General features: G+C 42.5%; 1 long non-coding RNA gene and 2 pseudogenes across 1 annotated transcript; 1 reads left to right on the top strand and 2 right to left on the bottom strand.

Moving 5' to 3' along the window:
- Positions 1-11834: 11834 nt before the first annotated feature.
- Positions 11835-29189, bottom strand: LOC135558106 (CMRF35-like molecule 9; annotated as a pseudogene).
- A 795-nt stretch (positions 29190-29984) lies between these two features.
- LOC135558153 (CMRF35-like molecule 5) lies at positions 29985-35628 on the bottom strand (annotated as a pseudogene).
- A 1863-nt stretch (positions 35629-37491) lies between these two features.
- Positions 37492-38576, top strand: LOC135558152 (uncharacterized). Its single transcript, XR_010458316.1, has 3 exons — positions 37492-37569; positions 38117-38157; positions 38303-38576. It is a non-coding gene; the product is annotated as an uncharacterized LOC135558152 (long non-coding RNA).
- The last annotated feature ends 32644 nt before the right edge of the window (positions 38577-71220 follow it).

Here is a 71220-nt window from a genome sequence, read left to right as displayed (position 1 = left end):
GCCTGTCACTTCTTCAGAGCCTGTCACTTCTTCAGAGCCTGTCACTTCTTCAGAGCCTGTCACTTCAGAGCCTGTCACTTCTTCAGAGCCTGTCACTTCAGAGCCTGTCACTTCTTCAGAGCCTGTCACTTCAGAGCCTGTCACTTCTTCAGAGCCTGTCACTTCTTCAGAGCCTGTCACTTCAGAGCCTGTCACTTCTTCAGAGCCTGTCACTTCTTCAGAGCCTGTCACTTCTTCAGAGCCTGTCACTTCTTCAGAGCCTGTCACTTCTTCAGAGCCTGTCACTTCTTCAGAGCCTGTCACTTCAGAGCCTGTCACTTCTTCAGAGCCTGTCACTTCTTCAGAGCCTGTCACTTCAGAGCCTGTCACTTCAGAGCCTGTCACTTCTTCAGAGCCTGTCACTTCTTCAGAGCCTGTCACTTCTTCAGAGCCTGTCACTTCAGAGCCTGTCACTTCTTCAGAGCCTGTCACTTCTTCAGAGCCTGTCACTTCTTCAGAGCCTGTCACTTCAGAGCCTGTCACTTCAGAGCCTGTCACTTCTTCAGAGCCTGTCACTTCTTCATAGCCTGTCACTTCTTCAGAGCCTGTCACTTCAGAGCCTGTCACTTCTTCAGAGCCTGTCACTTCAGAGCCTGTCACTTCTTCAGAGCCTGTCACTTCAGAGCCTGTCACTTCTTCATAGCCTGTCACTTCAGAGCCTGTCACTTCTTCAGAGCCTGTCACTTCTTCAGAGCCTGTCACTTCTTCAGAGCCTGTCACTTCAGAGCCTGTCACTTCTTCAGAGCCTGTCACTTCTTCAGAGCCTGTCACTTCTTCAGAGCCTGTCACTTCAGAGCCTGTCACTTCTTCAGAGCCTGTCACTTCAGAGCCTGTCACTTCAGAGCCTGTCACTTCTTCAGAGCCTGTCACTTCTTCAGAGCCTGTCACTTCTTCAGAGCCTGTCACTTCAGAGCCTGTCACTTCTTCAGAGCCTGTCACTTCAGAGCCTGTCACTTCTTCAGAGCCTGTCACTTCAGAGCCTGTCACTTCTTCAGAGCCTGTCACTTCTTCAGAGCCTGTCACTTCAGAGCCTGTCACTTCTTCAGAGCCTGTCACTTCAAAGCCTGTCACTTCTTCAGAGCCTGTCACTTCTTCAGAGCCTGTCACTTCTTCAGAGCCTGTCACTTCAGAGCCTGTCACTTCTTCAGAGCCTGTCACTTCTTCAGAGCCTGTCACTTCTTCAGAGCCTGTCACTTCAGAGCCTGTCACTTCTTCAGAGCCTGTCACTTCTTCAGAGCCTGTCACTTCAGAGCCTGTCACTTCTTCAGAGCCTGTCACTTCTTCAGAGCCTGTCACTTCAGAGCCTGTCACTTCTTCATAGCCTGTCACTTCTTCAGAGCCTGTCACTTCTTCATAGCCTGTCACTTCTTCAGAGCCTGTCACTTCAGAGCCTGTCACTTCTTCAGAGCCTGTCACTTCAGAGCCTGTCACTTCTTCAGAGCCTGTCACTTCAGAGCCTGTCACTTCTTCAGAGCCTGTCACTTCAGAGCCTGTCACTTCTTCAGAGCCTGTCACTTCTTCAGAGCCTGTCACTTCTTCAGAGCCTGTCACTTCTTCAGAGCCTGTCACTTCAGAGCCTGTCACTTCTTCAGAGCCTGTCACTTCAGAGCCTGTCACTTCTTCAGAGCCTGTCACTTCTTCAGAGCCTGTCACTTCTTCATAGCCTGTCACTTCTTCAGAGCCTGTCACTTCTTCAGAGCCTGTCACTTCTTCAGAGCCTGTCACTTCTTCAGAGCCTGTCACTTCAGAGCCTGTCACTTCTTCAGAGCCTGTCACTTCAGAGCCTGTCACTTCTTCAGAGCCTGTCACTTCTTCAGAGCCTGTCACTTCTTCAGAGCCTGTCACTTCTTCAGAGCCTGTCACTTCTTCAGAGCCTGTCACTTCTTCAGAGCCTGTCACTTCAGAGCCTGTCACTTCTTCAGAGCCTGTCACTTCTTCAGAGCCTGTCACTTCTTCAGAGCCTGTCACTTCTTCAGAGCCTGTCACTTCAGAGCCTGTCACTTCTTCAGAGCCTGTCACTTCTTCAGAGCCTGTCACTTCTTCAGAGCCTGTCACTTCTTCAGAGCCTGTCACTTCTTCAGAGCCTGTCACTTCTTCAGAGCCTGTCACTTCAGAGCCTGTCACTTCTTCAGAGCCTGTCACTTCTTCAGAGCCTGTCACTTCTTCAGAGCCTGTCACTTCTTCAGAGCCTGTCACTTCAGAGCCTGTCACTTCTTCAGAGCCTGTCACTTCAGAGCCTGTCACTTCTTCAGAGCCTGTCACTTCTTCAGAGCCTGTCACTTCTTCAGAGCCTGTCACTTCTTCAGAGCCTGTCACTTCAGAGCCTGTCACTTCTTCAGAGCCTGTCACTTCTTCAGAGCCTGTCACTTCTTCATAGCCTGTCACTTCTTCAGAGCCTGTCACTTCTTCAGAGCCTGTCACTTCTTCATAGCCTGTCACTTCTTCAGAGCCTGTCACTTCTTCAGAGCCTGTCACTTCTTCAGAGCCTGTCACTTCAGAGCCTGTCACTTCTTCATAGCCTGTCACTTCTTCAGAGCCTGTCACTTCTTCATAGCCTGTCACTTCTTCATAGCCTGTCACTTCTTCAGAGCCTGTCACTTCTTCATAGCCTGTCACTTCTTCAGAGCCTGTCACTTCTTCAGAGCCTGTCACTTCAGAGCCTGTCACTTCTTCATAGCCTGTCACTTCTTCAGAGCCTGTCACTTCTTCATAGCCTGTCACTTCTTCAGAGCCTTTCACTTCTTCATAGCCTGTCACTTCTTCAGAGCCTGTCACTTCTTCAGAGCCTGTCACTTCAGAGCCTGTCACTTCAGAGCCTGTCACTTCTTCATAGCCTGTCACTTCTTCAGAGCCTGTCACTTCTTCAGAGCCTGTCACTTCTTCATAGCCTGTCACTTCTTCAGAGCCTGTCACTTCAGAGCCTGTCACTTCTTCAGAGCCTGTCACTTCTTCAGAGCCTGTCACTTCTTCAGAGCCTGTCACTTCAGAGCCTGTCACTTCTTCAGAGCCTGTCACTTCTTCAGAGCCTGTCACTTCTTCAGAGCCTGTCACTTCAGAGCCTGTCACTTCTTCAGAGCCTGTCACTTCAGAGCCTGTCACTTCTTCAGAGCCTGTCACTTCAGAGCCTGTCACTTCTTCATAGCCTGTCACTTCAGAGCCTGTCACTTCTTCAGAGCCTGTCACTTCAGAGCCTGTCACTTCTTCAGAGCCTGTCACTTCAGCTGGGTTTTCACAACACCAATCTGTAATTTTAAACAAACATGTTGGAGCACAGAATGAAATGTGTTCCCTTTTGTCGAGGATTGCATAATTCATGCATTGAGTCTAGAGGTCGACCGATTATGAATTTTCAATGCTGATACCGATACCGATTATTGGAAGACCAAAAAAGCCGATACCAATTAAATCGGACAATTTTTTATTTATTTATTTGTAATAATGACAATTACAACAATACTGAATGAACACTAATTTTAACTTAATATAATACATCAATAAAATCAATTTAGCCTCAAGTAAATAATGAAACATGTTCAATTTGGTTTAAATAATGCAAAAACAAAGTGTTGGAGAAGAAAGGTAAAAGTGCAATATGTGCCATGTAAAAAAGCTAACGTTTCAGTTCCTTGCTCAGAACATGAGAACATATGAAAGCTGGTGGTTCCTTTTAACATGAGTCTTCAATATTCCCAGGTAAGATGTTTTAGGTTGTAGTTATTATAGGAATTATAGGACAATCTCCCTCTACACCATTTGTATTTCATTAACCTTTGACTATTGGATGTTCTTATAGGCACTTTAGTATTGCAAGTGTAACAGTATAGATTGCGTCCCTCTCTTCGCTCCTCCCTGGGCACGAACCAGGAACACAACGACAACAGCCACCCTCAAAGCAGTGTTACCCATGCAGAGCAAGGGGAACAACTACTAGAAGGCTCAGAGCGAGTGACGTTTGAAACCCTATTAGCGCGCGCTAACTAGCTAGCCATTTCACTTCGGTTACACCAGCCTCATCTCGGGAGTTGATAGGCTTGAAGTCATAAACAGCGCAATGCTTGACGCACAGCGAAGAGCTGCTGGCAAAACGCACGAAAGTGCTGTTTGAATGAATGTTTAGTGCTTCTGCCTACCATCGCTTAGTCAGATACTTAGATACTTGTATGCTTGTATGCTCAGTCAGATTATATGCAACGCAGGACACGGTAGATAATATCTAGTAATATCATCAACCATGTGTAGTTAACTAGTGATTATGATTGATTGTTTTTTAAAAGATAAGTTTAATGCTAGCTAGCAACTTACCTTGGCTTACTGCATTCGCGTAACAGGCAGTTTCCTTGTGGAGTGCAACGAGAGAGAGGCAGGTCGTTATTGCGTTGGACTAGTTATCTGTAAGGTTGCATGATTGGATCCCCAAGCTGACAATGTAAAAATCTGCCGTTCTGCCCCTGAACGAGGCAGTTAACCCAGCGTTCCTTGGCCGTCATTGAAAATAAGAAAGTGTTCTTATCTGACTTGCCTAGTTAAATAAAAGTATTTAAAAAAATAATAATAATAATTTTAATCGGCAAATCGGCGCACAAAAATACAGATTTCCGATTGTTATGAAAACTTGAAATCGGCCGTAATTAATCGCACCATTCCGATTAATCGATCGACCTCTAATTGCGTCAATAAAAAATATGCCTGAAATCTTGAGTAATGTGTAGAGATCTCAAGTTAGGATTCGGGCCAGTAGCAGAGACCTCATTAGGAATGTTTAATGTAAAATGTTGAGTATGAAATTGTTAAAGTTTTGAGGATGAGAATCAGAGGTTTACAGTACCTCCATACACTTCAGGGTCCAGTCCAAATTGTTCCACTCCACACCAGTATGTTCCAGCATCATCTGACATCAGGTTGGTGATGGTCACAATGAAGACTCTGACCCCTTTGTCGTCATATAGGGAGTATCTCCATTTAGAGCTTCGTTCTTCATCCTCAGTCTCAATATCATTGTCTCCCAAAAATGTTATACACCTCATTTTGCTGCCTTTGCATATGTACTTCTGGTGGCTCCTCCACTCCTCTCTATAGGGGCATCTGATCTCTGCCTTGTCCCCCTCATATCCTTCTACTGTGATCAACTCTGCTGAACACATACTCCACACAGCAGCTGTAGGACACACCAACAGTCTCATTACAAACAGCACACACACCCCAGCTTCCATTTCACATACTGTAAGAGGGGATTCTGGTCTGGTACACCACTGGTGATCACCATCACATCCATCAGTACATACTGGACCTTGTGTTCCTCAGTGTCCCCTCCCCTTTATCTAACAACATTATCAGTGAGTGAATGGAGTTACACTGTAAAATGTTACAACCAAATGTATCCAACTATAGAGAGGAGTCACAAGTGTTCATTCAGTCTGATGTACTCACCAAAGAGGAGGACAACCTTCAGTGTGAGGACCAGCAGGATAACTATGATGACTTGTGGCTCCCAGCTAGTTCAAGTCTCTTTAGACCCTGTACACCCTGTTTACTCCAGTCCCCTCAATACTTCTATGTCCAGTTACCACCCCAGTACAGGAGGGTCTGCTCCTGCAGTGTGTATGAGAACCACTCTGAGAGTGAGTGTGTCTATGCTGAGCCTCAGAAGTCCTGTGGTTTGACTACGAACTTCCTGAAAACATTCACTGCTATGCGTTGAATGAGGTTATTTCTTTAAAAAAAGGACATACCATTGGTAAACGTTCCCACAGTACCTGATGCTCCACAAGATCTCAAAATGACCTACAACATATCAACGGTAAAGGAATAAGTGCACAAATCAGGATGCTTAAATGATCAATAAATGATTTACATTAATAACTACTGTGAGGATATGTTAATAGAAAGTTTAATCTCACTTATCATGTTCATATAAATTCCAAACATGTAAAAGTACAGGAAGAATACCTTATTGTAAAGTGGAAACCTATGAACATGTATTAACATGTATTAATGAGTTACATTTATAACAGCCCAAACAATTGATTAAATGTAATTTTAAACTGACCATTAACACATTTTTCAGATTCTGTTGGTGTCCTTTTGTTAAACACATCATAGATTAAAACTTTCTGGTCGACACATCCAAGAACATTTGATCAGATTTGTCATTGCTTTTTCTTTTTAGAAATTGCCATAGCCTAATTCCATACAATACAGTTCCCAATTATTCAGCAAATAGGGCCTTATTTGTAACCGTAAAAGGTGAATGAGGCGCGTTTTCCAGACAGAGTAATAATACTTGTTTACACATGTACAGTTTCAGGACGAGTCTGATTAATAACGGGAAATATGGGTATGTATTTTAGAAATGGCTTACGCAGGTCGTTGTGTGAAATTGATTGCAGGACACGTCAAAGACTGCAAAGACTAAAGACCACCACTAGGAGGAGTCGAGCACCAGGGTTACAGACGTGACTTGTAACATGACTGTAAACCTGGGGACTGTTAATTCAGTTCACTATAAACTCAGCAAAAAAATAAGTGTCCTCTCACTGTCAACTGCATTTATTTTCATCAAACTTAACATGTGTAATATTTGCATGAACTTGATAAGATTCAACAACTGAGACATAACCTGAACAAGTTCCACAGACATGTGACTAACAGAAATGGAATAATGTGTCCCTGAACAAAGGGGGGGTCAAAATCAAAAGTAACAGTCAGTGTCTGGTGTGGCCATCAGCTGCATTAAGTACTGCAGTGCATCTCCTCCTCATGGACTGCACCAGATTTGCCAGTTCTTGCTGTGAGATGTTACCCCACTCTTCCACCAAGGTGCCTGCAAGTTCCCAGACGTGGCCCTAGCCCTCCCCCTCTGATCCAACAGGTCCCAGATGTCCTCAATGGGATTGAGATCCGGCTCTTCGCTGGCCATGGCAGAACGCTGACATTCCTGCAGGAAATTACGCACAGAACGGGCAGTATGGCTGGTGGCATTGTCATGCTGGAGGGTCATGTCAGGATGAGCCTGCAGGAAGGGTACCACATGAGGGAGGAGGATGTCTTCCCTGTAACGCACAGCGCTAAGATTTCCTGCAATGACAACAAGCTCAGTCCAATGATGCTGTGACACACCGCCCCAGCCCCCGCTCCACCTCCAAATCGATCCTCTCCAGAGCACAGGCCTCTGTGTAACTAATTAAAAGACATTGACATGCACAGTCCTGATTGGTCTAGAGCTCACCCCTTTACACAGATGAACAGTCATTGGTCTATTATTGTCACTGGATGTGTACTGGAGGCGAAGTCAGGTGCAGGAGAGCAGAGTGAAGTGAACAGGCAGCACACTTTATTCCGGTAAAATATCAAAAGCACAAACAACGAAACACGGAACATAGACAGATGTCTGGGGCGTAACAAAAACACAAACAACGTGCCCAAAACACAGAACATAGACAGATGTCTGGGGCGTAACAAAAACACAAACAACGTGCCCAAAACACGGAACATAGACAGATGTCTGGCGCGTAACAAAAACACAAACAACGTGCCCAAAACACAGAACATAGACAGATGTCTGGGGCGTAACAAAAACACAAACAACGTGCCCAAAACACGAAACATAGACAGATGTCTGGCGCGTAACAAAAACACAAACAACGTGCCCAAAACACAGAACATAGACAGATGTCTGGGGCGTAACAAAAACACAAACAACGTGCCCAAAACACGGAACATAGACAGATGTCTGGGGCGTAACAAAAACACAAACAACGTGCCCAAAACACGGAACATAGACAGATGTCTGGCGCGTAACAAAAACACAAACAACGTGCCCAAAACACAGAACATAGACAGATGTCTGGGGCGTAACAAAAACACAAACAACGTGCCCAAAACACAGAACATAGACAGATGTCTGGGGCGTAACAAAAACACAAACAACGTGCCCAAAACACGGAACATAGACAGATGTCTGGCGCGTAACAAAAACACAAACAACGTGCCCAAAACACGGAACATAGACAGATGTCTGGCGCGTAACAAAAACACAAACAACGTGCCCAAAACACGGAACATAGACAAATGTCTGGGGCGTAACAAAAACACAAACAACGTGCCCAAAACACGGAACATAGACAAATGTCTGGGGCGTAACAAAAACACAAACAACGTGCCCAAAACACGGAACATAGACAGATGTCTGGCGCGTAACAAAAACACAAACAACGTGCCCAAAACACGGAACATAGACAAATGTCTGGGGCGTAACAAAAACACAAACAACGTGCCCAAAACACGGAACATAGACAGATGTCTGGGGCGTAACAAAAACACAAACAACGTGCCCAAAACACAGAACATAGACAGATGTCTGGGGCGTAACAAAAACACAAACAACGTGCCCAAAACACGTAACATAGACAGATGTCTGGGGCGTAACAAAAACACAAACAACGTGCCCAAAACACAGAACATAGACAGATGTCTGGGGCGTAACAAAAACACAAACAACGTGCCCAAAACACGGAACATAGACAGATGTCTGGGGCGTAACAAAAACACAAACAACGTGCCCAAAACACAGAACATAGACAGATGTCTGGGGCGTAACAAAAACACAAACAACGTGCCCAAAACACGGAACATAGACAGATGTCTGGGGCGTAACAAAAACACAAACAACGTGCCCAAAACACGGAACATAGACAGATGTCTGGGGCGTAACAAAAACACAAACAACGTGCCCAAAACACGGAACATAGACAGATGTCTGGGGCGTAACAAAAACACAAACAACGTGCCCAAAACACGGAACATAGACAGATGTCTGGCGCGTAACAAAAACACAAACAACGTGCCCAAAACACAGAACATAGACAGATGTCTGGGGCGTAACAAAAACACAAACAACGTGCCCAAAACACGGAACATAGACAGATGTCTGGGGCGTAACAAAAACACAAACAACGTGCCCAAAACACAGAACATAGACAGATGTCTGGCGCGTAACAAAAACACAAACAACGTGCCCAAAACACGGAACATAGACAGATGTCTGGGGCGTAACAAAAACACAAACAACGTGCCCAAAACACGGAACATAGACAGATGTCTGGGGCGTAACAAAAACACAAACAACGTGCCCAAAACACAGAACATAGACAGATGTCTGGGGCGTAACAAAAACACAAACAACGTGCCCAAAACACGGAACATAGACAGATGTCTGGCGCGTAACAAAAACACAAACAACGTGCCCAAAACACAGAACATAGACAGATGTCTGGCGCGTAACAAAAACACAAACAACGTGCCCAAAACACAGAACATAGACAGATGTCTGGCGTGTAACAAAAACACAAACAACGTGCCCAAAACACGGAACATAGACAGATGTCTGGCGCATAACAAAAACAAAACAACGTGCCCAAAACACGGAACATAGACAGATGTCTGGGGCGTAACAAAAACACAAACAACGTGCCCAAAACACGGAACATAGACAGATGTCTGGCGTGTAACAAAAACACAAACAACGTGCCCAAAACACAGAACATAGACAGATGTCTGGCGCGTAACAAAAACACAAACAACGTGCCCAAAACACAGAACATAGACAGATGTCTGGGGCGTAACAAAAACACAAACAACGTGCCCAAAACACGGAACATAGACAGATGTCTGGGGCGTAACAAAAACACAAACAACGTGCCCAAAACACGGAACATAGACAGATGTCTGGCGCGTAACAAAAACACAAACAACGTGCCCAAAACACGGAACATAGACAGATGTCTGGCGCGTAACAAAAACAACAATAGACAAAATACACACGAACAATCTTACACAAAGACATGAGGGGGAACAGAGGAATATATACATATAGGTTGATTGGGGAATGAAAACCAGGTGTGCAGAGAACAAGACAAAATAAATGGATACATGAAAAATGAAGCGGCGATGGCTAGAAAGCCGTCGAACGCCGCCCGGTGACAATTATAATCAGATCTGGGCCAAAAACTCCATCCCACCTGACCAGGCTGAAAATCCAGGCATTTAAAAAAACCAGCTCTTACAGAAAAAAGGGCATTATCAAAAATGTCACTATTTCAGAGTGTTATTTCGACATCATATTGGAGAAATATCATAAAAGAAACTGGCAAATCACGCTTTAAACTGCACTTCCCCTTTAATTTAAAGTGCATTTAAAATTGCAATTTACATTAAAGCAATCAAATTAAAAAAGTAGAAACAAACAGGAAGCAGTAAAAGGATGAATAAAAGAACATAAAACACAGAGGACGTCTAAAACAGTCACTGATTAAAGGCCAAGCTAAAAGGTACATTGTTAACTGTGATTTTAAAAAGGTGAGATTTAAACCGTGATTTAAAAACCTCAATGTTGTCTGCCCCTCTTTCTTGACAGGGCAAGCTGTTCCCTAGTTGAGGGTCTTTGATAGAGAATGCTTCGCCCCCGTCTTGGTTCTGCATCTAGGTACGGTAAGCAGACCGTGGAAGCAGAGAGCCTTCAATGGGTTATATTGAACTTTACATTAAGGCACCCTTCATAAGGAGTTTATCATTACATAATGAATTTCTGTCTGTAATAAAGCACTTTTGTGGGGAAAAACACATTCTGATTGGCTGGGCCTGGCTCACCAGTGGGTGGGCCTGGCTCCCAAATGGGTGGGCCTAAGCCCTCCCAGACCCACCCATCGCTGCGCCCCTGCCCAGTCATGTGAAATACATAGATTAGGGCCTCATGAATTTATTTAAATTTACTTATATCTGTATGTGAACTGTAAGTCAACAAAATCTTTGAAATTGTTGCATGTTGCGTTTATATCTTTGTTCAGTATATCTCTCTCGGAGCTGAACACTCATCAATATTGTGCAGTTATTCTAATGCCAAGGTAAGATTTGAATGGAGAATGTGACACTGCTTTGCTTTACATCCTATCAGTATCGACACATGTTCTCACTGCGTGGTGTTTTAGAAAATGCAAGTTACATCTTCGGCTGTAAGCCTAAGTTCCATCGCGATTAGAAACTCAGGCCCTGATCATGCAGCTGTTTTCCAAAAACAGAGGCTGTCGGTGGAACATGCAGTTATAACTTGTTAAGCGGAGCAGCACAGGGGAACCCAAGAGCAGACTCAGACCAGGAAACAGGGATTAATGAACCAAGAGATTTATTGTAACACAGGGAGAGATGAAGTGCAGATCCAGGGAAACTTGGATCAGTTGTAGGAAACCAGATGTGGAGGCTGAGGTTGGAGTGAGCTGGGTTGCGACAGGGTGAATAGGTCCGGAGGGGAATCTAAGGGAGTGATGATGAGTTGAATCCAGAACAGGGTAGCCGGGTTGTGAGATGTAGAACAGGAGACAGGAACCAGAGTCAGAGCAGCAAAACTGCAGTGAGAGGAGAAACAGTATCAGGCAAGGAAACAGGCACAGCAGGATACAAGATCTTAAATAACAACAAATAGCTATAAGCATGACTGACTGAACGGACAACACGATCTGGCAGAGTGGAAGTGGCAGGACTGAGTATTTGTAGAGGTCATGATAATGGAACGGATTGCAGCTGGTGAGGATCCGCTCTGGCTCCAGCACACCTGTCTCCAACAACACAAACAGAAAGGGAGAGGTAGAGAGAGTGTACTGGAGGAGTGGCTGCAGGTCAAGGAGACACAGGATGTCCACTAGAGGGTGTGGCAGGCGCAGATGTGACAATAACTATTATAATAGCATGTCACTTATGATTTGTTGCCAGTGTGTATATGTCCCTTGTGATTGGTTGTCAGTTAGTCAGGTGTCTCTGGGTTTGCTGACTGTATAGTAGATGGGAGGAGCCTCAGGGATTTGACCAATGTTGACAGTGGCTTAGTCACCAGAAGAAATGCCCTCTTTCGCGATGGTGACAGTGGCTTCATTGGGGCAGCTAGGGTTCTTGTGGAAGTTGACGCTGGAGGAGTTGAGAGAGTCAGAGGGGCTTGTGGGTAAGTTGGCGTAGATGCTGGATTGTAGGGAGCAGTCCTTTATTTCCTCATAGTCACCATCACCATGAAAACCCTGGATAGGAGGAAAAGGAGAAGGACAGGAGGACATGATGAGAAAGGGAAGAACATACACTGAACAAAAAAAAAAACGGTGCATGTAAAGTGTTGGTCCCATGTTTCCTGAGCTGAAATAAAAGATTCCAGAAATGTTCCTTAAGCACAGAAAGCTTATTTCTCTCAAATTTTGTTCACACATTTGTTTACATCTTTGTTAGTGATTATTTTTCCTTTGCCAAAATAATCCATCCACCTGACAGGTGTGGCATAACAACAAGCTGATTAAACAGCATGATTATTACACAGGTGTACCTTGTGTTGGGGACAATAAATTAGCAACTCTAAAATCTTTGGTTTTGTCACACAACGCCACAGATTACTCAAGTTTTGAGGGAGCGTACAATTGACATGCTGACTGCAAGAATGTCCAGCAGAGCTGTTGCCACAGAATGTTATGTTAATTTCTCTACCATAAGCTGCCTCCAACATCATTTTTTGAGAATTTGGCAGTACATCCAACCAGCCTCACAACCGCGGACCACGTGTAACCACACCAGCCGAGAACCTCCACATCCGGCATCTTGACCTGTGGGATTGTCTGAGAACAGCCACCTGGACAGCTGATGAAACTAAAGAATGATTGTCTGTAATAAAGCACTTTTGTGGGGAAAACCTCATTCTGATTGGCTGGGCCTGGCCTCCAAGTGGGTGGGCCTATGCCCTCCCAAGTCCACCTAAGACTGTGCCCCTGCCAAGTCATGTGAAATCCATAGATTAGGGCCTAATTTATTTATTTCAATTGACTGATTTTTTAAAATATGAACGGTAACTCAGTAAAATCGCTGAAATTGTTGCATGTTGCATTTATATTTTTGTTCAGTTTAGATTAGAACATTCTCTCTATCTATTTTTCTCTCTCTCAAATAATTTCAATAGACTTTATTGACATTGCAAGTAAATTACTTACATTTTTTAAGTATACATATAACCTAAATGCTCGGACCAACAGCAATAATAATAGTAGTAGTGGAAATGGGATTAGCATTAACAGCAACTATCATAACAATATTAATGAGAATAATTATACATTAAAGCAATAGTAGTAGACCAGTCTCAACCTGACTGAGAAAACACATGACATCGTATGAAAGCCAAAAGAAAACTCAATGGGAAAAGTTATCAGATAGTCTGCGACCATGTACTGTCTGTTTAGAGCCAAATAGCATTGAAGTTTACTTAGATTTTTTGTGGTGTCTTTCCAATAGGGGATATATTATTATTTTTGCTTTGTGATTATTTGGTTTGGCCAGATTTTCTGAGTGATGTCTTGAGGCTCTATGGGGTTGGTTTCGGTTAGTGAACTGAGCCTCAGAACCAGCTGGCTTAGGGGACTCTTCTCTTGTTTCATCTCTTGACATTGTAGAGCTGTGTGATGGAATGTTTTGGGATCACTTGTTTTGAGATGGTTGTAAAATTTGATGGCTATATTTTCTATTCGAATAAGGAGGGGGGAGGTATTGGCCAAATTCTGCTCTACATGCATTATTTTGAGTTTTTCTTTGAACTTGCTAAACCATCTGGCAAAACTCTGCATGTACTATTTCGATTGGATGTTGGTCCCATTTGGTAAATTCATTGTTAGAGACCGGATCCCATAGTTCGCTGCTATATGGAGCAATTGGTTCTATCACCGATTGGAACATTTTGAGACAGATCCGGATTGGAATTTCGATTTTAATGTTCCTTTTAATGGCATACAATGCTCTTCTTGCTTTGTCTCTCAGCTCATTCGCAGTCATGTGGAAGCTACCTGTGTTGCTTAGTCCTAGGTACGTGTAGTTTCTGGTGTGTTCTAATAGAACAATGTAAACATAGAATTTATATTTGTCATCCTGTTTTTCACACCTTTTCTGGAATATCATTATATTCTGTTTTTTTAGATTAACAGTCAGTGTCCAGGTCTGACAGAACCCGTGCAGATGATCTAGGTGCTGCTGTAACTCCTCCAGACACTTGATTTCAGTATTGTGTATGGTGAGACCAGGTGCTGCAAATTCTTCTAATGTTTTTGACAATTCATTAATGTAGATGTTAAATAGTGTTGGACTTATTGGGCAGCCCTGTTTCACTCCACACCCCTGAGAGAAGAAGTTAGTTTGCTTGTTGCCAACTTTAACCGCACATTAGTTTTAAGTGTACATTCATTTCATAACATCATATGTTTTCCCTCCAATACCACTTTCTATTATTTTATAAAAAAATACCTTTGTGCCAAATTGAATCAAATGCTTTCTAGAAGTCTTTCGAGTGCCTTTGTTTTGGTTTACTTGTTTGTCAATTAGAGTATGGAGGGTGTAAATGTGGTCTGTTGTACGATAATTCCCCCCCCAAAAATCCAATCTGGTTTCTGTTTCGGACGTTGTGTTCATCAAGGAAATTATGTAATTTGCTATTTATGATACTGCAGAGAATTTTTCCCAAGTTGCTGTTAATACAAATTCCTCTGTAATTATTTGGGTCAAATTTGTCTCAATTTGTATAGATTGGTGTGATCAATTCTTGGTTCCAAAATTTGGGGAAAATACCCGCAGTGAGGATAATGTTGAAGAGTTTGAGTATAGCCAATTGGAATTTGTGGCCCGTATATTAGATCATTTCATTAAAAAGGCATTTTGGGGTTGGAGAGTGCATAGTTTTCCCAATAATTCTCCTTCTGTGATCCACAGGATTCTGATAGTCTTTAACTACTGAATCAAGGATTTGCAATTTTTATTGTATATGTTTTTGTTCTGGTCTCTTTATTTATATTGCTGTAGATGTTTGCAAAGTGATTTCTCCACATATCCCCATTTTGGATAGCCAATTGATGAGGTTTGTTTCATTTATTCCAATTCTCACAGAAGTGGTTTGATTCTATGGATTCCTCAATTCCATCCAGCTGATTTCTAATGTGCTGTACCTTTTTTGTTCTTAGGGTGTGTTTGTATTGCTTCAGTGTTTCTCCATATTGAAGGTGTATATTTTTGTTGTCTGGGTCTCTGTGTTTTTGATTAGATATATTTCTCAATGATTTTCTTCGATTTTTGCAGTCATTTTTCCTTATTTCATTTTTCAAACTATTTTTCATTATCTATTTATTTTGTCTGGCTCTTATGTTTCTTTAGATTAGCCAAGGAGGCTAATTTGTCAAATATATAGTTTATGTTCCAAACGGCCATATCTTCACCTTCATTGCTGTAGGAGAATGTTAAGGCTAAAAAGTTGTCCAGGAGAGATTGTATTTTTTGGCTACTAATGGCTTTTTGGTAGATTTCTGTACTGTTTGCACTCCATCTATAGGCCTGTTTAGTACCATGCCATTTATTGGGCCGTGATGCTTCATGGTTGGGTTCCGCTCTTCTTAGATACACTGTGAGTTTACTGTGGTCTGAGAGATGTGTTAGTGGGCTGACTGTGAAGGCTCTGAGAGACTCTGGGTTGAGGTCGGTAATGAAGTAGTCTACAGTACTGCTGCCAAGGGATGAGCTGTTGATGTACCGACCAAAAGAGTCCCCTCTTAACCTACCGTAGACTATTGTCATGATGTTGCCCTCTTTGGGTATAGCAAGCCCCATCCCCCTCTCCCTGCCTCCCCCTTGCCTCCTTCAACTAGGCTGCTGTGGTCAGAGAGAGGTCGTACATTCCTGAGAAGAACCTGCCACATGGCCACAAAGTATAAGAGGCAGAGTAAATTTTCATGGAGATGAGGTTTACATCTAATTGTTGTATAAGATGAATGAGTGAGTATGATACTGTTTACACAATTTTACAATGTGATTTTGGACTGTTTAATGAAGGAAAACTCAAAAAGGGAATTGGAGTTAACTAAATCAGAGGACCGCCCCTGAGCCCAGTTATGGTCAGGCGTCCTGGGACAGCCCTTTTCTGCAATTTCGAATAAAACCCAACTTTGAGAAATGATCACCAGACCACGTTTTTCTCCATTAGGAGAGGACAAAGGTTGTAAACCATTGCTGAATCTTTTAACCATACCACGTGGTTAAACTCTTAAGACTATCGATACTGACAGAATAAGAACAAGTCTTTGATATGAATTACTAGTCTGCAGCTAGGAATTCGGTATCATTGAACGCGAAATTAATGTCACTCTGAAATATCCACTATAACCACGACAGAGAGAGAGAGCGATCAAGACGAGACACTGAGCGTAAATATATATATTGATTGCAATCGTTCCCGAATGAGTGAGCGTTTATGTGCAAAGGATTAGCATTTGAATTGTTATAATTAGCACTCTGTAGTGACTTCTTAGTCGACCCCCACTTCCCCTTTTGTCTAACAAGCCGCCATGCCGGTTCAGCCCACTAGGGCACATTCTCCTATCATTTATTGTAACCATATTTACTGTTTGTTTCTGCATTTCTGTGAATTACTTAGTTAGTAATAAATAAATGATTTAAGACAATTGATGTATGGATGACTCATAGTGAAGATTGAGTTTGTGCAGATAACCAACAATTTACGTTTGGAATGAGACTAACGTGAGGTAAAGTAAATAATTCATTATTCAGAAGACTATGGATCAGATATGAAATTATCTGAAAGGTTATATTAGGAAATTATAACCTTGTAATCTGAATATTTTTCCTTGATGCCCCGACTTCCTAGTTAATTACAGTTACATGATAAATCAGTTGATCGCGTAATACTAATTACAGAGAATCTTTGATAAAAACTATAAGTCTTCAATTTAATGATAGTACAGACACAACACTATGTACAGGCCCAGTGTTTGACAGACCTTCCGGAGCTATACTCCATTTTTGTTTTTCACTTTGTCATAGTTGTTTCTGGGGGGGTATGTGGGGAGGGAAAGGTTGTTGCTTCCTGGTATGTGTTTTTCCCCATGACTGTTAATAGTGTCTGTTTCTTCTGTTGTTCTACCATTCAGGTATCCACAGACCAGCATGTTGCCTTGGGCCTGAAAGTGACTCATCTCGCCCTGTAGAATTGAGAAACTCTCTTCATTGAAGTAAGGTGTCTCTGAGGGGGGGGGGATGTACTGTATGTAGCACAGAGGAATATGTGTAACGGTTTTCTTTAATTGAAGGAGAGGCAGACCAAAATGCAGCGTGGTTTCTATTCATGGTTCTTTTAATGAAGAAAACTATGCATGAACAGACTAACAAAAACAAGAAACGTGAAAACCTAAAACAGCCCTATCTGGTGCAAACACAGAGACAGGAACAATCACCCACAAACACACAGTGAAACCCAGGCTACCTAAGTATGATTCTCAATCAGAGACAACTAATGACACCTGCCTCTGATTGAGAACCATACTAGGCCGAAACATAGAAATACCCAAATCATAGAAAAACAAACATAGACTGCTCACCCCAACTCACGCCCTGACCGTACTAAATAATGACAAAACAAACAAAGGAAATAAAGGTCAGAACGTGACAATATGTTATTATCTGATAAGATAGCCTCCTTGTTGATTTTTAACAAGAATAAGAATTCTCCAGTTTTGATCAATTCGATTGAATTAATTAGTTCAGATTTATACCATATTAGCATTCCCCCCGAGTCTCTGCCCTGTGTGATTCCTTTTAATTTGGTGGATGGTATGATTATCTCCCTATAACCTAGTGGACAGCCAGTGGAAACATCACCTCTGCACCATGTTTCCTGTAGTACTACAATATCAACATCATCAGTTTTTTTCAGGAAGTCTGGGTTACTGCTCTTTAGCCCAAAAGCAGAGGACTTCAATACTTGTAAATTCCAATATGCAATGTGAAAAGATTTCAAAATAGTTTTTTCTTTACCTTAAAAATAAGATAAACCCTCACAATCCAACAAGAACTATAAAAATAGGATTTTTCAATCTTATTACGTAAAATCATACTATGCAAATGTGATTTGTTTATCATTTAAGATAGCATTTGTGTCATCAACTTGGGTGGATGTAGTGTGAGGATGGTGGAATTCTTGTGCTCATCTTACCATGACCCTCGACCTATCACATGTGAGCATCCATGACCCTCGGCCTATCACATGTGAGCATAGTAGACTCAGCATGTGTTTAATGTCACTCATTTCGTTGGTGGGGTATGGGCCAGTTGCTCCTTTCACAGACTGTGCGTAGCTCTGCCTGCCGGGCTGTGGCTCCTCCAGGTGTGGGTCTACGGTGGGGGGGGGGCTCGTCTGGGTGGTTCTGAAGCTGGGCTGGTCCGTGCTGTGTTGGCTGTGGTAAGCATTGAGTTTGGTGCTGTGGCCGTGGCTGGGGGGTCCAGGGTGCTGGTCCGGGTTGTTGTCTCGGTGATCTCGGAGGGGTGGAGATTGATCCGCTGTTCCTGGGTGGAGAGGTCGGGTTGAGGTTTAAAGCAACGTCCTTGAGAGTCTTGGCAAGGATGGGGACTGTCTTCCTGTAGAGGTGAACATGGTCATAGAGACAGTCCAGATCGAGGGTGGGATGGTAGGCCAGGTGTACATTGGGTCACAGGGCACAGTCCCGGGAGAGGCTGACATTATTCTTTGGATTGTGGCAGGGTGGAAGTTGACATCCCGATCATTGAGTTGAGGAAGATCGTGGAGGCTTCCTCATCACTCCCCGTAGTGATGTCACCACCCTCCCCTGCTGAGCACGCAGGTCATTGCTTTAGGTGTGTATGATCATGTGGCTTGGCGACCCGAGCTGGGCCTTATCAAGCAGCTCCATGGCACTCTGTGTTGTTGGGCACCACACCTTTCTCATTTTGTGTCTAGAGAAAAGTTTATTCTCCTGAACAAATTTCCCATTCGAGTCCAACAACAGGACGATGTCAGCTAGTGTTTCTTCTGGACTGGAGAGGGTGGAATGGGGGCTGGTGGGTGTTGGAGCTGGGGTGTGGCTGGTCTCTGCCGGTACCGCTGTCAGTGGGAGGCTGCTCTGTGGGCTGGGGGAGGCGTGCAGCAGGCAGGGCTGGGGAAGCCTGGCTGGTTGAGCTGGGCTCCTCTGCTGTGTGAGGCCAGGTCATAGAGTGGTGATCTAGCTGCTCCTGCAGTCTGTCCTCTGTTCTCTTTCTCTCCTACAGCTCGTCTCTTAGTGTGGTCAGATCATTATTAATGCTATGCCTGTCTTTTTGGAGCTCTCTCATCTCCTTTGTTAGATCAGTCAGCTCTCTCTTGCTGAACCTCTTTTAGCTGTATGCAAGGCTGCTGTCCTGCTCTGTCCTCACCTTGGTTAGGAGCTCCTCTAAGGTGTGGATGTCTGGTGTCTTTTTTCTCATGCTCTCCCTGAGCAGGACCACCTCCCCCTCCATTTTGGTGAACATCCCTCATTGTAGCCATGGTGGTGAGGAGCCTGCTCTGCTCTTTTCTCTCTCAATCTCTCGCTCGCTCTCACACACACACACACACACACACACACACACACACACACACACACACACACACACACACACACACACACACACACACACACACACACACACACACACACACCTCTCTGTTGATCCCAGTGTTCACCATGAGTGCAGAGGAGACAGCTGTAGAACACACAGTGTGTTATATGTTGCTTACTATTGAGCTCCAGCAATCTGTTCAGGTGGTATTGAGAGCTGCATTTCCAACAACAGGGAGCGTAGGCACACTGTCACAATGAGACCTCTATTGTTCAATCAGGGCCAAAGGAGGATTTGTATTCATGTGTTGCACCTCCATCACTCGGCTGCATTATGCCATCAACATTCTCTTGACGCTCTCAGTCATACTGACGCCCGAAAGTCGAGTGGTGCCCAGTCATTCTTAACAGGGGCTATGATTGTTTTGTTTAAACTACACATTACATTTACATTTAAGTCATTTAGCAGACGCTCTTATCCAGAGCGACTTACAAATTGGACACTATAGTAGCTTGGAAATACAATGATATTGCTACATTTGGTAGATTTTTTGTAGGAAACAACTTTTGTCATCAATATTATGTTGTCAAATTTACTTCAGACAGATGCCAATGTTGTCATTAGCTAGCCAAATTGGTCAAAAATACCTAGCAATGCTAATGTTATTTAGCTATAATTAGGTGTGCTCCCCTCACCCTTATCTAGCTAGCTAACATGATACTACTGGTGTGTTTGTAAATTCACTCTGGAGTGCCAGAGAGCGCTCTGAGTGTTCGTAAATTCAGAGAATTGTCAGGTAGGCCTAGTAATTGCAGATGACAGAAATGAGGGAACACCTCACTCTGACCATTTTGGCTGTTTACATGTTATCTAGAGCTTTGGATACTATAACTGCTGCAGGCAACAAAAAATGTTGCCGACGTTTACTTACATCGGTCATATTCAACGGATGTTGCGGTTTGTAAATTCATCACTTATTCGTCGCTCTGGCACACTCAGACGAGAGTTCTCTGAAATCTTTTATGAACGCTCACTTATCTAGCTAACGTTATACTACACCTAAAGTCAATCGGATGACATCACAGTGATGACATAAGGTTTCCTACTAATTATTTGTTTCCAAATCACTATAATGCACTTTAGACTAAATCTTAATCAGTGCTAGTTGAGAATGCACTAGTCAGTCGGGCATCAGTCCCCAAGAGAACACTAAAAACAATATTGTGATGAAATGTGCAATCATGAATATGCTAAATGTTTATTTGAAATTAAAATGAGGTGTGAAAAGGGGCATGTAAATGTTTTGACAGCTTGTGTGTTTCTCACCTGTTTCCTTGTTGGATTTCCATCTGTAGACTATAAGCAGATTGACGACAAGCAGCAATGTAACCAGACTCATAGACATTGTCATGAAACAGGCAGGGAGCAGGTCTCGAACCCTCGACCTTCGAGCTCGAGGTCCGGCGCGCTATCGATTGTGCCACAAAAGCATGCTTTTACGTCAGGGTCGTTACACTACTCCCTCCTTTCAAAGAGCGTCCTGTGCAGCAAAAGCATACTCGTTTTGGACTGTCGTTTCTCTTTGCTTATTTGAGCTGTTCTTGCCATAATATGGACTTTTTCTTTCATCAAATAGGGATATCTTCTGTATACCACCCCTACCTTGCCACAAAACAACTGATTGACTCAAACCAATTAAGAAGGAAAGAAATTCCACAAATACATTTTTAACAAGGCACACCTGTTAATGGAAATGCATTCCAGGTAAATACCTCATGAAGCTGGTTGAGAAAATGCTAAGAGTGTGCAAAGCTGTCATCAAGGCAAAGGGTGGCCACTTCGAAGAATCTCAAATATATTTTAATTTGTTAACACTTTTTTGGTTACTACATGATTCTGTACGTGTTATTTCATAGTTTTAATGTCTTCATTATTATCTTACAAAAGAAAATCCCTGGAATAAGTAGGTGTGTCCAAACATTTGACTGGTACTGCACATTTGACGTGCATCAGATGTGCAACTTTTCCGTTTACATCCTGTCCTTGCATTAGCCTTGGATGTGGTGGCCAACATTCATGCTTCATGTCTGGGTGCAGCTATTGGCATACTGTATACACCATAGCACATAGACTACCAAAAGAAGGCTAGCTGTTTAAACTTTACAGGAGCTTATCATCTAAGCCATATTCCACATAATGTTGCACACTTGAATAATGCATCAATTCACAAATGTGTGGCCATGTTCCATCCGGCTTAGGTTGGATTTACACAGATTACCCAATTCTGATCTTGTGTGGACAGTTGGATAAGGCTGCGTTTACACAGGTTGCCCAATTCTGATCTTGTTTTCACTATTTGGTCTTTTGGCCAATCAGATCAGCTCTGAAAAAGATCTGATGTGTTGCCCGAGAAACATTGTCTTTACACTATACCACTCAGAGGGGGGAATCTGGTGCAGAAGTGTCCCACACTACCTAAAGTCAGATTTGACTAATAGTTTATTTACCAGCCACTAATAGTTTATTTACCAGATCCATTGTGTGTTGATGATGACATGGATGATGGTGTTGAGATGGATGATGGTGTTGAGATGGATAATGGTGGGGAGATGGATAATGGTGGTGAGATGGATAATGGTGGTGAGATGGATGATGGTGTTGAGATGGATAATGGTGGTGAGATGGATAATGGTGGTGAGATGGATAATGGTAGTGAGATGGATAATGGTGAGGAGGTGGATGATGGTTAGGAGGTGGCTAAGAATGATTGAGTTGGCGAAGGTGGGTTTGTTGCTGTGGTTGTAGTACTTTCTGTTGTTGTGGTGATTATTGTTGGTGCCGCTAAAAACAAAGGACCTCAGAACAATGTTGTTGTGACAATGTGTGGACATTTTCTGCTTGGCTAACACAACAAAAATGCTGTCTACTGGTAGTTCTTGCAGTGGGATGTGACATCGGAGCACCATGTCTTTACACTATACAACTCAGAGGGGGGAATCTGATTCAAAAGTCAGATTTCACGGCAGATCTGTCTCTTTTTTCCGGTTCCGGGTTGGAGCGAGCGGTCGCATCTACACTTCGGTCCGCAGGTAGTATAACTTTTCATTACATTTCATTATAGTACAACGGTTTGATTTGTCTAATCTTAGCAATTTCTTCTTAGCTAGCTACATAGCCGTCTTTGTATCATAGATAATTGCGTAATTATCGTATTTCGTCGTCCTAACGTAGTCTACACTGCTTTCTGCCCAGCAGCTAGCTAACGTCCACTAGCACAGCAGCTAGCCAACGTCCACTAGCACTGTAGAAACTATTACACTCAACGACTCGATTAGTGTAGTGTTAGCTAGCTACATAGTTGTCTTTGCTGTCTTCGTATCCAAGGTAATTGTGCAGTTTAGAGTGTGTAGACTTAGAGTGATTATCTTAATTTACCGAGGTTACCTAGCCAGCTATTTGTCATCCTTAACGTAGGAGTCACTGCTAACTAGCTAGCCAACAGCTAGCCAACGTCTTCCGAATTGAACTTCAACAACCCGGTCAACATTCCGCCTCGCTCCACAGGTAGTATCACATTTTCATTTCACTTCATTACAGTACAACGGTTTGATTTGTTTGATCGTAGCTAGCTAGCTACATAGCCGTCTTTGTATCTAAGACAATTGTGTAGTCTGGAGCGATTTTCTAGGTTAGCTAGCCAGCTATTGTCGTTCTTTTAACGTAACGTTACGTAATCAACACTGCTAGCTAGCCAGCTAGCCCCCGAATAGCAGCACTGCAGAAACTATTACACTCGACGGAACGACTTGATTAGTGTAGTGTCAACAACGTAGCCACTGCCAGCTAGCCTACTCCAGCAGTACTGTATCATTTCAATCATTTTAGTCAATAAGATTCTTGCTACGTAAGCTTAACGTTCTGAACATTCGATAAGTGTAGTCTACTTGTCATTCCAATCTCCTTTGCATTAGCGTAGCCTCTTCTGTAGCCTGTCAACTATGTGTCTATCTATCCCTGTTCTCTCCTCTCTGCACAGACCATACAAACGCTCCACACCGCGTGGCCGCGGCCACCCTAATCTGGTGGTCCCAGCGCGCACGACCCACGTGGAGTTCCAGGTCTCCGGTAGCCTCTGGAACTGCCGATCTGCGGCCAACAAGGCAGAGTTCATCTCAACCTATGCCTCCCTCCAGTCCCTCGACTTCTTGGCACTGACGGAAACATGGATCACCACAGACAACACTGCTACTCCTACTGCTCTCTCTTCGTCCGCCCACGTGTTCTCGCACACCCCGAGAGCTTCTGGTCAGCGGGGTGGTGGCACCGGGATCCTCATCTCTCCCAAGTGGTCATTCTCTCTTTCTCCCCTTACCCATCTGTCTATCGCCTCCTTTGAATTCCATGCTGTCACAGTTACCAGCCCTTTCAAGCTTAACATCCTTATCATTTATCGCCCTCCAGGTTCCCTCGGAGAGTTCATCAATGAGCTTGATGCCTTGATAAGCTCCTTTCCTGAGGACGGCTCACCTCTCACAGTCCTGGGCGACTTTAACCTCCCCACGTCTACCTTTGACTCATTCCTCTCTGCCTCCTTCTTTCCACTCCTCTCCTCTTTTGACCTCACCCTCTCACCTTCCCCCTACTCACAAGGCAGGCAATACGCTCGACCTCATCTTTACTAGATGCTGTTCTTCCACTAACCTCATTGCAACTCCCCTCCAAGTCTCCGACCACTACCTTGTATCCTTTTCCCTCTCGCTCTCATCCAACACTTCCCACACTGCCCCTACTCGGATGGTATCGCGCCGTCCCAACCTTCGCTCTCTCTCCCCCGCTACTCTCTCCTCTTCCATCCTATCATCTCTTCCCTCTGCTCATACCTTCTCCAACCTATCTCCTGAGTCTGCCTCCTCAACCCTCCTCTCTTCCCTTTCTGCATCCTTTGACTCTCTATGTCCCCTATCCTCCAGGCCGGCTCGGTCCTCCCCTCCCGCTCCGTGGCTCGACGACTCATTGCGAGCTCACAGAACAGTGCTCCGGGCAGCCGAGCGGAAATGGAGGAAAACTCGCCTCCCTGCGGACCTGGCATCCTTTCACTCCCTCCTCTCTACATTTTCCTCCTCTGTCTCTGCTGCTAAAGCCACTTTCTTCCACTCTAAATTCCAAGCATCTGCCTCTAACCCTAGGAAGCTCTTTGCCACCTTCTCCTCCCTCCTGAATCCTCCTCCCCCTCCCCCCCTCCTCCCTCTCTGCAGATGACTTCGTCAACCATTTTGAAAAGAAGGTCGACGACATCCGATCCTCGTTTGCTAAGTCAAACGACACCGCTGGTTCTGCTCACACTGCCCTACCCTGTGCTCTGACCCCCTCTCTCTCCAGATGAAATCTCGCTTCTTGTGACGGCCGGCCGCCCAACAACCTGCCCGCTTGACCCTATCCCCTCCTCTCTTCTCCAGACCATTTCCGGAGACCTTCTCCCTTACCTCACCTCGCTCATCAACTCATCCCTGACCGCTGGCTACGTCCCTTCCGTCTTCAAGAGAGCGAGAGTTGCACCCCTTCTGAAAAAACCTACACTCGATCCCTCCGATGTCAACAACTACAGACCAGTATCCCTTCTTTCTTTTCTCTCCAAAACTCTTGAACGTGCCGTCCTTGGCCAGCTCTCCCGCTATCTCTCTCAGAATGACCTTCTTGATCCAAATCAGTCAGGTTTCAAGACTAGTCATTCAACTGAGACTGCTCTTCTCTGTATCACGGAGGCGCTCCGCACTGCCAAAGCTAACTCTCTCTCCTCTGCTCTCATCCTTCTAGACCTATCGGCTGCCTTCGACACTGTGAACCATCAGATCCTCCTCTCCACCCTCTCCGAGTTGGGCATCTCCGGTGCGGCCCACGCTTGGATTGCGTCCTACCTGACAGGTCGCTCCTACCAGGTGGCGTGGCGAGAATCTGTCTCCTCGCCACGCGCTCTCACCACTGGTGTCCCCCAGGGCTCTGTTCTAGGCCCTCTCCTATTCTCGCTATACACCAAGTCACTTGGCTCTGTCATAACCTCACATGGTCTCTCCTATCATTGCTATGCAGACGACACACAATTAATCTTCTCCTTTCCCCCTTCTGATGACCAGGTGGCGAATCGCATCTCTGCATGTCTGGCAGACATATCAGTGTGGATGACGGATCACCACCTCAAGCTGAACCTCGGCAAGACGGAGCTGCTCTTCCTCCCGGGGAAGGACTGCCCGTTCCATGATCTCGCCATCACGGTTGACAACTCCATTGTTTCCTCCTCCCAGAGCGCTAAGAACCTTGGCGTGATCCTGGACAACACCCTGTCGTTCTCAACTAACATCAAGGCGGTGGCCCGTTCCTGTAGGTTTATGCTCTACAACATCCGCAGAGTACGCCCCTGCCTCACACAGGAAGCGGCGCAGGTCCTAATCCAGGCACTTGTCATCTCCCGTCTGGATTACTGCAACTCGCTGTTGGCTGGGCTCCCTGCCTGTGCCATTAAACCCCTACAACTCATCCAGAACGCCGCAGCCCGTCTGGTGTTCAACCTTCCCAAGTTCTCTCACGTCACCCCGCTCCTCCGCTCTCTCCACTGGCTTCCAGTTGAAGCTCGCATCCGCTACAAGACCATGGTGCTTGCCTACGGAGCTGTGAGGGGAACGGCACCGCAGTACCTCCAGGCTCTGATCAGGCCCTACACCCAAACAAGGGCACTGCGTTCATCCACCTCTGGCCTGCTCGCCTCCCTACCACTGAGGAAGTACAGTTCCCGCTCAGCCCAGTCTAAACTGTTCGCTGCTCTGGCCCCCCAATGGTGGAACAAACTCCCTCACGACGCCAGGACAGCGGAGTCAATCACCACCTTCCGGAGACACCTGAAACCCCACCTCTTCAAGGAATACCTAGGATAGGATAAAGCAATCCTTCTCACCCCCCCTTAAATGATTTAGATGCACTATTGTAAAGTGTCTGTTCCACTGATGTCAGAAGGTGAAGTCACCAATTTGTAAGTCGCTCTGGATAAGAGCGTCTGCTAAATGACTTAAATGTAAATGTGTGTTGATAGTGTTATGATATGGGGGGAAAGTTAGTGTTAGGACATAGACAAACACACTACCATGATACACTTTCACACTACATGCTCAGGTGGCAGCACCAACCGGGTCTAGATGCTGAGCCAAATTTCTAGTCGCACACAGGTGCTGCCAATTAAGGTGTGTCCCAGCTGGCAGAGCCATGAGGCTGATGGTTTTTGTTTGGCCATGAGGCCTTTCGTTTGTTTGGGAGTCTTTAGTTTGGGCATGCTTTTTTTCGACTTTTCTTTTTTGTACATATTTATTTTCCATCACCATCTGAACAAACAACAATGCTCTTGGACTGGCCGACCAAGAGGTCAAGAAGGGGTAGGCCCTTGACCTAAGATAAGATGGCTCTCTCCTGGGTGCAGACATTGTGGCGCAGTTGGTAGAGCATTGCATTTGCAATGCCAGGGTTATGGGTTAGATTCCCATGGGGGATCAGTACAAATGAAAATGTTTATTCTCTGTACTTTAAGTCCCTCTGGATAAGAGGGACTTAGCTGCACATGCTCTCATCAAATGATGTTACAGACCATGTAGCTATGCCCAAGAACCACAGACATAATGAGTGCAACAAAATCAGTAGGATAGTTATTGGTGAGATGGTGGTAAGTAGGAATGATAGAGTTGGTAAAGCTGGGTTAAAGAGAGAGTCTGCCCAATACATACAGTATACACACAAGCATACTGTATATGAAATCACTCAACTACTACCAGGGTTGGTGTCAATTTAAACATTTTCAAATTGAAAAGAAGCTGAATTTCTTTGTACTTCCTGAATTGACTCAAATGTAAATGTACACTGACCCCTACACTCACTGACAGGCGTATAGAAGGAAGTGTGGATTCTGCTCTTCCTGTTCAGATATTTTAGTTGTCATTCATCTCTCTCTCTCTCTCTCTCTCTCTCTCTCTCTCTCTTTCTCTTTCTCTCGCTCTCTCATACACAGGAGCAAATAGCCTAAATATAGAACAGCTGAAGACTTGAGTGATACTGACAGGTTTCTGAATCCGAGACAGATGTAAAAAACATGCAATACATCACACAGGAAGTTTAGTCCTGATCAATCTGTCTCACAATGCAGAACAGGCTCATGCAATAGAACCCTTATTCTTGATATCTAGCTGGACTGCTGACTGGGTATGAAGAGTGTGGTCGTTCTGCACGCCACAGAAACATCTCCCAGCATCCTCTTGGATTATGCTGGTGATGATTACGCTGACAACTCTAGCTGTCTTGTTGTCGAACTGTTAGAACCTCCTGTTCTGGATTTTGGTTGTTGTCACTTTTACATGTCATCGTTTTCTTGCTTTTCTTCATAGACAAAATGGATGGAGACTGACTTTTCTTCACAGCCTGTCACTTCAGAGGTTCTCACAACACCAATCTGATATTTTAAACAAACATCTAGGCCTAGCGCTCAGAAACATGTTCAACCAATTTATTACAAGATAATTCTATGTCATAACAGAACTAGGGTGGTTTGGGAAACTCCAATGACAAAGACTTGTACCCCCTGAAACTTCCTTGTCTAATGTATTAATGATGTGATCTGTGGTCCTCCAACACATGTACTATAGGTTTGTTTGATTACATTGTTCACGAAAGTTGAATGACCTGGCCTCATTTAGGGTGGAATCTTGTTGAGATGCAGTTCCCATAAAGGGAACATCTGCAGATCAAACAACAACAAAGCTGGCACCCCATCACTGTTTTTGGTAAACAGCTGAGGGCTTGGGCTGGAGAAATATAACCGCTCTAACATTTATAAACAGAGCTATAGATGCAAGGACTGACCATCCACGAGATCAACCTTTTAGTTTTAACCATGGTTTGAGTCTTTACAGTGGTTTTGTTAACAATAACATTGTTTAAAAACAATGGAGTAAAACAAGTATATTTGGAGTTTGTGGGTTACGACAGTTGAACTAAGCTCATGAGGCATTTATAAGCTATATTCTTCAAGAATCAATGGGCGAATATAATTAATTTAAAAGTACAGTATGTAGCAATCGCAGATTGCCCCTTTTAAGTCAACATATGCAAAACTCATGCATTGTGTCAATGAATAATGTGGATAAAAATGTAATAATGTGCAGGGATCTCAAGTTAGGATTCAGGACATGTGCTTGATTAGCTTGATTAGGAATGTATATTATAGTATGTTTAGTTTGGAAATGATAGAGTTTTGAAAATGAGAATGAAAGGTTTACAGTATCTTCAGAGACTATAAGGTTGACTTCAACGTAGTTATCTAGTTTCCATTTGACTGTTTCCACTCTACACCAGTATCTCCCAGCATTGTTTAACGTCAAGTTCGTGATGGTCACAATGAAGACACTTTCCTCTCTGGTGTCCTTCAGCGAGTATCTCCCGTTAGAAGCTCTGTTTTCCCCTGCCTCAGTCTTAATAACTTTGTCTTTATTATAAACAGAACAATCCCCTTTACAGAGGTACTTCTGGTGGCTCCTCCACTCCTCTCTATAGGGGCATCTGATCTCTGCCTTGCCCCCCTCATATCCTTCCACTGTGATCAACTCTGCTGAACACACACTCCACACAGCAGCTGTAGGACACACCAACAGTCTCATTACAAACAGTACAAACACCCCAGCTTCCATTTCACATACTGTAAGAGGGGATTCTGGTCTGGTACACCACTGGTGTTCACCATCACATCCATCAGTACATACTGGACCTTGTGTTCCTCAGTGTCCCCTCCCCTTTATCTAACAACATTATCATTATATTATGATTTGTGGCTCCCAGCTAGTTCAAGTCTCTTTAGACCCTGTACACCCTGTTTACTCCAGTCCCCTCAATACTTCTACGTCCAGTTACCACCCCAGTACAGGAAGGTCTGCTCCTGCAGTGTGTTTGAGAACCACTCTGAGTGAGTGTGTGTGTGTGTGTGTGTGTGTGTGTGTGTGTGTGTGTGGTGTGTGTGTGTGTGTGTGTGTGTGGGTGTGAGTGTGTCTACTTCCTGAAACCATTTCACTTCTAAGTAACACTTTATAATAACTTCCGGCAGTTAACAATTCCTAAGACATTTATATTCAGTTTACTGACCGTTTGGTAATAAAACATATACTGTACATAGACAGATATTCAAACAACTTGTAAATTATTTGTTAATGATTTACTAGTTAGGGTGGCAGGTAACCTATGGGCCAGTAACCGAAAGGATGCTGGTTTGAATCCCCGAGCTGACTAGGGCGTTCTCATTGACAAGACACTTAACCCAAAATGCTTCTGTAAATCACTCTGGATCAGCCCATCTGCTACACAGCCTTCAGAAAGTATTCACACCTGTAGATTTTTCCCACGTTTTGTTGTGTTACAAAATTGAATTAAAATTCATTGTCATTTTTGTCAACAACGTAAATAAAATACTGTAATGTCCAATCACATTTTTAACTGCACTGCACTTTTAATTTAAAGTCCATTTAAAATTGCAACAAAACGATCAAATAAAAAATTTGAAGCAAACAGGAAGCAGTAAAATGGATGAATAAAAGAACATAAAACACAGAGGATGTCTAAAACAGTCACTGATTGAAGGCCAAGCTAAAAGGTACATTGTTAACTGATTTTAAAAGGTGTGTTTTTGACAGTGATTTAAAATCCTCAATCATGTCTGCCACTCTTACTTGATAGGGCAAGCTGTTTCAAAATTGAGGGTCTTTGATAGAGAACTCTCCGTCACCTGTCTTGGTTCTGCAACTAGGTACAGTAGCACTTACTGGGTTGTATCAAACTTTACCTTAAGAAACCCTTCATAAGGTCTCTAAAATTATATAATTAATGGTTATTTAATAATTTATAAATGTGTTAAAAAACATTAATAGACAGTTATACAGGATTGGTCAAAAAGTTGTGATACCTTTTTCAGTGCTTGCCAAATAATAGACAATATTTGTCTGCAGATGTTAACATGCAATTAAGTGACATTAAGACAAGTTGAAGATAGAAGTCAGGGAAACTCATCTGATGGAAGAGAGAAGTCAGGGAAACATCTGATGGAAGAGAGAAGTCAGGGAAACATCTGATGGAAGAGAGAAGTCAGGGAAACATCTGATGGAAGAGAGAAGTCAGGGAAACACATCTGATGGAAGAGAGAAGTCAGGGAAACATCTGATGGAATAGAGAAGTCAGGGAAACACATCTGATGGAAGAGAGAAGTCAGGGAAACACATCTGATGGAAGAGAGAAGTCAGGGAAACATCTGATGGAAGAGAGAAGTCAGGGAAACATCTGATGGAAGAGAGAAGTCTGGGAAACATCTGATGGAAGAGAGAAGTCAGGGAAAGACATCTGATGGAAGAGAGAAGTCAGGGAAACATCTGATGGAAGAGAGAAGTCAGGGAAACACATTGTGAGGACATGAAGCACGTTATGCAGTTGTCAGCTAAAAACAGAGCTCAATGTTCAAGAGGCTGTTAGTGGCCAACGTAGTTCATGACATGTTTCTTGTGATTGGTTTCCAGTGAGTGCATGTCCATTGTGATTGGTTGTCAGTGACTCAAGTGTCTCTGGATTTGCTCACTGTGGAGTAGATGGGAGGAGCCTCAGAGGAGCTGTGTGGATGATTTACAGTAGAGTAGGCAGGGTTTTGACTTATGTTGACAGTGGCATAGTCACCAGAAAAAGTGACTTTTTAGCGATGGCGACAGTGGCCTCATTGGGGCAGCTGGAGTTCTTGTGGAAGTTGACACCGGAGGAGTTGAGAGAGTCAGAGGGGCTTGTGGGTAAATTGGCGTAGATGCTGGATTGTAGGGAGCAGTCCTTTATTTCCTCATAGTCACCATCACCATGACAACCCTGGAGAGGAGGAAAAGGAGGAGAGGGACAGGAGGACATGATGAGAGAGGGAAGAACATAGATTAGAACATGCTCTCTCTCTCTCTCTCTCTTTCTCTCTCTCTCTCTCTATATATATATCACACAGACATGCAATGACGCTCACAGGCAGGCGCTTGCACACACACACACACTGACCTCTATGTTGATCCGAGTGTCTGTGCTCACCCTGGGTGCTGAGGAGTCAGCTGTGGAACACAGCGCGCACACACACACACACGCACGCACGCACGCACGCACGCATGCACGCACGCACACACACACACACACACACACACACACACACACACACACAGTGTCATACAATTCACACATGTCACTGTTGGCCTGCAGCAGTCTGTTCAGGAGGTTTTCAGAGCCCTGTTCACAATGAGACCTCTATTTCTCAACCAGGGTCAAAGGAGGATTGTATATACAAGTTTCTTGGAATTGAAGACTGTGTGTGAGTAACTTCCCCTTGTGTGTGTGTGTGTGTGAGAAAGAGTGTTTCTCACCTGTTTCCTTGTTGAATTTCCATCTATATACTATGAGCAGGCTGACCACAAGCACCAATAGCAGCATGACCAGACTCACAGGTACTATGATGACCACTGATGTATCTGAACAGACACAAACAGTACCATTAGAACACATACTTTACAATCAACACTTCTGTTCAACTTACATAGGGCCTTTTACACTGTGAAGTAAGATCTTCCTCTCATCCACATCAGATGTGTAACTTTTCTGTTTACTTCCTGTCCTGACATTAGCCTTGGATGTGGTGGCCAACAATGTGTAAACGCAGCCTCATACAACAAAAATGCTGTCGACTGGTATTAAAATAATTATTGCAGGGGTATGTGGAATCGGAGAGACATTATCTTTTCACTACCACTCAGAAGGAGGAATATGGTATAGAAGTGTCCCAGATGACCTAAAGCCAGATCAGTCTCTTTACATTACAAAATGATGTGTTGAGGGAACTGGCTTTAAACTGGTGCAGCGTAAAAAGACTCATAGGCTGCTTTGACACGGCTTTTTTCCACTAATTGGTCTTTTGACCAAAGATATCAGATCTTTTCACGTCCTATCTTTTCAGGGCTGATCTGATTGGTCAGATTTTTGGGCTGTTTAGATGTCTGTTTAAAAGCAGCCATAAAGTTTATTTACCAAATCCATTTTGTGTTGATGATGAGATGGATGATGGTGTTGAGATGGATGATATTTGAGAGATGGATGATGATGAGATGGAGGTGGCTAAGGATGATAGCGTTGGTGAACCTGGATTTGATGCTGTTGTTTTTGTAGCAGGTTTTCTTGTGGTGGTAGTTATTGTTGGTGTCACTAAAAACAAAGGACCACAAAACACAGTTGTTGTGACAATGTGTGGACATTTTTCACTTGGCTAACACAACAAAAATGTTGTCTACTGGTATTAAAGTAGTTATTGCACAGAGATGTGTTGTCAGAGCACCATGTCTTTACACTACACTACCAAGAGAGGGAATCTGATTCCAAAGTCAGATTTAACGCCAGATCCGTCTATGTACAATATACAAATATGTTTATGTGATAGAATGAAATGTGCCTTAATAATAACTAAATAATAACACAGCATCATAATGTGAACCAGGAAGTAATATGCTCTTCATGTATCTGAATGGTGATAATATGATCTGTGTGCTCTAGTGATGTCTGGACCACAAACACAACAGTGTATTCAGCTCACTGCAGTGGCCTGCCCAGTCACCGGATCTCAATCTAATTGATTATCAGTGGGATGAGATTGAATGAGCTATTTGGAGTAGAAATCCACTACCAGCCAACTTGATTCAACTGTGGGAAGCATTGTCAACATGGGCCAGCATCCCTGTGGAACGCTTTGGACACCTTGTAAAGTTCATGCCCTGACGAATTGAGGCTAGTTCTGAAGGCAAAAGGGGGTGTAGCTCAATATTAGAAAAGTGTTCCTAATGTTTTGTCCACTCAGTCTATAGTCTGACTGCTGACATGGTATCAATTGTGTGGTTGTTCTGTACGCCACATAGATATCCCCCAGCATCCTCTTGGGTTAGCCTGGTGATGGACACGGTGAAAACTCTGTCTGTCTTGTTGTGGAACAGTGAGAACCTCTCGTTCTGGCTTTTGGTTGTTATCACTTTAACATCAACTCGACTTTTCATCATAAACACAGTGGTGGAGACTGACCGTTCTTCACACTGTAGCCAGTCACTGCAGTGCGATTCTCGCAGCACCAATCTGTCAATTTAAACAAACATGTGGCCCAGCGCTCAGGAAGGAGTTCAGCCGATGTATCATCAAATAAATATATACCATAACAGAACAAGAAAGGTTTGGAAACTCCAATGACAAAAAATTGTACACCATAAACTTCCTTGTCTCATGTCCAGACGCTGTCCTGTCTTGTTCCTTGTCTCATGTCCAGACGCTGTCCTGTCCTGTTCCTTGTCTCATGTCCAGACGCTGTCCTGTCCTGTTCCTTGTCTCATGTCCAGACGCTGTCCTGTCCTGTTCCTTGTCTCATGTCCAGACGCTGTCCTGTCCTGTTCCTTGTCTCATGTCCAGACGCTGTCCTGTCCTGTTCCTTGTCTCATGTCCAGACGCTGTCCTGTCCTGTTCCTTGTCTCATGTCCAGACGCTGTCCTGTCCTGTTCCTTGTCTCATGTCCAGACGCTGTCCTGTCCTGTTCCTTGTCTCATGTCCAGACGCTGTCCTGTCCTGTTCCTTGTCTCATGTCCAGACGCTGTCCTGTCCTGTTCCTTGTCTCATGTCCAGACGCTGTCCTGTCCTGTTCCTTGTCTCATGTCCAGACGCTGTCCTGTCCTGTTCCTTGTCTCATGTCCAGACGCTGTCCTGTCCTGTTCCTTGTCTCATGTCCAGACGCTGTCCTGTCCTGTTCCTTGTCTCATGTCCAGACGCAGTCCTGTCCTGTTCCTTGTCCGTTGCTGGATAAATGTTCTCCCTGTACCTGCTTTTCGTCTACCAGTGTCGATCCTTACACTCACATGTATAGACAGAGCTATAGATGCAAGGACTGACCATCCACGAGATCAACATTGTAGTTTTAATTATGGTTTGAGTCTTTACAGTGTTTTTGTTAACAATTACATTGTTTACAAACAATGGAGCAAAGAAAGCAAATATTTTGAATTTAGTGCGGCATTGAATTGAGCTCATGAAGCATTAATAAGTTATATATTTCAATAATAAATGGGTATATATCATACATTCTAAAGTACAAAAGTTTGTAAAAGTGAATGTAAAATATGGAATGAAGTGGAAGGATCTCAGGTTAGGATTCGGGGTCAATAGCAGAAGCTTGATTAGGAATGTATATTATAAAATGTCTAGTTTGGAAGTGATAAAGGTTCGAGGATGAGGATCAAATGTTTACAGTACCTCTAGAGACTGCAAGGTTGACTTCTGTGTAGTCATCTGCCAATGATTTGGTCACTCCACACCAGTATCTCCCAGCATCATTTAACATCAGGTTGGTGATTGTCACAATGAAGACACTTTCCTCTCTGTTGTCCTTCAGCGAGTATCTCCCGTTAGAAGCTCTGTTTTCCCCTGCCTCAGTCTTAATAACTTTGTCTTTATTAAAAACAGGACAATCCCCTTTACAGAGGTACTTCTGGTGGCTCCTCCACTCCTCTCTATAGGGGCATCTGATCTCTGCCTTGCCCCCCTCATATCCTTCCACTGTGATCAACTCTGCTGAACACACACTCCACACAGCAGCTGTAGGACACACCAACAGTATCATTACAAACAGTACAAACACCCCAGCTTCCATTTCACATACTGTAAGAGGGGATTCTGGTCTGGTACACCACTGGTGATCACCATCACATCCATCAGTACATACTGGACCTTGTGTTCCTCAGTGTCCTCTCCTCTTTATCTAACAACATTATCAGTGAGTGAATGGAGTTACACTGTAAAATGTTACAACCAAATGTATCCAACTATAGAGAGGAGTCACAAGTGTTCATTCAGTCTGATGTACTCACCAAAGAGGAGGACAACCTTCAGTGTGAGGACCAGCAGGATAACCATGATGACTTGTGGCTCCCAGCTAGTTCAAGTCTCTTTAGACCCTGTACACCCTGTTTACTCCAGTCCCCTCAATACTTCTATGTCCAGTTACCACCCCAGTACAGGAAGGTCTGCTCCTGCAGTGTGTATGAGAACCACTCTGAGTGAGTGTGTGTTAGTGTGTGTGGTGCAGGAAGTTGTTTGACTAATTACTTCCTGAAACCATTTCACTACTCTGTAAAACTTTTTAATATCATCCAGCAATAATCCGTAAATGAGTCATTTATAAATAGCTTTCTCGTCATTCATTAATCATAATATAGATGGACAATTATTCAAACAACTTTTAAAATATGTATTAACAGTTATTAATTAGGGTGGCAGGTAGCTCAGCAGTTAGGAGCATTGGGCCAGCTTGTTGGTTCAAATCCCCAAGCAGACTAAATGAAAAATATGTCTGTGCCCTTGAGCAAGGCAATTAACCTTAATTGTTCCTGTAAGTTGCTCTGGATAAGAGCGTCTGTGAAATGTAAATGATTAATAAGATATAGATCCTTATACTATAAACTTACATATGGAATTATTTTAAGATGGTCATGCCATGGCTCATTTAGGTATCTGATTTTTAATTTAAGGACCCTTTTAGGTATAAAAAAGGTTCTATTTAAAAATTATGTTATAAAACATTGAATCTGTCCATTGACACGCATTGATTAACACATTCATAAATGTCAAAAAATGAATCATAAGGAATGAGTTTTTGAATTGTCTGTCTTATAACTAGGAGATAACTAGGATATATAAGAAAGCTTGACACATATTTAACCCCTTATTTTTGTTGGCACAAAACTGCCTCCATACTTCCATTCATTTATATGAGTTACCTTCAGACGAATTACGTGAACACCCTGGTGTTTGTGACAGTCTACACTTTCTACAGTGGGGTCATATTAGTTTGTAGCCCAAATGGTTCGGATGCTACAGACAAAAGACTCCCGACAAATCCCGTGACACTTGTGTGGGGTCGTAGAGCATAACCAAACTGTTCGGATAACCAAACTGTTTTTGGCATGTCTCCTATCTGACAAACAGCACTGTAGCTCTGTGGCATAGGTGGATGTGGTGGATTGAGATGCAGCACATGCAAAAAACATATCTCTAGCTTTAACTCAAGTAATAATAAACACCTTACTGTCATGACAATGCCCTGTTGGGTGAGGTTTATGACCCCCCCCCATAAATACCTTTCCCCCTTTTCTCTCCACTCTACAGAATGGACTCTTGGAAAGCCCTTCGCTAACTTAGAGAGAGTATGGTAACATCAAAAGGTTGGGAAATGGAACAACATTTCCCTTTCTCAACCAGTTGAAAGTGTCCATTGGTACATAAAGAATATGATGTCAGATCAGTTGGTGTCTGGGACATTATATCTGATGATAGAATCACATAAATTGCATCTTGGAAAGTCTACATATTCTAGTTATCAGATTCACATGGAATTGTTGTGCAATTTAAATGTTTAAATATGAAACTATTTGTGAAAAGATTAACTGTAATTTTAGCTTCTAAATGAGAGAATTGTTTTCATAAGTAAACTCTGCTCACTCAGTGGCCACAACCAAGTGAGCAGACATCGGTTGTGAACTATGAAACACACCCTTCTCTCCCCCAATACAGAAGCCCGTTGACGGAAGTCAAACTCAGTTCCCGATGACGTTCCCGATACATTTAAAAGGGCTAATTTCAACTACAACCTAACGAAATTAACATTTAATTCCAGGAATGTTGGGACTGCTGTCCTAACGTTTAGAAGGGCGAATTTCAAAGTGGAGGTGACGATCACCACACTGGAATGGTGAATTTTGACTAGACCAGCCAAAATACAGTGCGAGCTGCTTATGGCAACTTGGTATGAACTTTGAACGATTATTCATTAAAGAAGAAGTGATACTTCCTAGATGTTGAGTCATCAGCTGCAGCTGTAAACTTACGTGGCCTAGGAAAGGACAGACAATCTCCTAATAACAACAGGGTACTTTAATGTATCTGCTCTACAACACTAAGAAATATTATTCAAAGGACAATGGCGATCTCTGCTAGGTAAGCCAGTCTTCCATCTTCGACCCATCTATCGAAGCGCAGCTCAGAGTTAATATATATATCTTGCATTTTCCTTTTCCGAACGGGCGGTTATTAGAATGCATAAGATTCTGTAGTAACGGTAGCATAGCTTCTCAAGTACCGATAGAGACCCAATCTCTTTGTCCCTCAGTCTTCCCGCTCTTTCATTCAAACCCAACCCCTTCCTTTGTGTAACCAGCCGTCATATCGGGTTAGCCCACTATGGGCGTTTCATGACATTATTAGTAATCAATGTGTGATCTATCCTGTGTATATATATATATATATATGTAATTCTGTGTGATTATTTAGGTATTTAGTAAATAAATAATTAACTCAATTTGTGTATTGCTGATTCAACTTGTTAGCTAGGGTTAGTGCTGATAACCAAGTACTTACGACAAGCAGAATGAGACCGATCGAGTTGACGCTTAATAATTGACTGCTATTGATATAAAAGATCTTCAAATCTTTAAGAGAGTGGATTCAGGAGATTTAAATTAATGCTTCTGAATCACGTTCACAGGTCAAGAAATTCTGCACAGACATCTCAATGGCAATCGATGGGTTAGTGGACCGATTGGATTCTGGGTGCAGAGATTACCTTGTAGATCATTAATATCTTATTCTTTATCAGTCTGTGTTTCACTGAACCATTTTCTACATGGAAAATTGTAAGACTGATACATTTTTTTGCTATGACCATCCATAGGAGACCCTGGAGAGAGAGGGCAGGGAGGAGATCCACAAAGCCATGTAATCCTTGCTCTCCAGGCTCCTGGAGCAGAGTAGGACAACCATCCAGGCATTCTGGACCTACCTGGCAAAGGACTGCAGACTGCATACAACCAGTTAGGTTCCCACTTCTAAAGCAACGTTTCTAATCTGTGGAACTAGTACCCCTGAGGGTAATAGGTCTATCCACAGGAGATACTGTGTTATTACCATTTAGCAGGTGCCCAGGCATTGTCCACCTCGGTCCACAGGGCGGTCACTCATCCAGATAGCGGCTGGTCAGCTCTGGGGCCACAGAGCAGATCCTCATCAAACAGGTGTTTGGATCTGGTGAGAAACGCTGGAACCACAACCCGAAACCTGATGACTGTAAACTGATGACTGAAAACCTTGTATTGTAAGTTGATAGGAGTGCACTGTACATTTGTATTGCACTTTCACTGTAAATATGTATTGCACTTTCACTGTAAATATGTAGCCTATTGCATTTCACTGTGAATATGTAGCCTATTGCATTTCACTGTGAATGTGTAGCCTATTGCATTTCACTGTAAATATGTAGCCTATTGCATTTCACTGTCAATATGTAGCCTATTGCATTTCACTATGAATATGTAGCCAATTGCATTTCACTGTCAATATGTAGCCTATTGCATTTCACTGTCAATATGTAGCCTATTGCATTTCACTGTGAATATGTAGCCTATTGCATTTCACTGTCAATATGTAGCCTATTGCATTTCACTGCAAAATATGTAGCCTATTGCATTTCACTGTAAATATGTAGCCTATTGCATTTCACTGTGAATATGTAGCCTATTGCATTTCACTGTAAATATGTAGCCTATTGCATTTCACTGTGAATATGTAGCCTATTGCATTTCACTGTCAATGTGTAGCCTATTGCATTTCACTGTCAATATGTAGCCTATTGCATTTCACTGTCAATATGTAGCCTATTGCATTTCACTGTCAATATGTAGCCTATTGCATTTCACTGTCAATTATTATCCTATTGCACTTTCACTGTCAATATGTAGCCTATTGCATTTCACTGTCAATATGTAGCCTATTGCATTTCTCTGTGAATATGTAGCCTATTGCATTTCACTGTGAATATGTAGCCTATTGCATTTCACTGTCAATATGTAGCCTATTTCATTTCACTGTCAATATGTAGCCTATTGCATTTCATTTCACTGTCAATATGTAGCCTATTGCATTTCTCTGTCAATATGTAGCCTATTGCATTTCTCTGTCAATATGTAGCCTATTGCATTTCACTGTCAATATGTAGCCTATTGCATTTCACTGTCAATATGTAGCCTATTGCATTTCACTGTCAATATGTAGCTGTCAATATTGCATTTCACTGTCAATATGTAGCCTATTGCATTTCACTGTGAATATGTAGCCTATTGCATTTCACTGTGAATATGTAGCCTATTGCATTTCACTGTCAATATGTAGCCTATTGCATTTCACTGTGAATATGTAGCCTATTGCACTTCACTGTCAATATGTAGCCTATTGCATTTCACTGTGAATATGTAGCCTATTGCATTTCACTGTCAATATGTAGCCTATTGCATTTCACTGTCAATATGTAGCCTATTGCATTTCACTGTCAATATGTAGCCTATTGCATTTCTCTGTGAATATGTAGCCTATTGCATTTCACTGTCAATATGTAGACTATTGCATTTCACTGTCAATATGTAGCCTATTGCATTTCACTGTGAATATGTAGCCTATTGCATTTCTCTGTGAATATGTAGCCTATTGCATTTTACTGTCAATATGTAGCCTATTCCACTTTCACTGTAAATATGTAGCCTATTGCATTTCACTGTGAATATGTAGCCTATTGCATTTCACTGTCAATATGTAGCCTATTGCATTTCACTGTGAATATGTAGCCTATTGCATTTCACTGTCAATATGTAGCCTATTGCATTTCACTGTCAATATGTAGCCTATTCCACTTTCACTGTAAATATGTAGCCATTGCATTTCACGGTCAATATGTAGCCTATTGCATTTGACTGTAAATATGTAGCCTATTGCATTTCACTGTGAATGTGTAGCCTATTGCATTTCACTGTCAATATGTAGCCTATTGCATTTCACTGTCAATATGTAGCCTATTGCATTTCACTGTGAATATGTAGCCTATTGCATTTCACTGTGAATATGTAGACTATTGCATTTCACTGTCAATATGTAGCCTATTGCATTTCACTGTGAATATGTAGCCTATTGCACTTCACTGTCAATATGTAGCCTATTGCATTTCACTGTGAATATGTAGCCTATTGCATTTCACTGACAATATGTAGCCTATTGCATTTCACTGTGAATATGTAGCCTATTGCACTTCACTGTCAATATGTAGCCTATTGCATTTCACTGTGAATATGTAGCCTATTGCATTTCACTGTGAATATGTAGCCTATTGCATTTCACTGTCAATATGTAGCCTATTGCATTTCACTGTGAATATGTAGCCTATTGCACTTCACTGTCAATATGTAGCCTATTGCATTTCACTGTGAATATGTAGACTATTGCATTTCACTGTCAATATGTAGCCTATTCCACTTTCACTGTAAATATGTAGCCTATTGCATTTCACTGTGAATATGTAGCCTATTGCATTTCACTGTCAATATGTAGCCTATTGCATTTCACTGTGAATATGTAGCCTATTGCACTTCACGGTCAAAATGTAGCCTATTGCATTTCACTGTGAATATGTAGCCTATTGCATTTCACTGTCAATATGTAGCCTATTGCATTTCACTGTGAATATGTAGCCTATTGCATTTCACTGTCAATATGTAGCCTATTCCACTTTCACTGTAAATATGTAGCCTATTGCATTTCACTGTCAATATGTAGCCTATTCCACTTTCACTGTAAATATGTAGCCTATTGCATTTCACTGTGAATATGTAGTCTATTGCATTTCACTGTCAATATGTAGCCTATTGCATTTCACTGTGAATATGTAGCCTATTGCACTTCACTGTCAATATGTAGCCTATTGCATTTCACTGTGAATATGTAGCCTATTGCATTTCACTGTCAATATGTAGCCTATTGCATTTCACTGTGAATATGTAGCCTATTGCACTTCACTGTCAATATGTAGCCTATTGCATTTCACTGTGAATATGTAGCCTATTGCATTTCACTGTGAATATATAGCCTATTGCACTTCACTGTCAATATGTAGCCTATTGCATTTCACTGTGAATATGTAGCCTATTGCATTTCACTGTCAATGTGTAGCCTATTGCATTTCACTGTCAATATGTAGCCTATTGCATTTCACTGTCAATATGTAGCCTATTGCATTTCACTGTCAATATGTAGCCTATTGCATTTCACTGTCAATAAGTAGCCTATTGCACTTTCACTGTCAATATGTAGCCTATTGCATTTCACTGTCAATATGTAGCCTATTGCATTTCTCTGTGAATATGTAGCCTATTGCATTTCACTGTGAATATGTAGCCTATTGCATTTCACTGTCAATATGTAGCCTATTTCATTTCACTGTCAATATGTAGCCTATTGCATTTCACTGTCAATATGTAGCCTATTGCATTTCTCTGTCAATATGTAGCCTATTGCATTTCTCTGTGAATATGTAGCCTATTGCATTTCACTGTCAATATGTAGCCTATTGCATTTCACTGTCAATATGTAGCCTATTGCATTTCACTGTCAATATGTAGCCTATTGCACTTCACTGTCAATATGTAGCCTATTGCATTTCACTGTCAATATGTAGCCTATTGCATTTCACTGTGAATATGTAGCCTATTGCATTTCACTGTGAATATGTAGCCTATTGCATTTCACTGTCAATATGTAGCCTATTGCATTTCACTGTGAATATGTAGCCTATTGCACTTCACTGTCAATATGTAGCCTATTGCATTTCACTGTGAATATGTGGCCTATTGCATTTCACTGTCAATATGTAGCCTATTGCATTTCACTGTGAATATGTAGCCTATTGCATTTCACTGTCAATATGTAGCCTATTGCATTTCACTGTGAATATGTAGCCTATTGCACTTCACTGTCAATATGTAGCCTATTGCATTTCACTGTGAATATGTAGCCTATTGCATTTCACTGTCAATATGTAGCCTATTGCATTTCTCTGTCAATATGTAGCCTATTGCATTTCTCTGTGAATATGTAGCCTATTGCATTTCACTGTCAATATGTAGCCTATTGCATTTCACTGTCAATATGTAGCCTATTGCATTTCACTGTGAATATGTAGCCTATTGCACTTCACTGTCAATATGTAGCCTATTGCATTTCACTGTCAATATGTAGCCTATTGCATTTCACTGTCAATATGTAGCCTATTGCATTTCACTGTGAATATGTAGCCTATTGCACTTCACGGTCAATATGTAGAATATTGCATTTCACTGTGAATATGTAGCCTATTGCATTTCACTGTCAATATGTAGCCTATTGCATTTCACTGTGAATATGTAGCCTATTGCATTTCACTGTGAATATGTAGCCTATTGCATTTCACTGTGAATATGTAGCCTATTGCACTTCACTGTCAATATGTAGCCTATTCCACTTTCACTGTAAATATGTAGCCTATTGCATTTCACTGTGAATATGTAGCCTATTGCATTTCACTGTCAATATGTAGCCTATTGCATTTCACTGTGAATATGTAGCCTATTGCACTTCACTGTCAATATGTAGCCTATTGCATTTCACTGTGAATATGTAGCCTATTGCATTTCACTGTCAATATGTAGCCTATTGCATTTCACTGTGAATATGTAGCCTATTGCACTTCACTGTCAATATGTAGCCTATTGCATTTCACTGTGAATATGTAGCCTATTGCATTTCACTGTGAATATGTAGCCTATTGCACTTCACTGTCAATATGTAGCCTATTGCATTTCACTGTGAATATGTAGCCTATTGCATTTCACTGTCAATATGTAGCCTATTGCATTTCACTGTGAATATGTAGCCTATTGCATTTCACTGTCAATGTGTAGCCTATTGCATTTCACTGTCAATATGTAGCCTATTGCATTTCACTGTCAATATGTAGCCTATTGCATTTCACTGTCAATATGTAGCCTATTGCATTTCACTGTCAATAAGTAGCCTATTGCACTTCACTGTCAATATGTAGCCTATTGCATTTCACTGTGAATATGTAGCCTATTGCATTTCACTGTCAATATGTAGCCTATTGCATTTCTCTGTCAATATGTAGCCTATTGCATTTCTCTGTGAATATGTAGCCTATTGCATTTCACTGTCAATATGTAGCCTATTGCATTTCACTGTCAATATGTAGCCTATTGCATTTCACTGTCAATATGTAGCCTATTGCACTTCACTGTCAATATGTAGCCTATTGCATTTCACTGTCAATATGTAGCCTATTGCATTTCACTGTGAATATGTAGCCTATTGCATTTCACTGTGAATATGTAGCCTATTGCATTTCACTGTCAATATGTAGCCTATTGCATTTCACTGTGAATATGTAGCCTATTGCACTTCACTGTCAATATGTAGCCTATTGCATTTCACTGTGAATATGTAGCCTATTGCATTTCACTGTCAATATGTAGCCTATTGCATTTCACTGTGAATATGTAGCCTATTGCACTTCACGGTCAATATGTAGCCTATTGCATTTCACTGTGAATATGTAGCCTATTGCATTTCACTGTCAATATGTAGCCTATTGCATTTCACTGTCAATATGTAGCCTATTGCATTTCACTGTGAATATGTAGCCTATTGCATTTCACTGTGAATATGTAGCCTATTGCATTTCACTGTGAATATGTAGCCTATTGCATTTCACTGTCAATATGTAGCCTATTGCATTTCACTGTGAATATGTAGCCTATTGCATTTCACTGTCAATATGTAGCCTATTGCATTTCACTGTGAATATGTAGCCTATTGCACTTCACTGTCAATATGTAGCCTATTGCATTTCACTGTGAATATGTAGCCTATTGCATTTCACTGTGAATATGTAGCCTATTGCACTTCACTGTCAATATGTAGCCTATTGCATTTCACTGTGAATATGTAGCCTATTGCATTTCACTGTCAATATGTAGCCTATTGCATTTCACTGTGAATATGTAGCCTATTGCATTTCACTGTCAATGTGTAGCCTATTGCATTTCACTGTCAATATGTAGCCTATTGCATTTCACTGTCAATATGTAGCCTATTGCATTTCACTGTCAATATGTAGCCTATTGCATTTCACTGTCAATAAGTAGCCTATTGCACTTTCACTGTCAATATGTAGCCTATTGCATTTCACTGTCAATATGTAGCCTATTGCATTTCACTGTGAATATGTAGCCTATTGCATTTCACTGTCAATGTGTAGCCTATTGCATTTCACTGTCAATATGTAGCCTATTGCATTTCACTGTCAATATGTAGCCTATTGCATTTCACTGTCAATATGTAGCCTATTGCATTTCACTGTCAATAAGTAGCCTATTGCACTTTCACTGTCAATATGTAGCCTATTGCATTTCACTGTCAATATGTAGCCTATTGCATTTCTCTGTGAATATGTAGCCTATTGCATTTCACTGTGAATATGTAGCCTATTGCATTTCACTGTCAATATGTAGCCTATTTCATTTCACTGTCAATATGTAGCCTATTGCATTTCACTGTCAATATGTAGCCTATTGCATTTCTCTGTCAATATGTAGCCTATTGCATTTCTCTGTCAATATGTAGCCTATTGCATTTCACTGTCAATATGTAGCCTATTGCATTTCACTGTCAATATGTAGCCTATTGCATTTCACTGTCAATATGTAGCCTATTGCACTTCACTGTCAATATGTAGCCTATTGCATTTCACTGTCAATATGTAGCCTATTCCACTTTCACTGTAAATATGTAGCCATTGCATTTCACGGTCAATATGTAGCCTATTGCATTTGACTGTAAATATGTAGCCTATTGCATTTCACTGTGAATGTGTAGCCTATTGCATTTCACTGTCAATATGTAGCCTATTGCATTTCACTGTGAATATGTAGCCTATTGCATTTCACTGTGAATATGTAGCCTATTGCATTTCACTGTGAATATGTAGACTATTGCATTTCACTGTCAATATGTAGCCTATTGCATTTCACTGTGAATATGTAGCCTATTGCACTTCACTGTCAATATGTAGCCTATTGCATTTCACTGTGAATATGTAGCCTATTGCATTTCACTGACAATATGTAGCCTATTGCATTTCACTGTGAATATGTAGCCTATTGCACTTCACTGTCAATATGTAGCCTATTGCATTTCACTGTGAATATGTAGCCTATTGCATTTCACTGTGAATATGTAGCCTATTGCATTTCACTGTCAATATGTAGCCTATTGCATTTCACTGTGAATATGTAGCCTATTGCACTTCACTGTCAATATGTAGCCTATTGCATTTCACTGTGAATATGTAGACTATTGCATTTCACTGTCAATATGTAGCCTATTCCACTTTCACTGTAAATATGTAGCCTATTGCATTTCACTGTGAATATGTAGCCTATTGCATTTCACTGTCAATATGTAGCCTATTGCATTTCACTGTGAATATGTAGCCTATTGCACTTCACGGTCAAAATGTAGCCTATTGCATTTCACTGTGAATATGTAGCCTATTGCATTTCACTGTCAATATGTAGCCTATTGCATTTCACTGTGAATATGTAGCCTATTGCATTTCACTGTCAATATGTAGCCTATTCCACTTTCACTGTAAATATGTAGCCTATTGCATTTCACTGTCAATATGTAGCCTATTCCACTTTCACTGTAAATATGTAGCCTATTGCATTTCACTGTGAATATGTAGTCTATTGCATTTCACTGTCAATATGTAGCCTATTGCATTTCACTGTGAATATGTAGCCTATTGCACTTCACTGTCAATATGTAGCCTATTGCATTTCACTGTGAATATGTAGCCTATTGCATTTCACTGTCAATATGTAGCCTATTGCATTTCACTGTGAATATGTAGCCTATTGCACTTCACTGTCAATATGTAGCCTATTGCATTTCACTGTGAATATGTAGCCTATTGCATTTCACTGTGAATATATAGCCTATTGCACTTCACTGTCAATATGTAGCCTATTGCATTTCACTGTGAATATGTAGCCTATTGCATTTCACTGTCAATGTGTAGCCTATTGCATTTCACTGTCAATATGTAGCCTATTGCATTTCACTGTCAATATGTAGCCTATTGCATTTCACTGTCAATATGTAGCCTATTGCATTTCACTGTCAATAAGTAGCCTATTGCACTTTCACTGTCAATATGTAGCCTATTGCATTTCACTGTCAATATGTAGCCTATTGCATTTCTCTGTGAATATGTAGCCTATTGCATTTCACTGTGAATATGTAGCCTATTGCATTTCACTGTCAATATGTAGCCTATTTCATTTCACTGTCAATATGTAGCCTATTGCATTTCACTGTCAATATGTAGCCTATTGCATTTCTCTGTCAATATGTAGCCTATTGCATTTCTCTGTGAATATGTAGCCTATTGCATTTCACTGTCAATATGTAGCCTATTGCATTTCACTGTCAATATGTAGCCTATTGCATTTCACTGTCAATATGTAGCCTATTGCACTTCACTGTCAATATGTAGCCTATTGCATTTCACTGTCAATATGTAGCCTATTGCATTTCACTGTGAATATGTAGCCTATTGCATTTCACTGTGAATATGTAGCCTATTGCATTTCACTGTCAATATGTAGCCTATTGCATTTCACTGTGAATATGTAGCCTATTGCACTTCACTGTCAATATGTAGCCTATTGCATTTCACTGTGAATATGTGGCCTATTGCATTTCACTGTCAATATGTAGCCTATTGCATTTCACTGTGAATATGTAGCCTATTGCATTTCACTGTCAATATGTAGCCTATTGCATTTCACTGTGAATATGTAGCCTATTGCACTTCACTGTCAATATGTAGCCTATTGCATTTCACTGTGAATATGTAGCCTATTGCATTTCACTGTCAATATGTAGCCTATTGCATTTCTCTGTCAATATGTAGCCTATTGCATTTCTCTGTGAATATGTAGCCTATTGCATTTCACTGTCAATATGTAGCCTATTGCATTTCACTGTCAATATGTAGCCTATTGCATTTCACTGTCAATATGTAGCCTATTGCACTTCACTGTCAATATGTAGCCTATTGCATTTCACTGTCAATATGTAGCCTATTGCATTTCACTGTGAATATGTAGCCTATTGCATTTCACTGTGAATATGTAGCCTATTGCATTTCACTGTCAATATGTAGCCTATTGCATTTCACTGTGAATATGTAGCCTATTGCACTTCACTGTCAATATGTAGCCTATTGCATTTCACTGTGAATATGTAGCCTAATGCATTTCACTGTCAATATGTAGCCTATTGCATTTCACTGTGAATATGTAGCCTATTGCACTTCACGGTCAATATGTAGAATATTGCATTTCACTGTGAATATGTAGCCTATTGCATTTCACTGTCAATATGTAGCCTATTGCATTTCACTGTGAATATGTAGCCTATTGCATTTCACTGTGAATATGTAGCCTATTGCATTTCACTGTGAATATGTAGCCTATTGCACTTCACTGTCAATATGTAGCCTATTCCACTTTCACTGTAAATATGTAGCCTATTGCATTTCACTGTGAATATGTAGCCTATTGCATTTCACTGTCAATATGTAGCCTATTGCATTTCACTGTGAATATGTAGCCTATTGCACTTCACTGTCAATATGTAGCCTATTGCATTTCACTGTGAATATGTAGCCTATTGCATTTCACTGTCAATATGTAGCCTATTGCATTTCACTGTGAATATGTAGCCTATTGCACTTCACTGTCAATATGTAGCCTATTGCATTTCACTGTGAATATGTAGCCTATTGCATTTCACTGTGAATATGTAGCCTATTGCACTTCACTGTCAATATGTAGCCTATTGCATTTCACTGTGAATATGTAGCCTATTGCATTTCACTGTCAATATGTAGCCTATTGCATTTCACTGTGAATATGTAGCCTATTGCATTTCACTGTCAATGTGTAGCCTATTGCATTTCACTGTCAATATGTAGCCTATTGCATTTCACTGTCAATATGTAGCCTATTGCATTTCACTGTCAATATGTAGCCTATTGCATTTCACTGTCAATAAGTAGCCTATTGCACTTCACTGTCAATATGTAGCCTATTGCATTTCACTGTGAATATGTAGCCTATTGCATTTCACTGTCAATATGTAGCCTATTGCATTTCTCTGTCAATATGTAGCCTATTGCATTTCTCTGTGAATATGTAGCCTATTGCATTTCACTGTCAATATGTAGCCTATTGCATTTCACTGTCAATATGTAGCCTATTGCATTTCACTGTCAATATGTAGCCTATTGCACTTCACTGTCAATATGTAGCCTATTGCATTTCACTGTCAATATGTAGCCTATTGCATTTCACTGTGAATATGTAGCCTATTGCATTTCACTGTGAATATGTAGCCTATTGCATTTCACTGTCAATATGTAGCCTATTGCATTTCACTGTGAATATGTAGCCTATTGCACTTCACTGTCAATATGTAGCCTATTGCATTTCACTGTGAATATGTAGCCTATTGCATTTCACTGTCAATATGTAGCCTATTGCATTTCACTGTGAATATGTAGCCTATTGCACTTCACGGTCAATATGTAGCCTATTGCATTTCACTGTGAATATGTAGCCTATTGCATTTCACTGTCAATATGTAGCCTATTGCATTTCACTGTCAATATGTAGCCTATTGCATTTCACTGTGAATATGTAGCCTATTGCATTTCACTGTGAATATGTAGCCTATTGCATTTCACTGTGAATATGTAGCCTATTGCATTTCACTGTCAATATGTAGCCTATTGCATTTCACTGTGAATATGTAGCCTATTGCATTTCACTGTCAATATGTAGCCTATTGCATTTCACTGTGAATATGTAGCCTATTGCACTTCACTGTCAATATGTAGCCTATTGCATTTCACTGTGAATATGTAGCCTATTGCATTTCACTGTGAATATGTAGCCTATTGCACTTCACTGTCAATATGTAGCCTATTGCATTTCACTGTGAATATGTAGCCTATTGCATTTCACTGTCAATATGTAGCCTATTGCATTTCACTGTGAATATGTAGCCTATTGCATTTCACTGTCAATGTGTAGCCTATTGCATTTCACTGTCAATATGTAGCCTATTGCATTTCACTGTCAATATGTAGCCTATTGCATTTCACTGTCAATATGTAGCCTATTGCATTTCACTGTCAATAAGTAGCCTATTGCACTTTCACTGTCAATATGTAGCCTATTGCATTTCACTGTCAATATGTAGCCTATTGCATTTCTCTGTGAATATGTAGCCTATTGCATTTCACTGTGAATATGTAGCCTATTGCATTTCACTGTCAATATGTATCCTATTTCATTTCACTGTCAATATGTAGCCTATTGCATTTCACTGTCAATATGTAGCCTATTGCATTTCTCTGTCAATATGTAGCCTATTGCATTTCTCTGTGAATATGTAGCCTATTGCATTTCACTGTCAATATGTAGCCTATTGCATTTCACTGTCAATATGTAGCCTATTGCATTTCACTGTCAATATGTAGCCTATTGCACTTCACTGTCAATATGTAGCCTATTGCATTTCACTGTCAATATGTAGCCTATTGCATTTCACTGTCAATATGTAGCCTATTGCATTTCTCTGTGAATATGTAGCCTATTGCATTTCACTGTCAATATGTAGCCTATTGCATTTCACGGTCAATATGTAGCCTATTGCATTTCACTGTCAATATGTAGCCTATTGCATTTCACTGTGAATGTGTAGCCTATTGCATTTCACTGTCAATATGTAGCCTATTGCATTTCACTGTGAATATGTAGCCTATTGCATTTCACTGTGAATATGTAGCCTATTGCATTTCACTGTGAATATGTAGACTATTGCATTTCACTGTGAATATGTAGCCTATTGCATTTCACTGTGAATGTGTAGCCTATTGCATTTCACTGTCAATATGTAGCCTATTGCATTTCACTGTCAATATGTAGCCTATTGCATTTCACTGTGAATATGTAGCCTATTGCATTTCACTGTCAATATGTAGCCTATTCCACTTTCACTGTAAATATGTAGCCTATTGCATTTCACTGTCAATATGTAGCCTATTGCATTTCACTGTGAATATGTAGCCTATTGCATTTCACTGTCAATATGTAGCCTATTGCATTTCACTGTGAATATGTAGCCTATTGCACTTCACTGTCAATATGTAGCCTATTGCATTTCACTGTGAATATGTGGCCTATTGCATTTCACTGTCAATATGTAGCCTATTGCATTTCACTGTGAATATGTAGCCTATTGCATTTCACTGTCAATATGTAGCCTATTGCATTTCACTGTGAATATGTAGCCTATTGCACTTCACTGTCAATATGTAGCCTATTGCATTTCACTGTGAATATGTAGCCTATTGCATTTCACTGTCAATATGTAGCCTATTGCATTTCTCTGTCAATATGTAGCCTATTGCATTTCTCTGTGAATATGTAGCCTATTGCATTTCACTGTCAATATGTAGCCTATTGCATTTCACTGTCAATATGTAGCCTATTGCATTTCACTGTCAATATGTAGCCTATTGCACTTCACTGTCAATATGTAGCCTATTGCATTTCACTGTCAATATGTAGCCTATTGCATTTCACTGTGAATATGTAGCCTATTGCATTTCACTGTGAATATGTAGCCTATTGCATTTCACTGTCAATATGTAGCCTATTGCATTTCACTGTGAATATGTAGCCTATTGCACTTCACTGTCAATATGTAGCCTATTGCATTTCACTGTGAATATGTAGCCTAATGCATTTCACTGTCAATATGTAGCCTATTGCATTTCACTGTGAATATGTAGCCTATTGCACTTCACGGTCAATATGTAGAATATTGCATTTCACTGTGAATATGTAGCCTATTGCATTTCACTGTCAATATGTAGCCTATTGCATTTCACTGTGAATATGTAGCCTATTGCATTTCACTGTGAATATGTAGCCTATTGCATTTCACTGTGAATATGTAGCCTATTGCACTTCACTGTCAATATGTAGCCTATTCCACTTTCACTGTAAATATGTAGCCTATTGCATTTCACTGTGAATATGTAGCCTATTGCATTTCACTGTCAATATGTAGCCTATTGCATTTCACTGTGAATATGTAGCCTATTGCACTTCACTGTCAATATGTAGCCTATTGCATTTCACTGTGAATATGTAGCCTATTGCATTTCACTGTCAATATGTAGCCTATTGCATTTCACTGTGAATATGTAGCCTATTGCACTTCACTGTCAATATGTAGCCTATTGCATTTCACTGTGAATATGTAGCCTATTGCATTTCACTGTGAATATGTAGCCTATTGCACTTCACTGTCAATATGTAGCCTATTGCATTTCACTGTGAATATGTAGCCTATTGCATTTCACTGTCAATATGTAGCCTATTGCATTTCACTGTGAATATGTAGCCTATTGCATTTCACTGTCAATGTGTAGCCTATTGCATTTCACTGTCAATATGTAGCCTATTGCATTTCACTGTCAATATGTAGCCTATTGCATTTCACTGTCAATATGTAGCCTATTGCATTTCACTGTCAATAAGTAGCCTATTGCACTTCACTGTCAATATGTAGCCTATTGCATTTCACTGTGAATATGTAGCCTATTGCATTTCACTGTCAATATGTAGCCTATTGCATTTCTCTGTCAATATGTAGCCTATTGCATTTCTCTGTGAATATGTAGCCTATTGCATTTCACTGTCAATATGTAGCCTATTGCATTTCACTGTCAATATGTAGCCTATTGCATTTCACTGTCAATATGTAGCCTATTGCACTTCACTGTCAATATGTAGCCTATTGCATTTCACTGTCAATATGTAGCCTATTGCATTTCACTGTGAATATGTAGCCTATTGCATTTCACTGTGAATATGTAGCCTATTGCATTTCACTGTCAATATGTAGCCTATTGCATTTCACTGTGAATATGTAGCCTATTGCACTTCACTGTCAATATGTAGCCTATTGCATTTCACTGTGAATATGTAGCCTATTGCATTTCACTGTCAATATGTAGCCTATTGCATTTCACTGTGAATATGTAGCCTATTGCACTTCACGGTCAATATGTAGCCTATTGCATTTCACTGTGAATATGTAGCCTATTGCATTTCACTGTCAATATGTAGCCTATTGCATTTCACTGTCAATATGTAGCCTATTGCATTTCACTGTGAATATGTAGCCTATTGCATTTCACTGTGAATATGTAGCCTATTGCATTTCACTGTGAATATGTAGCCTATTGCATTTCACTGTCAATATGTAGCCTATTGCATTTCACTGTGAATATGTAGCCTATTGCATTTCACTGTCAATATGTAGCCTATTGCATTTCACTGTGAATATGTAGCCTATTGCACTTCACTGTCAATATGTAGCCTATTGCATTTCACTGTGAATATGTAGCCTATTGCATTTCACTGTGAATATGTAGCCTATTGCACTTCACTGTCAATATGTAGCCTATTGCATTTCACTGTGAATATGTAGCCTATTGCATTTCACTGTCAATATGTAGCCTATTGCATTTCACTGTGAATATGTAGCCTATTGCATTTCACTGTCAATGTGTAGCCTATTGCATTTCACTGTCAATATGTAGCCTATTGCATTTCACTGTCAATATGTAGCCTATTGCATTTCACTGTCAATATGTAGCCTATTGCATTTCACTGTCAATAAGTAGCCTATTGCACTTTCACTGTCAATATGTAGCCTATTGCATTTCACTGTCAATATGTAGCCTATTGCATTTCTCTGTGAATATGTAGCCTATTGCATTTCACTGTGAATATGTAGCCTATTGCATTTCACTGTCAATATGTATCCTATTTCATTTCACTGTCAATATGTAGCCTATTGCATTTCACTGTCAATATGTAGCCTATTGCATTTCTCTGTCAATATGTAGCCTATTGCATTTCTCTGTGAATATGTAGCCTATTGCATTTCACTGTCAATATGTAGCCTATTGCATTTCACTGTCAATATGTAGCCTATTGCATTTCACTGTCAATATGTAGCCTATTGCACTTCACTGTCAATATGTAGCCTATTGCATTTCACTGTCAATATGTAGCCTATTGCATTTCACTGTCAATATGTAGCCTATTGCATTTCTCTGTGAATATGTAGCCTATTGCATTTCACTGTCAATATGTAGCCTATTGCATTTCACGGTCAATATGTAGCCTATTGCATTTCACTGTCAATATGTAGCCTATTGCATTTCACTGTGAATGTGTAGCCTATTGCATTTCACTGTCAATATGTAGCCTATTGCATTTCACTGTGAATATGTAGCCTATTGCATTTCACTGTGAATATGTAGCCTATTGCATTTCACTGTGAATATGTAGACTATTGCATTTCACTGTGAATATGTAGCCTATTGCATTTCACTGTGAATGTGTAGCCTATTGCATTTCACTGTCAATATGTAGCCTATTGCATTTCACTGTCAATATGTAGCCTATTGCATTTCACTGTGAATATGTAGCCTATTGCATTTCACTGTCAATATGTAGCCTATTCCACTTTCACTGTAAATATGTAGCCTATTGCATTTCACTGTCAATATGTAGCCTATTGCATTTCTCTGTGAATATGTAGCCTATTGCATTTCACTGTCAATGTGTAGCCTATTGCACTTTCACTGTCAATATGTAGCCTATTGCATTTCACGGTCAATATGTAGCCTATTGCATTTGACTGTAAATATGTAGCCTATTGCATTTCACTGTGAATGTGTAGCCTATTGCATTTCACTGTCAATATGTAGCCTATTCCACTTTCACTGTAAATATGTAGCCTATTGCATTTCACTGTGAATATGTAGCCTATTGCACTTCACTGTCAATATGTAGCCTATTGCATTTCACTGTGAATATGTAGCCTATTGCATTTCACTGTCAATATGTAGCCTATTGCATTTCACTGTGAATATGTAGCCTATTGCACTTCACTGTCAATATGTAGCCTATTGCATTTCACTGTGAATATGTAGCCTATTGCATTTCACTGTCAATATGTAGCCTATTGCATTTCACTGTGAATATGTAGCCTATTGCACTTCACTGTCAATATGTAGCCTATTGCATTTCACTGTGAATATGTAGACTATTGCATTTCACTGTCAATATGTAGCCTATTCCACTTTCACTGTAAATATGTAGCCTATTGCATTTCACTGTGAATATGTAGCCTATTGCATTTCACTGTCAATATGTAGCCTATTGCATTTCACTGTGAATATGTAGCCTATTGCACTTCACTGTCAATATGTAGCCTATTGCATTTCACTGTGAATATGTAGCCTATTGCATTTCACTGTCAATATGTAGCCTATTGCATTTCACTGTCAATATGTAGCCTATTCCACTTTCACTGTAAATATGTAGCCTATTGCATTTCACTGTCAATATGTAGCCTATTGCATTTCACTGTCAATATGTAGCCTATTCCACTTTCACTGTAAATATGTAGCCTATTGCATTTCACTGTGAATATGTAGCCTATTGCATTTCACTGTCAATATGTAGCCTATTGCATTTCACTGTGAATATGTAGCCTATTGCACTTCACTGTCAATATGTAGCCTATTGCATTTCACTGTGAATATGTAGCCTATTGCATTTCACTGTCAATATGTAGCCTATTGCATTTCACTGTCAATATGTAGCCTATTCCACTTTCACTGTGAATATGTAGCCTATTGCATTTCACTGTCAATATGTAGCCTATTGCATTTCACTGTGAATATGTAGCCTATTGCTGTTATGTACTTGAGTGAAGACCCAAAAGCGGTTTTAACAGAAAACAGAGTTCTTTAATGAAAAACAGGAATGGCATAAATCCTCTTCCAACGTAGTCAATGGAACAAAAAGAACGTTAGTATAATGCAGGATGCACCTGCCAGGCGGACTCCGACAGGATAGGACAAGGTGGAAGCAAACGGGACGACAGCTTGCTTCTGGCATCAAAAACACAAACAAGAATCAGACACTGAAAGTAGCAGGAACAGAGAGAGAAATAGAGACCTAATCAGAGGGGGAAGAGAGAACAGGTGGGAAGGAGTGAATGAGCTAGTTAGGGGAGATGTAGAACAGCTGAAGAATGAGAGACAGAGAAGGTAACCTAAAAAGACCAGCAGAGAGAGACAGAGTGAAGAGAAAGGACAGGAACAGACATAACAAGACATGACAGTACCCCCCCCACTCACCGAGCGCCTCCTGGCGCACTCGAGGAGGAAACCTGGCGGCAACGGAGGAAATCATCGATCAAGCGAACGGTCCAGCACGTCCCGAGAGGGAACCCAACTCCTCTCCTCAGGACCGTACCCCTCCCAATCCACTAGGTACTGATGACCACGACCCCGAGGGCGCATGTCCAAAATCTTACGAACCCTGTAGATGGGTGCGCCCTCGACACGCAGGGGGGGGGGGGGAGGGACGAGCGGGGGCGCGAAGAACGGGCTTAACACAGGAGACATGGAAGACCGGGTGAACGCGACGAAGATAGCGCGGGAGAAGAAGTCGCACTGCGACAGGATTAATGACCTGAGAAATACGGAACGGACCAATGAACCGCGGGGCCAACTTGCGAGAAGCTGTCTTAAGGGGAAGGTTCTGAGTGGAGAGCCATACTCTCTGACCGCAACAATATCTAGGACTCTTGGTCCTACGCTTATTAGCGGCCCTCACAGTCTGCGCCCTATTACGGCAAAGTGCCGACCTGACCCCCCTTCCAGGTGCGCTCGCAACGCTGGACAAAAGCCTGAGCGGAGGGGACGCAGGACTCGGCGAGCTGAGATGAGAACAGCGGAGGCTGGTACCCGAGGCTACTCTGAAAAGGGGATAGACCGGTAGCAGACGAGGAAGCGAGTTGTGGGCGTACTCTGCCCAGGGAGCTGTTCTGACCAAGACGCAGGGTTACGAAAAGAAAGACTGCGTAAATGCGACCAACAGTCTGATTGGCCCGTTCGGCTTGACCGTTAGACTGGGGATGAAAGCCGGACGAGAGACTGACGGAAGCCCCAATCAAACGGCAAAACTCCCTCCAAAATTGAGACGTGAACTGCGGGCCTCTGTCGGAAACGACGTCAGACGGAAGGCCATGAATTCGGAAAACATTCTCGATAATGATCTGAGCCGTCTCCTTAGCAGAAGGGAGCTTATCGAGAGGAATGAAATGAGCCGCCTTAGAGAATCTATCGACAACCGTAAGAATAACTGTCTTCCCCGCTGATGAAGGCAGTCCGGTGATAAAATCTAAAGCGATGTGAGACCACGGTCGAGAGGGAATGGGAAGCGGTCTGAGACGGCCGGCAGGAGGAGAGTTCCCAGATTTAGTCTGCGCGCAGACCGAACAAGCGGCGACAAATCGACGCGCGTCACGTTCCCGAGTGGGCCACCAGAAACGCTGGCGAATGGAAGCGAAGCGTACCCCGAACGCCGGGGTGGCCGGCTAACTTGGCAGAGTGGGCCCACTGAAGAACGGCCGGACGAGTAGGAACGGGAACGAACAGAAGGTTCCTAGGACAAGCTCGCGGCGACGGAGTGTGAGCGAGTGCTTGCTTTACCTGCCTCTCAATTCCCCAGACAGTCAACCCGACAACACGCCCCTCAGGGAGAATCCCCTCGGGGTCGGTGGAGACCTCAGAAGAACTGAAGAGACGAGATAAAGCATCAGGCTTGGTGCTTTTTGAGCCCGGACGATAAGAAATAACAAACTCGAAACGAGCGAAAAACAGAGCCCAACGAGCCTGACGCGCATTAAGTCGTTTGGCTGAACGGATGTACTCAAGGTTCCTATGGTCAGTCCAAACGACAAAAGGAACGGTCGCCCCCTCCAACCACTGTCGCCATTCGCCTAGGGCTAAGCGGATGGCGAGCAGTTTGCGATTACCAACATCATAGTTACGTTCTGACGGCGATAAGCGATGAGAGAAAAACGCGCAAGGATGGACCTTGCCGTCAGAGAGAGAGCGCTGAGAAAGAATGGCTCCCACGCCCACCTCTGACGCGTCAACCTCAACAACAAACTGACTAGAGATGTCAGGTGTAACAAGAATAGGTGCGGATGTAAAACGATTCTTAAGAAGATCAAAAGCTCCCTGGGCGGAAACGGACCACTTAAAGCACGTCTTAACAGAAGTAAGGGCTGTGAGGGGAGCTGCCACCTGACCGAAATTACGGATGAAACGACGATAGAAATTAGCGAAGCCCAGAAAGCGCTGCAGCTCGACGCGTGACTTAGGAACGGGCCAATCAATGACAGCCTGGACCTTAGCGGGATCCATCTTAATGCCCTCAGCGGAAATAACGGAACCGAGAAAAGGGACAGAGGCGGCATGAAAAGTGCACTTCTCAGCCTTCACATAAAGACAGTTCTCCAAAAGGCGCTGGAGGACGCGTCGCACGTGCTGAACATGAATCGAGAGAGACGGTGAAAAAATCAGAATATCGTCCATGTAAACGAAAACAAAAATGTTCAGCATGTCTCTCAGGACGTCGTTAACTAGTGCCTGAAAGACAGCTGGAGCGTTAACGAGGCCGAAAGGAAGAACCCGGTATTCAAAGTGCCCTAACGGAGTGTTAAACGCCGTCTTCCACTCGTCCCCCTCCCTGATGCGCACGAGATGGTAGGCGTTACGAAGGTCCAATTTGGTGAAAAACCTGGCTCCCTGCAGGATCTCGAAGGCTGAAGACATAAGAGGAAGCGGATAACGATTCTTAACTGTTATGTCATTCAGCCCTCGATAATCCACGCATGGGCGCAGGGACCCGTCCTTCTTCTGAACAAAAAAAAACCCCGCTCCGGCGGGAGAGGAGGAGGAGACTATGGTACCGGCGTCGAGCGAAACCGACAAATAATCCTCGAGAGCCTTACGTTCGGGAGCCGACAGAGAGTATAATCTACCCCGGGGGAGTAGTTCCCGGAAGGAGATCAATACTACAGTCATACGACCGGTGTGGAGGGAGAGAAGTGGCCTTGGAACGACTGAACACCGTGCGCAGATCGTGATACTCCTCCGGCACCCCTGTCAAATCGCCAGGCTCCTCCTGTGAAGAAGAGACAGAGGAAACAGGAGGGATAGCAGACATTAAACAGGTCACATGACAAGAAACATTCCAGGATAGGATAGTATTACTAGACCAATTAATAGAAGGGTTATGGCGCACTAGCCAGGGATGACCCAAAACAACAGGTGTAAAAGGTGAACGAAAAATTAAAAAAGAAATGGTTTCGCTATGATTACCAGAGACAGTGAGGGTTAAAGGCAGCGTCTCACGCTGAATCTTGGGGAGAGAACTACCATCTAAAGCGAACAAGGCCGTGGGCTCCCCTAACTGTCTGAGAGGAATGTCATGTTCCCGAGCCCAGGTCTCGTCCATAAAACAGCCCTCCGCCCCAGAGTCTATCAAGGCACAGCAGGAAGCAGATGAACCGGGCCAGCGGAGATGGACCGGAAAGGTAGTGCGTGATCCAGAAGGAGAGGCCTGAGTAGTTGCGCTCACCAGTAGCCCTCCTCTTACTGATGAGCTCTGGCTTTTACTGGACATGAGGTGACAAAATGACCAGCGGAGCCGCAGTAGAGACAGAGGCGATTGGTGATTCTCCGTTCCTTCTCCTTGGCCGAGATGCGGATACCCCCCAGCTGCATAGGCTCAGCATCCGAGCCGGCGGAGGAGGGTGGCAGTGATGCGGCAGGTGGCAGTGATGTGGAGAGGGGAGCAACGGAGAACGCGAGCTCCTTTCCACGAGCTCGGCGACGAAGATCAAACCGTCGCTCTATGCGAATAGCGAGAGCTATTAAGGAGTCCAGACTGGAAGGAACCTCCCGGGAGAGGATCTCATCCTTAACCTCGACGAGGAGACCCTCCAGAAAACGAGCGAGCAAAGCCGGCTCGTTCCAGTCACTAGAGGCAGCGAGAGTGCGAAACTCAATAGAATAATCCGTTATGGATCGATTCCCCTGACATAGGGAAGACAGGGCCCTGGAAGCCTCCTCCCCAAAAACAGAACGGTCAAAAACCCGTATCATCTCCTCCTTAAAGTCCTGATACTGGTTAATACACTCAGCCCTCGCCTCCCAGATTGCCGTGCCCCACTCACGCGCCCGTCCGGTAAGGAGAGAAATGACGTAGGCGATGCGGGCTGCGCTCCTGGAGTAAGTGTTGGGCTGGAGAGAGAACACCACATCACACTGAGTGAGGAATGAGCGGCACTCAGTGGGCTCCCCAGAGTAACACGGCGGGTTGTTGATCCTGGGCTCCGGAGACTCGGAAACCCTGGAAGTGGGCGGTGGATCGAGGTGGAGTTGGTGAACCTGTCTTGTGAGGTCGGAGACTTGGACGGCCAGGGTTTCAACGGCATGTCGAGCAGCAGACAATTCCTCCTCGTGTCTGCCTAGCATCGCTCCCTGGATCTCGACGGCGGAGTGAAAAGGGTCCGGAGCCGCTGGGTCCATTCTTGGTCTGATTCTTCTGTTATGTACTTGAGTGAAGACCCAAAAGCGGTTTTAACAGAAAACAGAGTTCTTTAATGAAAAACAGGAATGGCATAAATCCTCTTCCAACGTAGTCAATGGAACAAAAAGAACGTTAGTATAATGCAGGATGCACCTGCCAGGCGGACTCCGACAGGATAGGACAAGGTGGAAGCAAACGGGACGACAGCTTGCTTCTGGCATCAAAAACACAAACAAGAATCAGACACTGAAAGTAGCAGGAACAGAGAGAGAAATAGAGACCTAATCAGAGGGGGAAGAGAGAACAGGTGGGAAGGAGTGAATGAGCTAGTTAGGGGAGATGTAGAACAGCTGAAGAATGAGAGACAGAGAAGGTAACCTAAAAAGACCAGCAGAGAGAGACAGAGTGAAGAGAAAGGACAGGAACAGACATAACAAGACATGACAATTGCACTTCACTGTCAATATGTAGCCTATTGCATTTCACTGTGAATATGTAGCCTATTGCATTTCACTGTCAATATGTAGCCTATTGCATTTCACTGTGAATATGTAGCCTATTGCACTTCACTGTCAATATGTAGCCTATTGCATTTCACTGTGAATATGTAGCCTATTGCATTTCACTGTCAATATGTAGCCTATTGCATTTCACTGTGAATATGTAGCCTATTGCACTTCACTGTCAATATGTAGCCTATTGCATTTCACTGTGAATATGTAGACTATTGCATTTCACTGTCAATATGTAGCCTATTCCACTTTCACTGTAAATATGTAGCCTATTGCATTTCACTGTGAATATGTAGCCTATTGCATTTCACTGTCAATATGTAGCCTATTGCATTTCACTGTGAATATGTAGCCTATTGCACTTCACTGTCAATATGTAGCCTATTGCATTTCACTGTGAATATGTAGCCTATTGCATTTCACTGTCAATATGTAGCCTATTGCATTTCACTGTGAATATGTAGCCTATTCCACTTTCACTGTAAATATGTAGCCTATTGCATTTCACTGTCAATATGTAGCCTAATGCATTTCACTGTCAATATGTAGCCTATTGCACTTTCAAATTAATTTTATTGTGTTATTATTCTGTATTTTTATGTATTATGTACTTTGTCTTTTTAACCACATGACCCAATGAATTTTCCCCTGGTGAGATAATAAAGTTCATCTAATCTAATCTAGATATAATTTATCCGTCAGACAACGGCTAGATATGGTGAACTCGCAGAAACCATACAACACCATCTCACCTTAACAGGAATTTAAGTAATAACAACGTGGAGAGCAGGGCTAAAATGTGTTCTTTCTACAGGAAGTGCCAAAAAGTGCGTTAAAGTGGGTGGTGAGTATTACTCCTCTGTCCCATTGGATTACCGGACTGCAGGACACAAGTCAAAGACCAGAGACTGAGAGACTGAGAAACGAAGACCAAGAGACTGAAAAACAGCTTCTATCTCAAGGCCATCAGACTATTAAACAGCCTTCACTGACATCGAGTGGCTGCTGCCAACATACAGACTCCATCTCTAGCCACTTTAATAATTCATAATTGGATGTAATAAATGTATCATTAGTCACTTAAACAATGCCACTTTATATAATGTTTACATACCCTACATTACTCATATCATATGTATATACTCTACTCTATACCATCTACTGCATCTTGCCTATGCCATCCATATATTTATATGTACATATTCTTAATCATTCCTTTTCGCTTGTGTATAAGGTAGTTGTTGTGAAATTGTGAAATTACTTGTTAGATATTACTGCACGGTTGGAACTAGAAGCACAACCATTTTGCTACACTCACATTAACATCTGCTAACCATGTGTATGTGACCAATAAAATTTGATTTGACTACAGAACAGGACACAAGTCAAAGACTGCAGAACACATGTCAGACTGCAAAGGCTAAACACTACCACTAGGGTGAGTCCAGCACCAGGGTTAAAGACGTACAAGTAAGAGACTGTTATATCAGTTCACTATGACCACCAATCACTGTGTGATTTTCTCAGGCAAATGAGGAATTATTTTAACTTCATTAGCATACTGGTTATTGTTCAGAATTTTGGATGACTGACATGCCCAGAATAAACTGCCTGTTACTCAGGCCCAGAAGATAGGATATGCAAATACTTGGTAGCATTGGAGAGAAAACACTCTGAAGTTCCTAAAACTGTTAAAATAATGTCTGAGTATAACAGAATTGATATGGCAGGTGAAAACCTGAGGAGGTCACAGGCCATTTTAGGTCACAGGCCATTTCAATGTTAGCCTATGGGAAATGCAAATAGAATGGACCCATATTGCAAGTCCTATGGCTTTCACTAGATGTCAACAGTCTTTAGAAAGGGTTTCAGGCTTGTGTTTTGAAAAATTATTGAGTAGTTGTAGTTTTTCCAAGGTGTCTCTCATTAGAAATGTAGTCTTGTTGGCACGTGAATGAGGTGCGCGCTCTTCGTTATTTATCTTCCCTATTGAACATACTATTCTCTGTTTTAAATATTATTGTTTATTTAGATAGAGTACTTGAGGATGAATTAGAAACATCGTTTGACTTCTTTGGACAAACTTTACCGGTAACTTTTTGGACAAAAAGAGGACACAGGTATAAATACACAGGGGAAAATGGGGAAGATGGGTAACACCTGGAGGGGGGTGGAGACAATCACAAAGACAGGTGGAACGGTTTAGAGTGTGACAATATTGATATATAACGGCTCTACTTCAGTTTGATATCGAGGTATAACTGCTCTACATCAGTATGATATTGAGATATAACTGCTCTACCCCAGTATGATATTGAGATATAACTGCTCTACCCCAGTATGATATTGAGATATAACGGCTCTACTTCAGTTTGATATCGAGATATAACTGCTCTACTTCAGTTTGATATCGAGATATAACTGCTCTACATCAGTATGATATTGAGATATAACTGCTCTACATCAGTATGATATTGAGATATAACTGCTCTACTTCAGTTTGATATTGAGATATAACTGCTCTACATCAGTTTGATATTGAGATATAACTGCTCTACTTCAGTTTGATATTGAGGTATAACTGCTCTACATCAGTATGATATTGAGATATAACTGCTCTACCTCAGTATGATATTGAGATATAACTGCTCTACATCAGTTTGATATTGAGATATAACTGCTCTACCTCAGTATGATATTGAGGTATAACTGCTCTACTTCAGTTTGATATTGAGGTATAATGGCTCTACCTCAGTATGATATTCAGGTTTAACTGCTCTTCCTCTGTTTGATATTGAGGTATAAGGGCTCTTTTTCAGTATGATGTTGATGTAAAGCAGTTCTACTTTTCGCCGCCATATCTCTGTGTTCCAGTGTGCAGGTGGTAAGGTGGTGGGGGTCAGGGAGGTGTGTGGGGTTTGCCTCCTCAGTGGAGGAGCCCTGAGCCTCTGTTTCCAGTGTCTACACACCTGCTGTCACTTTCCAAAGTAAGACCACCTCTAAATCCATCTTACCCACCTCTAAATCCATCTAATCCATCTTCTAAATCCATTTTACCCACCTCTAAATCCATCTAATCCATCTTCTAAATCCATTTTACCCACCTCTAAATCCATCTAATCCATCTTCTAAATCCATTTTACCCACCTCTAAATCCATCTAATCCATCTTCTAAATCCATTTTACCCACCTCTAAATCCATCTTATCCATCTTCTAAATCCCTCTTATCCATCTTCTAAATCCATCTTACCCACCTCTAAATCCATCTTACCCCACCTCTAAATCCATCTTACCCCACCTCTAAATCCATCTTACCCCACCTCTAAATCCATCTTACCCCACCTCTAAATCCATCTTACCCCACCTCTAAATCCATTTTACCCACCTCTAAATCCTTTTTATCCCACCTCTAAATCCTTTTTATCCCACCTCTAAATATTGTTTGAAGTCATATCTTCTGTTTTTGATCAATTAAATACATTTTAATGTCATAGATTTAGCCAGTGGTAAGACAATGGCTGCAATGAGGTTTAAATAAATCAGCAATCAGAATTAGACCCACCTGTTCTATATTTTCTAACAGAACCCGTGTACTTTACTGTACATCAACTGAGAGTTTGTGATCACAGTGACAATTGGTGTGAAGCTTGTGGCTACCAATGGCCAGTAATGGAACAGTCAACAGTATATCAGTAGGCATTCCTCTGTCTTTGTCTTTGACAGTGGGAGGTCCATCTTCTCTTCCTGCACCAGGCGCTGGGGCAGCTCAACAAATAGAGAGGCTGAATCCAGGGGCTTCGTGTGTGTGTGCCTCATTTTCTCTCTCCACCTCCTGTACTCCCAGGTTGGTCAGACTTAAACTCAGGAGCAGAGCTCCTCTGAGACCATCCTACACAAGTATGAACTAGACTTCATCGTGGGAGAGGTGAGTTAACTTAACTTTTTGTAGCCTACTTTGAAATCAATGGGACATTTGTGCAAACACTTAGGATACACTTTTCCTCAGTTAGGATTCGACCCTTCAAAGCGGTGTGGATATCTCATTAAATCTCTAAGTCAAGCTAATTATAATAATTTGGTGGGTGCTAATATTTGTTCTATTTCACACAATGTACAATACAAGTGTGAATTGGAAATGTGTTTTTTTGCATATCCCAACTCTCACTGAGACACCCTCGGAGAGTGGGGTCACATCAAGGGTCTGCCATTTTCAATGGCGACCCTGGAGCTGATTTTCCCCCTTGTCAGCTCGGGGATTCGAACGAGCAACCTTTCGGTTATTGGCCCAACGCTCTAACCGGCCATATTTCAAACCGGTTCCATCACTATTTATCTGTAATAGGCAATACATATGTTTGTGGTAGATATAGTTTAATGATAAGATGTTCTGTGTTTGTTCCTCTTTCAGCTCCAAAGATGGGGTCTTCCAGAGGGCTTTCCACAACACTTCCAGGCCTCTTTCAGATACTCGGGGCAACTTTCAATGAAACACGCACACATATAAAAGCGCACACACCCAAACATTCTTGTGGATATTTGCTATGATCTCGCGCGCACACACACACACTTTCCCTCTTTCTCGCTCTGTCTCTGTCTCTCTCTCTCTCTCTCTCTTTCTAGTGGTCTCTCTCTCTCTCTAGTGGTCTCTCTCTCTCTCTAGTGGTCTCTCTCTCTCTCTAGTGGTCTCTCTCTCTCTAGTGGTCTCTCTCTCTCTAGTGGTCTCTCTCTCTCTAGTGGTCTCTCTCTCTCTAGTGGTCTCTCTCTCTCGTGGTCTATCTCGCTCTCTCTCTCTCGTTGTCGCTCGCTCTCTCTCTCGTTGTCGCTCGCTCTCTCTCTCGTTGTCGCTCGCTCGCTCTCTCTCTCGTTGTCGCTCGCTCGCTCTCTCTCTCTCTCGTTGTCGCTCTCTCTCGCTCTCTCTCGTTGTCGCTCTCTCTCTCTCTCGTTGTCGCTCTCTCTCTCTCGTTGTCGCTCTCTCTCTCGTTGTCGTTGTCGCTCTCTCTCTCTCGTTGTCGCTCTCTCTCTCTCGTTGTCGCTCTCTCTCTCTCGTTGTCTCTCTCTCTCTCTCTCGTTGTCTCTCTCTCTCTCTCTCTCTCTCTCGTTGTCTCTCTCTCTCTCTCTCTCTCTCTCTCTCTCTCTCTCTCTCGTTGTCTCTCTCTCTCGTTGTTTCTCCTTCTCTCTCATCCTTAAAAGGAAGGATCCACAACAGTCCCATACAACAGATGGTTTAATTTTTATAGCTACGGACACTGAGAATGCCTGTTTTTAACTCAAATTCCTTGAAGGCCGACACTTAGCTCTGGAATGTTGTTTTTGTACATTTTCAGGAGTTTAGCAGAACTCCAAGATGGATAGAATTTTGCCAAGCAGGAGAAAGATGTTTTCCCCCTCCGCCAGTATTTGGTTGCTACGGTGACTTGCTCCTCAAGGCCCCAAAATAAGGGGTGAGGAATGCGGTGCTGTGGACGTTAACGATCAACGGGGTGAGGAATACGGTGCTGTTGAAGTTAACGATCGGCGGCTCATGAAAGAAACCCTCTATATTTGGAGACTCTGAGCGGGACCACGCTTCACAGTTGCCAGCGATATTGTTTTTCTTGACAGTGTTTCAGCTTTGATGGATGATAATGATGATGTATGTGTGCCAACATTGATTTGTAATTATGAACGTTGTATGTGTGTGGTTGTGCTCTGTTGTGCCAGTGCGCAAGTATAGCTGAAGAACACATTTAAGACACCTCTAGGTGGCACTCATATGTCAATCAATCTATGAAAGGCCCAACATCATGTAAAAACTGTCATGAAACATTTGTTACAATTCTCAATGAACAGCACCATTGGGACTCAATGTCTTTATAGGAGGCCCATCAATAGACTGACTCTGAAGGAGAGAGAGAAAGGGGGAAACTTGCCAAGGCACAAGGTAGGGGGATGTTGCCATTCCTTTCATTTCCAAAACAAACATGAGATGAGATGAACATTGTGAACCAGATGGGTTTAATGTATCTGGTATTCGAACAAGATCAGGCCAGGATGTACTCTGGCTCTGTTCAGCTCTACAAACCTCTGTCATGTTTTCACTATCAGGACTCTCATAACAAAGCCTCCATTAACACTTTATAAAGCCTATATAGATTGTGCCGAAATCATTTATAAGTACATGTCATGGGTGGTAAAAAGAGTCAGGCCACATTTGTCAAAGAACTACATATTGTTATGTCTCTCTGCAGATTAAAGGCTACTGATTATATCAGCCTTGCTTGCCAGGGTTGAGACCTACAGCAATCTACATACTGTATGTGCATTCGGGAAGTATTCAGACCCCTTGACTTTTTCCACATTTTCTTACGTTACAGCCTTGTTCTAAAATGGATTAAATATTTTTTTGCTTTCATCAATCTACACACAATTCCCTATAATGACAAAGTGAAATTAGAAATATTTGCTGTAATGTATTAAATATAAAAACAGACATACCTTATTTACACAAGTATTCAGACCCTTTGCTATGAGACTTGAAGTTGAGCTCAGGTGCATCCTGTTTCCATTGATCATCCTTGAGATGTTTATACAACTTGATTGGAGGCCAACTGTGGTAAATCCAATTGATTGGACATGATTTGACACACCTGTCTATATAAGGTCCCACAGTTGACAGTGCATGTCAGAAAAAACAAAACCATGAGGTTGAAGGAATTGTCCGTAGAGCTCCAAGACAGGATTGTCACAGATCTGGGGAAGGGTACCAAAAAATGTCTGCAGCATTGAAGGTCCCCAAAAACCCAGTGGCCTCTAATTCTTAAATAGAAGAAGTTTGGAACCACCAAGACTCTTCCTAGAGATGGCCACCCAGCCAATCTGAGCAATTGGGTCAGGGAGGTGACCAGGAACCCGATGGTCATTCTGACAGAGCTCCAGAGTTAATCTGTGGAGATGGGAGAACTTTCCAGAAGTACAACCATCTCTGCAGCACTCCACCAATCAGGACTTTATGGTAGAGTGGCCAGATGGAAGCCACTCCTCAGTAAAAGGCACATGACAGCTCGCTTGGAGCACCTAAAGATTCTCTGGTCTGATGAAACTTTAGCCTAAATGCCAAGCATCACGTCTGGAGATCAGGCACCACTCATCACCTGCCCAATACCATCCCTACGTTGAAGCATGGTGGTGGCAGCATCATGCTGTGGGGATGTTTTTCAGCGGCAGGGACTGGGAGACTAGTTAGGATAGAGGGAAAGATGAACGGAGCAAAGTACAGAGAGATTCTTGATGAAAACCTACTCCAGAGCGCTCATGACCTCAGACTGGAGCAAAGGTTCCCCTTCCAACCAACGACCCTAAGCATACAGTCAAGACAACGCAGGAGTGGCTTCAGGACAAGTCTCTGAATGTCCTTGTGTGGACCAGCCAGGGCCCGGAATTGAACTGGAATTAACATCTCTGGATAGAACTGAAAACAGCTGTGCAGTGGCGCTCCCCATTCAACCTGACAGAGCTTGAGAGGATCTGCGGAGAAGAATGGGAGAAACTCCCCATATACAGGTGTGCCAAGCTTGTAGCGTCATACCCAAGAAGACTCTAAGCTGGAATTGCTGCCAAAGGTGCTACAGCAAAGTACTGAGTAAAGGGTCTGAATAGTTATGTAAATGTAATATTTCAGTTGTTTTTTTTATACATTTGCAAAAATGTCTAAAACCTAGTTTTTGCCTTGTCATTATGGGGTATTGTGTGTAGATTGATGAGGAGGAAAATAGAATTTAATCAATTTTAAGGCTGTAACGTAACAAAATGTGGAAAAAGTCAAGAGATCTGAATACTTTCCAAATGCACTGTCGGTTACTGTTTACAAATGCCCAAAACTGCTCTACTCCCTCTACCACTGAGAATCTTTCTGGTTCAACCCTACGCTTAAGTCATCGTTGTTTTGAAAGACTAAAATGTTTCTCTGACATTTTTGTTTCATGTTTGGGTTGTGAGTTGAGACAAAATGGGGCTGTGTGTGTGCACATACAGAGCTGATCTCTCATTCACCTTCTCAAGATGAGCTTCCACCACATCCTGTCACTGTGTTGTCATTCATGGCCCTGGAATTGGTTGGAATAATATGATAAGTGAAATTCCCACGATAGGCGTCCTCTTTTCACAGCTTTAGGACATTCCAGAGGATCTGCACAGCCATTTGGCTGTGAGGAGGTCACACGGGTGTTCCTGTTGTGCCATGACTGATCTGAGGAGGATGAGGGGAGCTTGACTTCCAGGCAGGACCCCTCTCTTCCAATACCATTGTTATGGAGAGGAAGTGGTGCTTATTGTCTTTGCCCCTGTGGGCCCAGCCTAGGCTACTGGGGTTAGGGTTAGGGTCAGCCTTGGCAACTGGGGTTAAGGTTAGGGTCAGCCAAGGCTGTGGTTAGTGTTAGGGTGAGCCTAAAATGGGGTTAGGGCTAGGGTTAGGGTCAGCCTAGGCTGGAATTAGTGTTAGGGTTAGCCTAGGCTGGGGTTAGGGTCAGCCAATGCTGGGGTTAGGGTTAGGGTCAGCCTAGGGCCTAGGCTATTGGGGTTAGGGTTAGGGTCAGCCTAGGCTGGGGTTAGGGCTAGGGTTAGGGTAAGCCTAGGCTGAGATTAGTATAAGGGTTAGTCTAGGCTGGGGTTAGGGTCAGACTAGGATGGGGTTAATGTTATGGTTAGCCTAGGCTGGGGTTAGTATTAGGGTTAGCCTAGGCTGGGATCAGACTAGCCTGGGGTTAGGGTTAGCCTAGGCTGGGGTTAGTATTAGGGTTAGCCTAGGCTGGGGTTAGTATTAGGGTTAGCCTAGGCTGGGGTTAGTATTAGGGTTAGCCTAGGCTGGGGTTAGTGTTAGGGTCAGACTAGGCTGGGGTCAGACTAGGCTGGGGTTATGGTCAGACTAGGCTGGTGTTAATGTTGGGGTTCAGTCTAGGCTGGGGTCAGACTAGGCTGGGGTTAGGGTCAGACTAGGATGGTGTTAGTGTTATGGTTATGGTTAGCCTAGGCTGGGATCAGACTAGGTTATGGTTAGCCTAGGCTGGGGTTAGTGTTAGGGTCAGACTAGGCTGGGGTTAGTGTTAGGGTTCAGTCTAGGCTGGGGTTAGTGTTAGGGTTCAGTCTAGGCTGGGGTTAGTGTTAGGGTTCAGTCTAGGCTGGGGTTTGGGTCAGACTAGGCTGGGGTTAGTGTTAGGGTTCAGTCTAGGCTGGGGTTTGGGTCAGACTAGGCTGGGGTTAGTGTTAGGGTTCAGTCTAGGCTGGGGTTATGGTCAGACTAGGCTGGGGTTAGTGTTAGGGTTCAGTCTAGGCTGGGGTTAGTGTTAGGGTTCAGTCTAGGCTGGGGTTTGTGTTGGGTTCAGTCTAGGATGGGGTTAGTGTTAGGGTCAGACTAGGCTGGGGTTAGTGTTAGGGTCAGACTAGGCTGGGGTTAGTGTTAGGGTTCAGTCTAGGCTGGGGTTAGTGTTAGGGTTCAGTCTAGGCTGGGGTTTGTGTTGGGTTCAGTCTAGGATGGGGATAGGGTTAGGGTCAGACTAGGCTGGGGTTAGTGTTAGGGTTCAGTCTAGGCTGGGGTTTGGGTCAGACTAGGCTGGGGTTATGGTCAGCATAGCCTGGGGTTAGTGTTAGGGTTCAGTCTAGGCTGGGGTTAGTGTTAGGGTTCAGTCTAGGCTGGGGTTAGTGTTAGGGTCAGACTAGGCTGGGGTTAGTGTTAGGGTTCAGTCTAGGCTGGGGTTAGTGTTAGGGTTCAGTCTAGGCTGGGGTTTGGGTCAGACTAGGCTGGGGTTATGGTCAGCATAGCCTGGGGTTAGTGTTAGGGTTCAGTCTAGGCTGGGGTTTGTGTTGGGTTCAGTCTAGGATGGGGATAGGGTTAGGGTCAGACTAGGCTGGGGTTAGTGTTAGGGTTCAGTCTAGGCTGGGGTTTGTGTTGGGTTCAGTCTAGGATGGGGATAGGGTTAGGGTCAGCCTAGGCTGGGGTTAGGGTCAGCATAGGCTGGGGTTTCTATTTATTTAACCTTCGTTTAACTTGGAGTAAGGCTGGGGTTAGTGTTAGGGTTAGCCTAGGCTGGGGTTAGGGTTGGGGTCAGCCTAATATGGGGTTAGGGTTAGATTTGGCTGGGGTTAGTGTTAGCCTAGCTGGGGGGTAATTTCAGCCTTATCTGGGGTTAGGGTCAGCCTAGACAGGGGATACTGTTAGGGTTAGCCTAAACTGGCGTTAGGGTTAGTGTCAGCCTAGGCTGGGGTTAGGGTCAGCCTAATCTGGAGTTAGCTGTGAGGTTAGCCTAGTTTGGGGTTGGGTTCAGCCTGGGCTGGGGTTAGGGTTGGGGTCCTCCTGGGCTGGGGTTAGGGTTGGGGTCAGCCTAGGGCCTAGGCTACTGGGGATAAGGCCAGCATGCTTCAGTTCGGCTGGCGCCTAGCCGAAATTGAATTCAATTAGTATTTGGTAACAGTGCCATTAAATTGTTTAACTTGGGTCAAACGTTTCAGGTATCCTTCCACAAGCTTCCCACAAAATGTTGGGTGAATTTTGGCCCATTCCTCCTGACAGGGCTGGTGTAACTGAGTCAGGTTTGTACGCCTCCTTCAGTTCTGC

Source organism: Oncorhynchus masou, chromosome 17 (assembly GCF_036934945.1).
Source record: "Oncorhynchus masou masou isolate Uvic2021 chromosome 17, UVic_Omas_1.1, whole genome shotgun sequence".
NCBI classification, from domain to species: Eukaryota; Metazoa; Chordata; class Actinopteri; order Salmoniformes; family Salmonidae; genus Oncorhynchus; species Oncorhynchus masou.
This window is presented reverse-complemented; position numbering and strand designations above follow the sequence as displayed.